The following is a 72,089-nucleotide window of genomic DNA, read 5'->3' as shown; positions in this document are numbered from 1 at the left end:
TAAAAGAAAGATTTGAGCTATAATTAAGAAATAAGACTAACAAAACTTGAACAGACAGTTTAAAAATGAATTATTAATTTATTTGAGATGGAGTCTCGCTCTGTCGCCCAGGCTGGAGTGCAGTGGTGCGATCTCCCCACACTGCAAACTCCACATCCCAGGTCAAGCAATTCTCCTGCCCTAGCCTCCCTGGTAGTTGGAATTACAAATGTGCCACAACACCCGGCTAATTTTCGTATTTTTAGTACAGACCAGGTTTTGCCATGTTAGCCAGGCTAGTCTGGAACTCCTGGCCTCAAGTGATCTGCCCGCCTTTGCCTCCCAAAGTGCTGGGATTAGAGGCATGAGCCACTGTGTGCAGCTTTCTACAGAAATTTTTTAAAATGGAAATGGCACAGTGGGGAGGGAAGGGATCACAGTTGCTATTACTGGGAGCCAGTATGCTGGCAAACATTATAAATTCCTATTTGTGCATTCTACATCTGATGTGCCTAAGTGGGTCTGAGGGAGAACATAAGAATCAAGATAACTGGATGATATTTATATAGTCAAGTCCGAAGTATGGAGAAATTCTGGACTGCAGATAGAATTTTGGAGCTGCCATTAGGGAAATTTAAACTATGAGGGATGAATTTATTCAAGGTAAGTATATAGAATGGCATACTCTCAGAAATAGACAAATTTCCTGAGCATGCAAGCTTAAGGCAGATAAAAAGTAGGCTGCACAGGTGATAAGAAGAAACACTCATAGACACTGGAGTTCTGGAAGTCCATCAAATAGAGTGTTTTAGAAAGAAAAGATTGGTCATTCTTGTTAAACGTTTACAATAGGGAAATGGAACCGTGAGTGAGTTAACACTGGAGGAGGTTGTTTCAATAGAGTAATGAAGGCAAAAGTAGGACTGCTGTAGATTATAAGCAACCAGTTTTGTTTTTAACCACACATATCTTATTAATCATTCTCTTGCTTTAAAACTGTGGCAACTTTCCATCACACATAAAATAAAATATTGCCTCTTTATTATGGCCCCCCAAACTCATCCTAAATCACTGCCTTGTACTTACTCAAAAATGGTTCTTGCTTATCTCTTTACATTTCTCTAAAACAAACAAAAAAACTATTTACTACATTAAGACCTTTGAAAATTGCTTTTTTGGTCTCTGAAAGAAAAGGTTGTCAGACTTTCACTTTAGAGAGTTTATCTCCTTATTGATTTTAAATAGCTCTTTTTATTGTATATATATTAATTACATTTCTAATATATGCTTCAACTATTTTTTCCAGTGTGTTCATTATATTTTCAATGTGCAAACATTTTCTGAAACCTTTTGATCACCAATAGAAAAATGAGAAGAAGCAAATATTCTAACCCACAAAACCCATTTGCTAAGGGCAAAGTATTGTCTTTTAAATGTCTAAATGAGATTAGTAGAAAGTCGGCTTAAGACTTCCCAGTGGCTATCCATCATAATTGGGGGAAAAAAAAGCTTGTTTGCTACAGGCCTTAGGAATATAATCCCTCTTTATCTCTCTGAATTCTCCTGGTACCAGACTTCCCTGGCTTGTTCCATCCTAGGCACACTGACTTTCTCGCCGCTCTGAAAAATCACAAGTTTGTTTCTGCTTCCAAGTCTGACTTTGATGATCCTTACTGGCTTCTTGTCACTTGGATCTCGGCTCAAATGATACTACCTCAAATAATATCCTGTTTATTTTTCCCAAGGCTTTTAATTTCTTTGTCTAGTTATCTCCTTGGTTGTTGGGTCTCCCACCAGAATAAAGTTTCATGAGCTCTGGGGTTTTGTTTTGTTGAATGATGTAGTCCAAATACATTACTGACACTTGGGGTTTACAATTGTTTCTTGAATAAATGAATTAATTGCTGAGAACATGGATTACTGATTAAATTGAAGGAATTTCATCGGTTTGTTTTTTGTAAGATATGAGAGATTTGAGCATTTTCAGTACTGTTGGGAAGCAGCCAATAGTTGAGGACAGGTTCAATATATAGAAGCGAGAAAGTAAAATCGACAGAATAAAAACACAACACTATTCTCTACAGTAACCTATACTTTCTATTTTATATAAGCTACTCATACTTGCTTTAAGATGATAATTTTTCAAGCCCTGTGGTAACAATTTCAAGACAACAATTGCATTTTTGAAATATACTATTCTTGGGAGGAAAAGAACTCAAGAAAAACTGGTGCTTGAAAATGAAGTCAATAAGGAAGACAATTTCAGAATCCTTCACTCGCACTAATGTACGTCATTCAGCAAGAGGCAAATGGGACCAAAGCAATAGCACGGGAACCCAGAGAAAATTATTTCTTCAATTTACAAGAGCTAAAAGATGTAGGCATATTTCTTTTGTTGACTTTCTGTACCTCTCATACTGGAACATTGCAAAAGTCTCTTGACTATGCTATAACTAAACTACATTTCTTAAAGACCACAAAATGACCCCAAGATTTCCTCAAGAAACATTTATTGATCTCTGACTCCATTTCATCAGCTGTGCCAAGCATTCAAGAGGGATACTTAGCAATTTAGCATTATATCAAAAACTGATGCAATGAAATAGAAGGACCTATTTTTTTTTTAGAAGTTAAAGAAAAGGAACAATGATTTTCATAGCTGGACAATTGCACTTCTCAGATGGTCACCTAATTTCAGTCTTACCTACTCACTTCATAACCCAGAGTTATCCTTCTCCAAAATAAATTGAATCTAAGTAACAAACTGACTTCCACTTTCAATTGCCAAAAACATTTCATTGATTCAACAGGATTGATTTACCATGACCCCAAAAAGTCTTCTTGGTCCGCCTCTTTTCTTTCTCAATTTTTTGCAACCTTCCGCCTAACCATGTAGCTTATATTCTAGTCATGGTGAACTGCTCATATCATTTGAAATAAACCATGCAATCATGTGTCTGAGGCTTATCACATGTGGTTCCCATATTCTGGTATCCTAGAATATGTTTTTAAAAATACTTTTGACTATCCCTAATATCTGTATTTTTACCCTAACTCGACGACTTAGTTGGCCTTCCTTTCAGTGATTTCTATCATACTCTGAAACAATCACACTGAAATTATCACATTTTGCTGTAATTGTTAATATAATTTTTTAAAGCAGTAATGTATGATGGTGGATTTGATGATTTTAGAAGAAAACAGACTTAGTTGCCAAATGAAGTTTCACTAAGTATTAGATGTGAACCTTTGAGTAAATTATATAGACTTTCTCAGTTTCCATTTCTTTATCTGAATAGTAGAATTAACAATCCCCAAATAATTAATTTGATGCATTAATTTGTCACAGAATATGGCACGTAATAAGGCATTCAGTAAAAACTCAGTCGGTTTTGATCCCTGCCCCTTTATTCACCACTGATTTGCAAGCTCCTAGAGAAGATTGCCTCTGTCATATATTCCTCTGTAGTCCAAAACCTGATATTGTAATAAGACAGTTCTCAATGTTATTGAATAGTGGAATCAATTGTGATAACTACAACCATGTAGTGAGGCATGAACATTTTTAGTCTTGCTATAACAGGCTTCAAACAATATTTACTTCTTTATGAAAAATCATGTTTGGTGTTTCAAAATAGAAATTTTATGTTTTTGCCAACTATCAAATAACTTTTCTTATAATTTATTCTAAAATCTTTGATGAATGTTTCCTTCTAAATGACTTTTAAGCTTAAAGAACAAATTATCAGAAAAGATAAACATCATAATTTGAAGGCCAGTAGTTTTCATTTATTGAGTATGCTATACATGATATAGAAAGTTAGTGAAGGTATTATGTATGTAATTTTAGAATTAAGTGGTTTCTTCATAATATCTCTGGAAGATATTTGGTTATGCCTATTTCAGAATCTACTTGAAGCAATATTGTCAAAGCAGTACTGTGTAGAAGAAAGCTTACTGGTGTCAAGGCAAAAACAGTGTAGTCTATTTCTTAGTGAAGGGTCAAAAAATCTGAGTTCTGGATATAGATTGGCTGTATTCTTGTTCTGTGACTCAAGGCAAGTTTCTAAACCTTTTAATAAAAATATTCTCAACAAAATCTTATTATGGTACTGTCTTATCATTGGACCCAAATGAAAGTAGATGTAGTTTGAATGTTTTATAAATTATACAAATTTAAATACATCTAAATACTAATCAAAGCATAAAAATTGAGGAATATCAATGCATTTGTTTATTGAACTATTCTTACAATGGAAAAAAAGTAGAAAAAATTATTGTTAATAGCTGTTTTAACTACCCTTGATTTTTTAAGGTATATTTTTAACAGGCTTGAGAATTTCATTGTCTTGACAGAATAAGCGGTTCTGTGTTAAACACAACATGAAGAAAATATAAATGTACTTAAAAATAGGTTGTAGAAGGACTAGGCATGGTGGCTTGCATCTGTAATTCCAGCACTTTGGGAGGCTGAGACTGGTGGATTGTTGACCCGTGAATGTGAGACCAGCCTGGAAAACATGGTGAGACCCTATCACTATAAAACAAACAAAACAAAACAATAGCCATGTGTGGTGGCATGCACCTGTAGTCTCAGCTACCAGGGAGGTTGAAGTGGAAGGATTACTTGAGACCAGGACACAAAGCCAAAGGAAATGTACAGGGTGACATAATAAAATAAGAGGGCTATTCGTACTCTATAGGCAGAAATGGAACAAAGTTGTGAAGGAAGACCGCAGAAACACTTCTTTGTTTTCTTCATGCTGATTACTATCCATATGAAAACTAATTGGACCCACATGTATCCACCCAATTAATGTACCATTTTACAGTACAGTTCTACACATCTTTAATTTTCCATATAAAAATTATTATTGTTGTTTTATATCCCTAGTTTTGTTTTACCAATATTTTTGCCAATCTTTAGGCTTAATATTTTTCTCTGAATTTCAGCTCTTACTTCATTTCCATATGAACTCTGATTTTTTAAAAATTTTGCATCATTGCTTTTGACAAAGACATTAGATAGATGGTTCCTCACATATAATTTATTTTAAATGTTTTGACATAATTATAGATTCCCAAGAGATTACAAAAAACTATGGGCAGGGATGTTTCATGTACCTTCTTACCATTTCCCCGATACTGTATTCTGTATGATTGAAAAGTTTTCTGATGATTTAAAAGTCTTACATCCTAGCTTTTTCAGTTGTCCTTTAATTTATTTTACATTTGCACTTTTCAAATCTATTTTTCTAACAAATTTAAAACTTATTCACCCTTCTCTTGTCTTGAACAAAACAAAACCTTTGAATGCAATGCCATCTTCTTAATCCCTTTCTTATTTTCTTCATTACAATCTAACCTGTTAGTTTCTATTTATTTATTTATTTATTTATTTATTTATTTAGGGACAGAGTCTTGTTCTGTCTCCCAGTCTGGAGTGCAGTGGTGCGATCTCGACTGCAACCTCTGCCTCCCAGTTTCAAGCAATTCTCCTGCCTCATTCTCACAAGTACCTTGGACTACAGGAGCGTGCCACCATGCCTGGCAAAATTTTCTATATATATAAATATTTTATATACTTTAAGTTCTATGGTACATGTGCACAACGTGCAGGTTTGTTACATAGGTATGCATGTGCCACGTTGGTTTGCTGCACCCATCAACTCATCATTTACATTAGGTATTTCTCCTAACGCTATCCCTCCTCCAGCCCCCCACCCCACAACAGGCACCCTCTCACACAGGTGTATGATGTTCCCCACCCTGTGTCCAAGTGTTCTCATTGTTCAGTTCCCATCTATGAGTGAGAACATGCAGTGTTTGGTTTTCTGTCCTTGTGATAGTTTGCTGAGAATGATGGTTTCCAGCTTCATCCATGTCCCTGCACAGGACATGAACTCATCGTTTTTTATGACTGCATAGTATTCCATGGTGTACATGTGCCACATTTTCTTAATCCAGTCTGTCATTGATGGACTATCATATGAAAAGTGCAAGTGTAAAGTAAATTAAAGGACAACTAAAAAAGTTAGGATGTAGGACTTTTAAATCATCAGAAAACTTTTCAATCATACAGAATACATATCAGGGAAATGGTAAGGAGGTACATGAAACATCTCTACCAATAGTTTTTTGCAATCTCTTGGGAATCTATAATTATGTCAAAACATTTAAAATAAATTGTACATGAGGAACCATCTATCTAACGTCTTTGTCAAAAGCAATTATGCAAATTTTTTAAAAAAATCAGAGTTAATATGGAAATGAAGTAAGTAAGAGCTGAAATGCGGGTTGGTTCCAAGTCTTTGCTATTGTGAGTAGTGCCACAATAAACATACGTGTGCATGTGTCTTTATAGTAGCATGATTTTTAATAATCCTTTAAGTATATACCCAGTAATGGGATTGCAGGGTCAAATGGTATTTCTAGTTCTAGATCCTTGAGGAATTGCCACACTGTCTTCCAAAATGGTTGAATTAATTTACACTCCCACCAACAGTGTAAAAGCATTCCTATTTCTCCACATCCTCTCCAGCATCTGTTGTTTCCTGACTTTTCAGTGATCGCCATTCTAACTGGTATGAGATGGTATTTCATTGTGGTTTTGATTTCCATTTCTCTGATGACCAGTGATGATGAGCATTTTTTCATGTGTCTGTTGGCTGCATACATGTCTTTTGAGAAGTGTCCATTCATATCCTTTGCCCATTTTTTGATGGGGTTGTTTGTTTTATTTCTTGTAAGTTTGTTTTAAGTTATTTGTAGATTTTGCATATTATCCCTTTGTCAGATGGGTAGATTGCAAACATTTTCTCCCATTCTGTAGGATGCCTGTTCACTCTGGTGGTAGTTTCTTTTGCCATGCAGAATCTCTTTAGTTTAATTAGATCCCATTTGTCTATTTTGGCTTTTATTGTCATTGCTTTTGGTGTTTTTGTCATGAAGTCCTTGCCCATGCCAATGTCCTGAATAGTATTGCCTAGGTTTTCTTCTTGGGTTTTTACGGTTTTAGGTCTAACGTCTAAGTCTTTAATCCGTCTTGAATTAATTTTTGTATAAGGTGTAAGGAAGGGATCCAGTTTCAGCTTTCTACATATGGCTAGCCAGTTTTCCCAGCACCATTTAATAAATAGGGGATCCTTTCCCTATTTCTTGTTTTTGTCAGGTTTGTCAAAGATCAGATGGTTGTAGGTGTGTGTTGTTATTTCTGAGGCCTCTATTCTGTTTCATTGGTCTATATATCTGTTTTGGTACCAGTACCATGCTGTTTTGGTAACTGTAGCCTTGTAGTATAGTTTGAAATCAGGTAGTGTGAAGCCTCAAGCTTTGTTCTTTTTGCTTACGATTGTCTTGGCAATGCTGGCTCTTTTTTGGTTCCATATGAACTTTAAAGTAGTTTTTTTTTTTTTTTTTCCAATTCTGTGAAGAAAGTCATTGATAACTTGATGGGGATGGTATTGAATCTATAAATTACCTTGGGCAGTATGGCTATTTTCACAATATTGATTCTTCCTATCCATGAGCATGGAATGTTCTTCCATTTGTTTGTGTTCTCTTTTATTTCATTGAGCAGTGGTTTGTATTTCTCCTTGAAGAGATCCTTCACATCCCTTGTAAATTGGATTCCTAGGTATTTTATTCTCTTTGTAGCAATTGTGAATAGGAGTTCGCTCATGATTTGACTCCCTGTTTGTCTGTTATTGGTATATAGGAATGCTTGTGATTTTCGCACATTGATTTTGTATCCTGAGACTTTGCTGAAGTTGTTTATCAGCTTAAGGAAGCTTTGGGCTAACATGATGGGGTTTTCTAAATATACAATCATGTCATCTGCAAACAGGGACAATTTGACTTCCTCTTTTCCTAATTGAATACGCTTTATTTCTTTTCTTGACTAATTTCCCAAGTTTCCTGAATTTGAATTTTGAGTTTCCCAAATTTCCTGAATTTGAATGTTGGTCTGCCTTGCTATGTTGGGGAAGTTCCCCTGGATAATATCCTGAAGAGTGTTTTCCAACTTGGTGCCTGCCATTCTCCCCGTCACTTTCAGGTACACCGATCAAATGTAGATTCAGCCTTTTCACATAGTCTCATATTTCTTGGAGGCTTTGTTCCTTTCTTTTTACTCTTTTTTCTCTAAACTTGTCTTCTTGCTTTATTTCATTAGTTCAATCTTCAATCACTGATATCCTTTCTTCCACTTGATTGAATTGGTTATTGAAGCTTGTGGATGTGTCACGCAGTTCTCATGCCATGGTTTTCAGCTCCATCAGGTCATTTAAGGTCTTCTCTACACTGTTTATTCTAGTCGGCCATTCATCTAACCTTTTTTCAAGGTTTTCAGCTTCTGTGTGATGGGTTAGAACATACTTCTTTAGCTCGGACAAGTTTGTTATTACCAACTTTCTGAAGCCTACTTCTGTCAACTCGTCAAAGGCATTCTTCGTCCAGCTTTGTTCTGTTGCTGGCGAGGAGCTGCGATCCTTTGGAGGAGAAGAGATGCTCTGGTTTTTAGAATTTTGAGCTTTTCTGCTCTGGTTTCTCCCCATTTTTGTGGTTTTATCTACCTTTGGTGTTTGATGTCGGTGATCTACAGATGCAGTTTTGGTGTGGATGTCCTTTTTGTTGATGTTTATGCTATTCCTTTCTGTTTGTTAGTTTTCCTTCTAACAGTCAGGTCCCTCAGCTGAAGGTCTGTTGGAGTTTGCTGGAGGTCCACTCCAGAGTGTTTGCCTGGGTATCACCAGCAGAGGCTGCGGAACAACAAATATTGCAGAACAGCAAGTATTGCTGCCTGATCCTTCCTCTGGAAGCTACATCCCAGAGAGGCACCCTCCTATATGGGGTATCTGTCCACCCCTACTGGGAGGTCTCTCCTACTTTGGCTACACGGAGGGCAGGGATCCACTTGAGGAGGTAGTCTGTCTGTTCTCAGAGCTCAAACGCCATGCTGGGAGAACCACTGCTCTCTTCAAAGCTGTCAGACAGGAATGTTTAAGTCTGCAGAAGTTTCTGCTGCCTTTGTTCAGCTATGCCCTGCCTACAGAGATGGAGTCTGTAGAGGTGGTAGGCCTTGCTGGGCTGCAGTGGGCTTTTCCCAGTTTGTACTACCTGGCAGCTTTGTTTAACTACTCAAGCCTCAGGAATGGTGGATGCTCCTCCCCCTGCCCAGCTGCAGCCTCACAGGTCAATCTCAAGACTGCTACGCTAGCAGCCAGCAATGCCTGTGGGTATGGGACCCATTAAGACAGGCACAGGAGAGAATCTTCTGGTCTGTCAGTTGCTAAGACTATGGGAAAAGTGCAGTATTTTGACCTGAGTGTCCCATTTTTCCAGGTACAGCCTGTCATGGCTTCCCTTGACTAGGAAAGCAAAATCCCCTGACCCCTTGGGCTTCCCAGGTGAGGCGATGCCCCATGCTGCTTTGGCTTGCCCTCCATGGGCCGCACTCACTGTCCAACCAGTCCCAATGAGTTGAACCAGGTACCTCAGTTGGAAAAGCTGAAATCACCCATCTTCTGCATTGAACACGCTGGGAGCTGCAGACTGGAGCTGTTTCTATTCCACCATCTTGGATGAAGAATGTTAGTTTCAATTTGTAAAACACATGCATACAAAATTAAGTTTATTATTTTTATAGTCAAATGGTAATGGCTCTAAAAATTTATTTGAATTATCTTCCTATGTGCCCCCTTTCATTACATATTGTTTTCTACCTCTTACTTGTGAGTTTATTTTTCCTACTAGTGAACTACATGCTTTAAAAATGTTTGCCTTGAGAACATAATTCTCTTAGTCTTTGTATACTCAAAATATTTTAATTTTATTCTCACTCTTAAATAATATGGAGAATTCTAGGTTAAAAGTTATTTTTCAGTAACAGTCAGAAGATATAATTTAATTGTCTTGTGGCATCTAGTACTGCTTATGAGAAAATTTTTAGTCAAATTTTGTTCCTTTTTAAAAAAGTAATGGTTTTTGTTTGAAACTCATTATTGTCAATATTTCAGTGTATAAAAATGTAGATTTCTTTCTTCCATCTTTCCTTCCTTTTTTTTTCCTTTTCAATTTCCTCTTTCCTCTTCCATTTTCTTTTTTTCTCTTTCTTTCCTTCTTTTCTTATATCATAATTATTGTTCACAGTGTGCATTCACTTTAAGCATTGTGTCTTTCTTCAGTAATGGGACATTCTCAACCATTATTTTATGTAGTATTTCTTCTGTGCCTTTTCCTACATTTTCTAATTTGTAATCATCTGAGATTACAGTTGTAATTTTAGTTTGTTCCTCACATAACTTATTTTTAAACAACTTTTATTTATTTATGTGTGATTCAAGGAGTTCTACAATATAATCTTCCATTTCACTAATTCTCTCCTCTATTGTCTTCACTTCAGCATCTATTCAAGCTATTAGGTTTATTAATTTTAGTGACTATAATTTGCCTTTGTATACCTTATAATTATTTTTTTTGTTTTATATATGCCTATTTTATGTTAATGCTATATTAATTTCACATAATACTTTTATTTTTGTTGACATAATTTTCATACAGTGAAATGCACAGATCTTAAATGCCTCAATTTGTGATGATTTGACACATACTGAAATTTATACACATTCCTACCGTGATAGAGAATATTTCTATCATTCCAGAAAATTCTCTCATGCTTGATCACACATAGCCAGTAAATGTTCTGATTTTTTTCCATGATTTTTGCCTGTTCTAGAACATTATATAAAAGGAGCCACTTATGTGTATCATCTTTTGCTTTGAATAATGCATTTCACTTAGAATAACTTTTCATTCATGTTTTACATGAATCATAAATTTATTAATTTTTATTTGCTGAGTGACATTTTGTTATGTTTTATTATATTAATATCACATATTATGAACATATTTTTAATTATTTCTCTTGTTCATGGAAATTTGATTTGTTTGAGGTTTGAAATATTGGGATATAATTATCCATGAATCACTCATATTTCCATATATCTAGTAATTAATGGTCAACTTGTTTTGGACTGTCCTTTAAAAAGTGTTTGTATAAGCACATCCTCATGGAAAATTAGACACTGATTCCACCTGGAACTGATTAATTTACTTTCCAGGGTAACACATATAGAGACATCTCTCTCTTCTGGGAACAGAGTTACTTACATTGCAGAAAAATAAAGGTAATATCTCTCTCCAGTGGGGAAGATGGACAGATTTGCTTTCAGCCTCTGTATAAGATCAGGCTCCACTAATCTGAAGGGTTTTCTCCTATAATACATCTTCACTGCATGTGCAGGCAACATCGTCCCCTTCAAATTATCCTGTGGGAATTGGCACTCAAAGAACTGATGCCAAGATATTATTCTTGCTGATGCTATCACTGTAACAAGCCATCTTTTCTTCTAACCAAGAGGTCTCATGTCTTTTTTCCAGTATCTATGAACCTATGTAAAACTAATTGCCCTTCATTATTCTTTGAACATTTCCTTACTTTGAAAAAAAGATGTTCTAGGCTCATCTTTAATTTCCCTGTTTCATTCCTGGACTAACATATTTCTCCAAGATATCCTTGTTAGTTTTGGAGGAAACAGCTCTTCCAAATGAAAATTTGGTGCTAGATCCAGTTATTGATAGAGAGACATGATTGCTTCTAGAACCTCTCAGCATAGTAAGGTAAGAAATACATGTATTAGTATCTCTCTCACTATCTTTCTCACACACATATGCATATACACAAAGAAACTCACACAGGTCTGTTTCTGTAACCATCTTTATAAATAAATTAACCACCTGAGTTCACACTAAAATTTCCAATCCTAATTAACCACCATAAGGTTTATTCCAGGCTTCATCTTTTTCTGACCTACAATCTCTGGCAATCAGAAATCTGGCTCTCATTGTCTTAATTTGCTTAATCCCTTGTATATAGTTAAACTCCTAGTCATATAGGCCATTTCTCCAGTCCAACCTAACTATCTCTGGCATTCCTGGCATATTACTTGCCTGCAACTAAAAGTATTTTAAAGTAAAATGAAAAGGATAAAGGAACCTATAATTTATCTTTTGAAGTTATCTATTATTTCCATTTCTTTTTAGTAAACAATTTGAATAATATGTGTGTCCATACATCTATGATGGCAAGAACTAAACAAAGTAGTTTTCTTTATTTGCTATGAAATTTTAATGGCATATTCATTACAGTGTAAATTTTATTTTCAGCTTTTATTTTTACTTTTATCTTTTTTCCTTCTCCTACTCATCTTTTCATATGTAATGGTTTTGTGCTTGATTCCTCAAAATTTTTAGAAAAGACTTAAATATTTTCGAAGAAAATAAAATACATAATCTTAGCCACTCTTCAAAAAAGAAGATTTATAAAATATAAATGTATTTCATAAGATAATATGAAGCGAAAATACTGAATGTACTATATAGGTATAGGTACTGCTTGCACAGTAATCTAAGCATTTGTTGTAAAATATTTTAATATTTAGTCTGTTATTTTGTTAAAGACATGTATTAATTTCTGTAATAATATCTTGTTCCATAAGATATATATTTATATTCATTCTTTAAATTAAACATACATAGAGATATATTCATTCCCGGAATTCTTTTTTTTTTTTTTTTTTTTTTTGAGGTGGAGTCTTGCTCTGTCACCCAGGCTGGAGTGCAGTGTCACAATCTAGGCTCACTGCAAGCCCCGCCTCCCGGGTTCAGGCCATTCTCCTGCCTCAGTCTCCCGAGTAGCTGGGACTACAGGCGCCACCACCACGCCCTGCTAATTTTTTGTATTTTTAGTGGAGACGGGGTTTCACCGTGTTAGCCAGGATGGTCCTGGCTCCTGATCTCGCAGTCCACCCGCCGCGGCCTCCTGAAGTGCTGGGATTACAAGCGTGAGCCACTGCGAATTCTATTTTTTAATTTAAATTTTCTTGGTAATATTTTTTATCATCTAAGTATAGTAGTTCCAATACCTGAAACCTTGTGTGTATTTGGTTTTATACAAACCACAGCTCTCCTTTATTTATAAACAATTCTGTTTCCTAAATGTTCCAGCTTTTTTCCCCTTACATTCAGAACTATTCCCAAGGTGTCTTCATAATGCTAAGGTAACTTGCTCAAGAGGAGATTGCTCAGCACATTCTGAACCTGAAATGGTCAACCTCTCCCTCTTGGGCACTAGGCTCTGGAACTGAGCCCTGTTTACTTATAGAGACCTCTTTTTTCTTTTTTCAACTAAGAGTTCTTTCCTGGGAAACTTGGCGACCTTTTCTATTGGTTGATCTCAGCAGTATCATTTCATTCCATTACAGAGGGTCTAAAAATACTGAAACCCCAAAATTCCTATGTAAATTTATTTATATTCTCCTTTATCCATTAAAAACATATCTTGTTATTTTCTTCTCCAAAGGCAATTGGTGTTCACTTGCTTATAATTTATAACATTAAGTAGACTCATTGAGTGATTCTTTGCAAAAATATATTGCAAAATGATTAGATGTCCCCCACTCTTAATAAAGAAATATATAGCAAAGACTCAGTGTTACCTATTCTCAGAAGGAAAGATGAAAAGGAGATATGAATAAGTATTAACTTATGCCTTACTTAAGCCTCACTACTTTAGAAGGAATTATACAGAAAAAAATCAGTGATGTGCACTAAAAATAAAGTGCCTCTAAACAGAAGAAAGAGAACATTAAATTATTTTCCTTTTTTCCAAAAATAATGCCCCATGACCTCACATTTTGTCCCAAATGTGCACAGGACCACCCACACGCAAATACCTTTCTCTCTTTTAGGGATGTTGCATGGGTATAGGTAAGACTGTAGCTGCTGTTCTGGTTAGGTTTTCAGTCAACCAAATGAAAACAAAACAGCAATGAAAAAGTGAAGGTTCATCTAATCTGGCAGAAGAAAAGCTATTTTTAGTGCAAGTATCTTCAAAGGAAAAATTAGACATTTGACTACATAAGATTGAAAATTCCTGTCTCAATAACATACAAAAAGGCAAAAAAAGGGCAATGATTCCAGATTAACAACATGTTTACAACCTTGATATATAATGACTTCATTAAAATTGATATTAAAACATAAGATTGTAAAAAGGCAAATGACATAGCGCATATGATAAGTTTATATAGAAATGTCCAACCTCATTACTAATAAATGCAATTAAAATTTGCTGACACTTTATATAGGCTAAAATGTTACATATTTCAATAAAATAATAAATCTATTAAAGCAATTATAATTTATGGAGTACTTACCATCTATGAGTACAAATTAGATGATTTATATTAAAAAGCCAATTAATTCCATGCACCAACCTTATGAGGTAAGTGTATTTCCCCACTTTAAAGAAGAAACTATGTCTAGAAATGTCCAAGTCTTCCCAACTGTAAATCTGGTTAATTGTACAGCCTAGCCATACTGCCACACTAAACCTTTTATAAGCAATTATTATTTTTGCCTATCTAATTAGAAAATGAACACTTTTTAAATGATATTGTCATATGTTAGCTAGTGCTATAAAATAAGCACTGTCATTAACTGCTGGCCGATTTATACATTGATATACTTCTAGAAACAATTATCCAAACCATATTAAAAGCTATAGACTAATGAAAACACTTTGCTCCAGTGTTTCTTCTTCCAGAAATCTATCCTAAGACAAAAACTGATATGCAAAGATTTATGCAAAATTACATGCATCACAGTACTTTTTGTGTTAATAAAATGTTGTCAAGACTAAATTAACAATATTGAGTAGGTGAATAAATGATTACATGTCCCGAAAATGAGACACCATAAAAATGCAAAAAAAAATCTTAACAAGTATTTAATCATATGTAAATTGACTCCCAAAGTAATATGAAATGAATTTTTTTGAAAACAGATAGTAAAAATTAAGGCAGCCTGCACTGTGCCCAGCTATGCAGCATAGTGTTAACAAGAATGGAAATACTATAATAAGGATGGAAGAGAGAGAGAGAGACTATATAGGCAATACATTCCAATGTGAATCCGGTTTTTCTATACATTAAGGGAATGTTTCAGAAGAAAATGGGATACTACTACAACAATCTGCTATCTTAGTATGTGGTAACATTTGGTTGTATTTTGATAGGTGTTTTATGTTATGTTTACGGTTCATAACCATCGTACTTACATTATATTTTGACTTTTATATGTTTTCAAATACACAGACATGTAAATATAAGGAAAGACTTATCAGTGGTTATTACTGGGTGTTAACATTATGGATTATTTTTATATTCTTCATTATACTCATCTGCATTTTTCTGAGATTTTACAATGACTATGAATTACTTTTATGTTAAAATTAAAGTGAGGATAATTTTAAGTAGCAACACCACACAACACAAATGGTTATTTTGAGGGTTAAATAAAACAGTATATAAGAATAATCTAGCAAAGAGCTCATAACAGATATTCAATAATAAGTTAATTTTAGTATATTAATTCTAAAATTAGTAAATGCATCCCTTTAAGATTAATCTATGCACAGCTTTTATCCCTGAAAGTTACTACTGAATACTAAAAATTAGAGCTTAAAGAATCCTTTATAATTTTTACTTCTTTGCTATCATATATCTTATATTCCAAGGATGAAGAAAGGATGAAGAGAATAAGATGAAAACAAGAGCAAGATATTTTCCTACTGCCTTATAATTGTACAATGTTTCAGATGCAGGGATTCTCAAGAGAGGTGAAACTCAAGGAAATGTCATTTACTGCTCTAGTTTTCTCAAACTACTCAATTCACAAGTATATTGGAACAAAAATGGTGGGGAATGTAAGAGAGAGACTGGAAAAAATGTTCTTCAGGTACGTATAATACCCCCTCTCCCCTCCCTTAAAGTCAGCTGTTTTGATCTCTTTATTATTCTCCTTCTACAGTGAATTCATATGGAAGCTCCACAAAACCTTTCTACATGATTTTGAATGAATGGGATGAATTATATTTTATTAAGATGATCAGAACTGTGAATCCAGTAATATCAGAGCAAGGCTTTTTTAATGTAGATCACTCAGTGATAGTTATTCTTTTGAAAAAATATATTTTGTATCTTTTTGACATCTTGGGGTTATATTTATTTGAGAGAGGCAAGTACTGAATTAGGAATGGGTCTTAGAATACTGTATTTGTGATCTCTCACTCTTGCTCAACTCTTGGAAGGCTTTGTAGGCACAGGTCATTAACTGATAATGTTTACCTTCTCTCAGCCTGACACAAATGTACAGAGAGCTGGTGCACAATATTTTAGATTTCTTATCATGGTCACCTTGCAGTTGACTGGCATATTCTTCTGGCTCTCCCTTTCCTAGACCTCTGATCTGGTCCTATAGTCAAAGTTTCTCAAAGTCCTATTTACTTAAAAGGACAATAGCCAGTCCTGACTGTCCATTTTTGAGAAAGGTATCTTTCAGATTTTTCAGAACATTTTCTACAAAAGTAATAAAGCCTACCACATGCTCCATCCCCCCAACTCCCACTTTTAATTATTACCTATACTAAATACATGATGGTCTCTTATGGAATACAGTCTTTACTTTTTTTGATTCTTCCCCATCATCCCTTTAAAACAGGAGTAAGGAGCAGAAGAAAGAAATGGATGAAGTGGATATAAGACCTGTCCTGCTACACAAATAATATGAAGGAAAATCAAACATCCATCTCGCAACTCAGAATGACAGTTCTATATTCAACTATTGCACCTCTATAAGTTACTAGAAAACCAGCAGGATGAAACTGTTCCATGTAAGAGCATGTTGATTTTTTTTTTTTTTGGGGGGGGGCGGAGTCTTGCTCTGTAGCCTGGACTGGAGTGCAGTGGCCGGATCTCAGCTCACTGCAAGCTCCGCCTCCCGTGTTTATGCCATTCTCCTGCCTCAGCCTCCCGAGTGGCTGAGACTACAGGCGCCCGCCACCTCGCCCAGCTAGTTTTTGTATTTTTAGTAGAGACGGGGTTTCACCGTGTTAGCCAGGATGATCTCGATCTCCTGACCTCGTGATCCGCCCGTCTCGGCCTCCCAAAGTGCTGGGATTACAGGCTTGAGCCACCGCGCCCGGCCTGATTTTTTTAGAAAAGGATTCATTATATGAACCACTTACCAGTTCGTTATAGGACAACTACGTCTGATATATGACAAGTAAACTGTCCAAAACAAAGACCTCTCTAACAGGCAGTGAGACCCTATGACTTCTTCTGGATGGCTTTCAAATTTTGGTCTCAACATTAATTCAATGTTGCTTCAATTCCTGTTTCTCGAAACGTTGGCATTTGACTGGTAATTAAGCTTATCTGGGCTTGCAGGCTTGGCAAACTCAGGGAAACTTTTGGCACCTTCCTGGTTCTAATTGTCACTGTTGTGAAGAAAGACAGCATTAGCTTAATAAGGAGAACTATGAGTTGCAAAACCACAGTTAGATATTTTCCTTTGGTTGGTGAACCATCACATGTGTGCCAGAAAAGAACACAAAAAAAGGTTTGAGGTTGCCAGTGGAGAGGTGGTAGACATAAATCCAAAGGGCCTAGTGAATTGCATGTTTAGCCTTGAAATAACATTTCTTTAGAGCACTGCAGAGAGAATGGGAGAATATCAGTCAGCTAGATTGTATAGTATGAGAAGATCATCACATAACTGACTTTTAAAAATAACCCTGCAACCCAAAGAAGGCACACATACACTCACAAACATTGCCATGTAGTCAGAAGTTGGAGAACAGCTATTGTTACAATACAAGAGTATGCAAATGGAAGAATGGCATTTTTAATTGTTAAGAACCCTAAGGGCAAGCTATACTCAACAATATGAATTAGGTGCTATGGGACAAAGAGAGTAACTTCTGCATGGATAGGCCATCTGCAGTACAATGATCTTGCCAAGAAACATGCAAATTCGAAATTGACATTGCAAAAAAGATACTAAGACCTTGGCATCTCCACAGTTTTCTGAACCATCTTGGGTAAGACAGCTTCCAGGCCAGTCTGGCAGCCAAAACAAGCAAAGTAAGTGGATTTCAATCATTCAGTGCTAAGTTCCTAAGTGTGCTCTTCAACTGCACCACTTTCAACTGACTTTACGGAAGGGAAGGAGATAGACACATTCTGGATGGGAGCAGTGCTACTTCGAACTCTCTGCCTTCTAAGGTGCTTATATGCCTAGGAATATGTTAGTTATTCTACTGCTGACACAGTAATGTGTCATAAACTGAAAGGCTTAAAATAACACACATTTATTATCTTACAGTTTTAGAGGTCAGAAATCCAAAATGGAGTTTAAGGGCTAAATTTAAGTTGTCAACACAATTGTGTTCCCTTCAGAGGCATTATGGGAATGCATTTTCTTGCCTTTTCTAGCTGCTAAAAGTCACCTATGTTTCTTGCCTCAAGGACTCTTCCTCCATCTTCAAAATGCATTACTCCATCTGTCCTTCCATTATGACTCTCCTGCCTTTCTTTTTTAACATTTCCCGTTATTACTTTAGGCCCACCTAGATCATCCAGAATAAACTCCCATCTCAAGATCCTTAAGTTAATCACATATGCAAAGTTACTTTTGCCATGTAAAGCAATATATTCACAGGTTCCAGAGATTAGGAGGTAAATATCTCTGAGGGCTGTAAAAAAGGTAAGACAATTATTCTATATGCTACAAGCTATTTGTTTACAGTCAAATGTATGTCCATCTCTACAGAGAAGGGACAAATTCAGTTTCAAGAACATCAGAAAATATGGAAAGGAAAGAAGAGACAATAAGAAAGATTGGAAAGGACTCAACACACTTGTAACAATCATGTGCATAAACTATATATATATATATGTATTTATATTTATAAATATTTATATATTTTTATATATATACCATTTAGATATGAAAGGAATGCTACCAATCTATTGTAAATGGCATACATACTTTAAATTCTCCTTTATTTGTAGGATCAGGTAGAGTGACAACTGCAACTTTTCAGTGAGTCTTCTGAATTAGCAGGACCAATCTACATTTATACACCGAACCTGACTCACCAGCTGAAATGAGGCTTTGGTGCATACCCTCGAACTTTGTGTGAGCCCCCTTGTAGTCATTTATAATATTAGGTTATATCTGCATAAAAAGTGAATATTAGGTTAAAGATTTAAGAATATATTCAACTCCACGCAGTAAGTATTCAGAAAAGGAGCAATGTAGTGTCATGCTCCAGGACAAAGCTGCAAGGAACTGACAGAGAATGTCCTCTCCTTCCTTACTAAGTTCAACTCCCACCATGCACCTTTCTTAGTTCCCAGAACAAATTATATTTCGTTCACATTTCTCTGCCTTTGCCTTGAGCCATTCTCTCACCCATAATGCATCTCCCCTCTTTTCTCTGTCTATTAAATTCTACATCGTATTTCAATTCTCAGCTCAAAGGCACTCTTTGGGAAATTTAGTTCCGTCTTTTCCAAGTGACATTAATCACTCATATAGTGGAACTACCGTGGAACTCATATAGTGCTTTAAGTGGTACCACATTTTAGTCATCTCCGTGCCCTCTACAGAAGTTCAAGTACTTTTCACATCTCTAATCAATAAATGTGAGTTGTATTGAATTGGATTGTTTCATAAAAATACCTACCTTGAAACAATTTATGCCATTTAATTAAAAGAGGTTCCCACACAAGATGAAAAGGAAAATAACACATTTATCTAGCCTCAGAACAGTGATTCTTAAATATTCATGCGTTTAAAAAGCAGCTGGGTAGTTTGTAAAAGCAGATTCCAGATTTCCATTATCAGAGAATGGAAATCAGTGGGACAGAGGTGGATCCCAAGGACTTTCATTTTAATAAGAATCCAGAAATATACTGATCTGAGGAGTCCTGGATTACACTTTGCCATACATTACCTCAAAAAAAAGTAATTCCAATGGACAGATGTACTTGCATATAGTTATCTCCTCTTTAAGTGTTAAGTAGGATCTTCTTTTAGTGAATAATTTGTTTGATAAATAGTGTCCTCCACAGGGATGGGGTAGGGATAATAGGTATGTTGACAAAAAAATGCATCCTTGAAATCCCTAATGCCATCTGGAAAGTAGCATCTGCTGATGAACTTGGGATTTCCTGTCTTGTACCATATGCCATAAAGGCCAGCACAGGGTCTTAACCGTATTTCTTTACACAGAACTCTTTGAGAAAAGCAGAATTAACTCCTAAACTGTATACATTTTGAAGAAGACATAGAAAAAAATAGAAGAGAAAAGGAACATCTAGTATGTCCTGTATTCTACCTAATTTGTATCTGATTACAAATATGATACTAACACACTGCATGTATCTCCTGTTTTCCGACAAGCAATGTTATACTGTATTTGACTATTTCTCAGTACCTGAAACTTTAATGAGAATATACTCATGAGATGGAGGGAAAATGTAATTTTATGAAATAAATTTGCAGATGATGTTCTAATTTCAGAGAATTTTGTATGTAATAAAGATCCTACTCATATGTTTTGTAGCATTTAGGCTTACTAATATGTTAAATTACACACACACACACACACCCCATATCATTAATCTTATCTTCAAATTAGACTTTGGCTTATTAGTTAGAGCATGCCTTTCACATCTCTCTCATTTCTTCCACTCCAAAAGGTGTCTCCTTCCGTAATTGGCTCAGAATTTAATACAGCTATAATTAATATCTAGGTTTGATTTTGTTATAGGTATGCTACTTACCACTTCTCCCTACCCACATGAGCATTTTATTGGTGAAATAGTATATCCTAATTTAAACCAAAAACTTACTTATTTACTGCCAAGGAAATATTTAAAATGTATTACCAAAAGCAACCATAGTGTTCTTGTCATGTCTTGGCAAACAGCAGTTTTTTTCAGTAGTGTTACTCCCTGTGAGTACTATAGCTTTTGTTATATTTCCTCTATGTCTCTTAGCAGAAATATGAAAGTAATTATTTCCTCATTCAAACCTACTCTTTCAAAACAATCATATAGGAAACTAAATAAAACATAAATATTCAAAACTCTCTAGACATGTATCAACTTATTCTGTAGTTTAGAATATGGTTGATCTGAAGTAGTTCCCACACTCATGTCTTAATATTACTGTGCATATACAGGGGTAAAACACTTCATTGGAATTTTTAGGAGTATATATGTATATGGGAAAGAGGGAACAGGATAGGGATACAAAAAATAAAAATGATTTGTTTGCTGACCTTAAAAGCTTTTTACTGTAAGAGGATAAAACTACCATGTACATCACAAGGGCAACACAAAGAAGTGCATGTCATGTGTCATTATAATATTCTGTGCTCTTTGGAAGAACAGAAGTGAATGGGAAAAGAATTATAAATTAAGAACATAGTCTGTAAAGTATTTCACTAGTGAGGGGTGGCGTTGTGAGGGAGAATATTTAATACATCATTAATAACATGAAGAAACTAGAATGCAGGAGGATACAGAGTGACTTTGAGGAAAACCATAGAATCCATGCTGATGTGCGAAAGGAAATCAGTTTTTAGATTGATTCAGAAATGAGGTAAATGAAAAATAGTTATGAGCCTCAAATTTTAAGTGATGGAACTAAGAATATATACTAAAGTCATTGTGGACCAATGTAAAGTTTCTGAATAGGAAGTGGTGATATAGTTTTGACAGAATTGTGAACTGGTAAAGAAAAATAAATTAAGAGATAATTAAGGGACTTCCTCTTCTGGTCAAGATGGAGTAATAGGGTTTCACATCCCACCTGAAGCAATTAAAACATTCAGACAAAATCTATGAAAAAATAACACCAAAGACATTGAAAATTAAACAACAAATATCAATGGTCCATGAGAGGTTGTAAACAAGAGACATAGACACTATGATTGCTGCAGCTTGTTACCTAGAAAAAGTCTCTGGGTAACCCTCAGTTGAGGGCATGAATCTGAGTCCAGGGAAACTAAGGTGAAAAGAGTTTACTGAGCAGAGTATGGGATGGGCAAGGACAAAGATGCATAGTGAAAGAACTCCTGAGATCTGCACAGAATTCCTCCAAGTATCTATTAGAATACTGATTATCTTATGCATATGAGGATATCATTTGAGCCCAGAGGGAAAAAATTGACTTAAAAGGAATATGAGGGACAGTGACTGAAGATCACTTAGCCAGGTAAAGCTCCTGTTCCCAACATTAAGAGTAGAAAACCTCATAATGAAAGAGTTAGAGTGCTAACAGAGATATATTCTCAGTAGCTGAGTAACATTAACCCTAGACTAAGTAGTGCTCTACACCTACTGACACGTAGCGGGCAATATCCTAAAACGGTGTCCAAGATTCTTGCCCCATGATATATACACTCTGTATAATCTTGTCCCATTGAGTATGGGTATAATCTGTGGATACAATGGAATTTTATATTCAAATATAGGATATGTTCTATAGCAAAAGTGGAAGGATTTTGGAGGTATAATTAAAGTTTCTAATTAGTTGGTTTTTAAATTAATGAAAAGAAAGATTATTTGGGTTGGGCTTAATTTAATCAAGTGAAAGCCCTCAAAAGAGGGCCCGGGCCTTTTTGGAAGAGAGTGACTTTACACTGTTTGTTTGAAAAGGTAAGCTGCTGTGCTGTGAGATGGACACATGTTAAGGAATTGAAGAGGCCTCTAAGAGTTAAAAGTGAAACCTGGTTGACAACCAGTCAAATTGAGACTGCAGTCTCACATCTTCAAGGAACTTAATTCTGTCAACAAGCACATGAGCATGTGAGAAGACCTCGAGCTCCAGAAAATAATGCAGCTCATCCAAGAATGCAGTTTATCCAAGACTGAGACCCTGAAAAGAAGAACCAGCTAAGTGCTGTGTCACCTAATCCACAGAAACTACGAAATAATGAATGTTTGTTATTTTAAGTCACTAACATTGTGGTAATTTGCTCTGCAACAATAGAAAACTCCTACACTAACTAAACCTAATATTAAGACACAGAAGAATTAAACAGTTCCCAAGTAACTTTGCTATGACTGAGAATAAAGTTCAAAGATACTTATAAGCATACAAATCCCCAAATCCGACAAGATGAAGTTCACAATGTCTGACAACCAATAAAAATCACCAGTGATGCACAAAAGAAGAAAATGGAAAACCATGTTTAAAACAAAAGAGACACTGACAAAGAAATAACACAAATCATAGAATTAATAGACAAATACATCAAAGCAGTTACTAAGGCTGTATTTCTTGTGTTAAGAAAACTAGAAGAAGTAATATGGAAAATATAAAAGAGATTTAAACCTAAATTCTAGAAGTAAGAAAAATAACGTGTGACTTGAAAAATACCGTACAAAAAATTGAAGCTTCACTAAACATTGCCGGTGACCTATAGGACAATTTCAAAGAGCCAAATATATAAGTCATTAAAATTCCAAAAGAGAGATACCCCAAACAATAAAAATTGAAGAAATAATTGCCAACAGTATTTTTAAAATTTGATGAAAACTATAAACCTATAGGTCTAAGACATTTAATGAATTTCAACTTTAAGAATCTTTTTTTAAAAAAACACCAAAACACATTATTGTAAAACTGCTTAATATCAGCAGTTAAATTGGGGAAAAAACCCAAAACAATCTACAAAGATAGAGAAGAAAAAGTTATATTATATATGGAAAAACAAAGATTAGAATGACAGAAGCAGATTTCTTGTCAGAAACAACACAAATTAGAAGAAAGTAGAGCAACATTTTTAAAGTGCTGAAAGGAAAAGGTAAACTAATATCCCTATGCATTTAAGCTCTCTTTCTAAAAACAAAAATGTAATAAAAGCTTTTTTACACAAATAAAAGCTTGAAAGAATTATTAGCAAACTTACACTACAATAAATGTTGAAGGAAGTCCTTCTGTGTAAAGGAAAATAACAAACAGAAACTTATTTCTACACAAAGGTACAAAGAGCATCAGAAATGGTAATGACATAATTAAAATGGCATAAATCTAGAGCACTTTTCTTATTATTTAAATATCTGATAAAGATAATCTTTGAAAGTAAAAACAGCAATGTGTTATAGGGATTATAATATGCAGACGTAAAATGTGTGATAACAGTAACACAAATTTTAGGAGAGGAAAAATAAAGGATTTTTCATATGGCCTTTATACTACATAATAGTAGTATTCAAATATTCAAATATTATCATTTGAAAGTACATTATGATGAGTTACCCATGAATTTTATAACCCTTAAAATAATAAACATGATAAGACAAGAAGTTATAACTAATACAACAAAATATGAAAAAAATACAAATTACTCAAATAATCCAAAAGTAGGAAGAAAAATAGATTTATAAAGGAATACAGATAAATGGGACAAACAGGACACAAATAGCAATATGATTATAGACACTACTAAGGACCTACACTAATAATCATTAAGTGTTATGTGAAAAATATCTAAACATCCCCATTAAATGCAGAAAATTTCTTTAATTGACTAAAGAAACACACCGAACTATATGCTGCTTATGAGTTTTAAATACATATATGTATATATGTATAATAAAGTATTATAAGAATTATAATATATAATGTTTAATAATGTATTATAGGAATTATAATATGTAGAAGTAAAATGTATATATGCACATATGTATAGGTATGTGTACATATATGTATATATGTATGTATAGGTATGTGTATAACTCATATATGTTATATATAGATCAATATCACATAGAATAAAAGTAAAAAAGATGGAAGGTGGTATACTATCCAGTAATCAAAAGAAATATATATAGTACAAATATAGTATACAGTAATCAAAAGTAATTATAGCACTAATCAAAAGAAAATTGAAGTAGTTATATTAACATCAATGGAAACAGATTTCAAAACAAAATGTATTTCCAAATATGATTTAAGTTATTTTATCATGACAAATGGATCAGTTCATCAAGAGAAAACAAACAGTTCTAACTCCTAAATTCTAATTTATCAACCTAACAGGGTTTCAAATACAAGAAGCAAATAGTGATAGAATTGCAACAAACTGATACAAACTATAGACAGAGAAATAGGCAAATCCAAAATTATAGTCAGAGATTATAATAACTCCTGTCAAGACTTCATAAAACACAACTAATCAGTGGCGATAGAGTAGCAACATTGTTAGCCAACTTGATGTAGTTCACACTTATAGAATATTCCAACCAACAACAGCAGAATACAAATACATTTTCTACTGTACAGTACATTATAACCAAGATACACCATATTTTCAGCCACATAATATCTCAAAAAAACTAAAATGACACAGATCATACAAATTATGTTCCCTGATCATAATGGAATTATACTGCTGATACATAATATAAAGGTTCTCGGAAAATTCCCAAATATTTGAGAACATAGTAACATACTTCTCAATAACCCATCCATCAAATAAAAAAAAAAAGAGAATAATGACAGCATTTTGAGCATAATGAAAATTAAGGCGCAACATATCAATATTTGCAGGATATGGCTAAAGCAGTATTTAAAGGGAAATTAATAACACTATGGTAACTATATTAAAAAATAAGAAAAGATTCAAATCTATTACCTCAGTTCCACCTTGATATACTAGAAAAAGTAGAGCAAATCAAATACAAAACAAGCAGAAAAAGAAAATTATAAAGATCAAAATGAGAAATCAATGAAATAGAACACAGGAAAACAACATGAGTTATTCAATAAAACCAAAAACATGTTGCTTGAGTTTAATAAAAAAACAATAACCATCTAAATTGGCTAAACAAGAAAAAGAGAAAACACAACTCATAAATATCAGGAGTGAAAGAGGTATCATCATCAAAGATTCCACAGATATTTAAATAATAAAGGAATGTTATGAACAATTTTATTCCAATAAATTCAACAATTTAAATATAATGAACAAACTCCTTAGGAAACTTCTGAAGTTCACTCAAGAAAATAGAAATTAACTAGACAGCCTGAAAACTATTGAAGAAATTGAACATGTAGTTTAACATACCTCCACAAGGAAAACACTACTGAGAGAAATTAAAAATCTAAATAAAATGAGAAATATCTCATGCTCATGGATCAAAGCAGTCAATATTCTTAAGATATCAGTTCTCCCCAGATTGGTCTATAATTCTTTGAAATCTCTATAAAACACTCGGGAGGCCTTTATTTTAAATATTCACAAACTGTTTCTCATGGAATACACCTAGAAAGGCAAAGGACCGAGAAGAGCCAAATAACTTTGCAAAAGAAAAAAAAAAAAAAAAAGTTGTAGCATTTACACTTTCTGTCTTAAAGAATAGTTATAAAGATGCAGGAATCACCTGTGGTATCAATGTCAACTTACATCAGGTTGATGTGAAACAAGTAAAGATTCAGTAAGTGTAACCATACACATATATATGCTCAAACGATTTTCAAAAAAAGCTGCAAAGCCTGTTCTAGGAGTCAGCAAACCTTTTGTAACAATCCAAGTAGTAAATATATTAGACTTTTCTATCTATATAGTCTTTGCCAAAACTACTCAAATCTGCTGTTGCAGCACATGGGTGGCCATAAAAAATACCTATACGAATGAGAGGGACTGTATTACAGTAAAACTTTATTTACAAAAACAGGTGCCAGAATGGATTAGACTGGCAGGAGACAGTTTATCAACCCCTCAGACATTCGATAAAGAAAAGACAAGTTTTTCATTTAATAGTGCTAGAAAAAAATTGGATATCCATTTGCAAAAAAGTAAAATACAATTCATACATCACATTATATGCAAAAAGTATCTCAAAATGGATTATAAACTTAGATGTAAAACTAAATAGCATAAATTTCTAAAAGAAAACATAAAGAAAAACATCTGTGACCTTGTGTTAAGCAAATATTTCTGACAAGTAAGACACTAAAATTGAATCCATAACACAAAAATACAATTGTATTTCACAAAATTTACTAACTTTTGTCCTTCAAAACAGCCTCTTAAAAGAATGGAAATCAAACACAGATTAGGAAATAATATTTGTGAATCAACTTTAAGGCAGAATATTTTATGCAGAATGTGTGGAACGCTCAAATCTCAACAATAGTATAACCCAATTTAAAAAATAATCGAAGATTTGAGTGTGGATTTCACCAGAGAAATCATGCAATTGGCAGATAAGTACTGAATGATGCTCAACATGATTTGCTATTAGAGAAATGAAAATGAAAACCATAAATAGATAACACTAAACACATATTAACATGTCTAAAAACAAATAAGCAATAACCATATATACCAAGTGTTAGAGAGGATATAAAATAATGTAAACTCTCATACACCGCTGATAGAAATGCAATGATAATCACTTTGGGACCAGGTGCATTGACTTACACCTGTAATCTCAGCCCTTTGGGAGGCCAAGGAGGGTGGATTGCCTGAGCCCAGAAGTTGAAGACCAGCCTGGGCAACCTCGTGAAACTCCATCTCTACAGAAAGTACAAAAATTAGCCAGGCATGGTGGTACGTGCCTGTAGTCTGAGCTACTCGGGAGGCTGAGGCAGGAAAATCACCTGAGTCCAGAAAGTCAAGGCTGCAGTAAGATGATATGGCGCCACTGCAGTCCAGCAGCCTGGGCAGCAGCGTGGGAACCATGTCTCAAAACAACAACAACAACAACAACAACAACAACAACAACAACAACAAACACTCTGTAAAAGTATTTGGAAGAATCTACAGTGACAGAAACCAGACAGATCATCGACTTCCTGTGAATGCAGAAGGAGATGAGAAGGAGGAGAGGGGGCAATTATGAGGAATCACGTAGCAAATTTGAAAATGATGATGTTCTTTATTTTGATTATTGTGATGCATTTACTCATGCATAATATACCAAAAGTTAACTGACTGTGCAGTTTAAACAAGTTCAGTCTATTTTATGTCAGTTACACTAATAAAGCTATTAATTAAGAAAACGTTAAAATTTTTCAAAACCTGTTTTATATTATACTTTAATTTGGGGTAATACCAAGAGGAACGCCTAAGCAGCTCAATTTTTGTTGTTATTTATGTTACGTTCATTTGTAAAATGGGAAACATCTTGCTTTAATTAATTTTGTCCTAGTCTGCTTGAACTCACAGTGAAAATTTTAGGCTTAGGCTGGGGAATGTTGCTTTAAACAAATTTTCAAGCCATTCTACTGTCTCTATGATAAGAAAATGTTACACATGTAATAATAATTATATTATTTTTAAGCAGTACTTTGTTAACATTTTCAGACCTAGTGCAACTTTTAGATAGAGCAAGGACTATTGAAACATATATGAGTATGTAATTATATGTACCTGGACTACTGTTAACAGTTATTTCTCTTTTTCTTAATCAATGTATTCTATGTAATGTAGACATTGAGAGAGGAGCAAAAAGAACATCATCTAGAACTGACCTTGCAAAGAATGTTTCAAACCTGAAAACATAATTGTTAAAAGGAAATACATCAAGAATGCATAATATTAAACTGCCAAAATAAAAACAACCACCATTGCAGCAGTTTCTCACAAAACTAAGCATGTACTTATCGTATGACCCACGAGTTACACTCTTGGACATTTACCCTAGAAGATTAAAAACTTCTGTTTAAACAAACATCTGTACATTAATGTTCATAGCAGCTTAATTGTAGTAGCAGAATACTGTAAACAACCAACATATCCTTCAATGGATGAATGATTGAACAAAGCCCGAGATACTCATACAATGGAATGCTGGACTGCTACACAGCAATATAAAGGAATGCATTGCTGATGCATGCAGTAGCTTAAGTGAACTCAAGAACATTATATTTAGTGAAAAAAAAGTCAATCTTGCAAGTTTATGCACTGATGATTCCATTTATGTAATGTTCTTGAAATGAAAAAACAATTGAGATGAAGAAAAAAATTAATGATTGCTAGAAGATGGGGACAGGGGCTGGGGGCTGGGTGCAAATACAAAGATATAGCTCCAGGAATTGTTCTGTGGAGATGAACAGTTCTACATCTTGATTGCAATGATGGCTCTACACATTATACATGGAATAAAACTGCATAGAACTGCATACACACATATAAGCGGATTAATGTAAATGCTTTTTTAAAGCTGAAAACTAAATTAGGTCCACTGTTGAGTTAACAGTGATGCACCAAAGCCAATTTCCTGGTTTTGTTGTATTATACCACATAAGGTATCACCATTGAAAGAAGTTGGGTATACATGAGACTATGTCTTATTTTTAAAACTTCCTGTGAATCTCTAACCAGTCAAATTTTAAAATTTTAAAAATATTAAATGGGATATTTAATTGTAGATCTTCTTGATTTCCATTTTTTTATTTTACATTTTTAAAACATAGTGGTTGAAACCAAACTGTTATAACATGCTTTGCTGATGTTGGTTTTTGATTTATGGAAGGTAGTGCATAGTTTTGGTATGGAATAACTGACCACTGCTATATCTGTAGAAACTAAATTGTTCCCAGAAATAATGTTCCAAATCCAGTAAATATTACTCAGATTATGTCTACTAACTGCCAAATTATAGTTTAAAATCTAATCACACTAGTTTATTATCTTTCAATACTTAGCTTAAAGACAACATTCTGTATAAAAACTCCTCACCAGAATCCCTCCCCAAATGCCACAGGCAATCTATTAGATTGCCCATGTAAAAATGAGTATTCCTTCTTTTAAGGCTCTATGATGCCTTATATATTCCTCAATCACCGTATGTTATCTAAAGTTATTTGATAAACATCCCTTGCTATCTAGATATCACATTATTTTTTTGACTCATTTGCCTATTCCTCAGACTCTTCTGGATTTCTTGCAAAGGGAATCTTCCATAACTTTGATTCATCTCGTTCCAGTCCTCTTCCCATTAATAAACTGATATCATGTGCACAATTTAAAATATTTGGAGTTATTTTAGCTCTCTCTCTCTCTAGATCATACATATTTAGACAATCAATAAATCTTTTGTTTCTCTCTCTTAAATATTTTTTCCTCTAATATTTACTCAGATGGTTCAGTTTGTCCTCATCCATTGTTATCAGAATTTGATAGTCTGTCTCCATTCTTGACCTCTCTCACCCACCATTTACACCATCTTTCTGATTTGTAAAAATAGTCATGTCTCTTGTTTTCTCTGTTTGTTCGTTTTTTTTTTTTTTTTTCCATTCCCAAGGCTATGTCTTTGGTTCTGAATTTTCACTCAAGTTGTATATCTGTATCACCAACTTAAGGAAAAGCCCCTTATCAGGATGAGAATACAACTGAGGCTTCCTAAATGTCATAAGAGAAATTCAGCTTTTCTACCTGAATGTTTAGAACCTAAAATATATGGATAACTTTAATCAATAGCTCAGAATACCATCACTCTGAGCTATAGTCAAACCATTTGCAACTCAGTTGAATGATCCAGCACTAGCTAAAAGCTCAGCTGAGAATCTAATAGCTGAGAGAGAGAAGCATGTTCTGTAAACTCTATCCTGGTGTTAAGTTAAATCCCAAATGCAATGTACTTAGTGTATATTGGCTTAACTTCTCTGCAGAAATACCATCACTGAATTACGATGTTATGTTATTGCTGCAGCTTTTCTTTTAATAGGGAGGCAATTTATATTATATTCATAGAGGGTAAGATATTAATTTATAAAATGTTTGCTTATTCAAAATATTATAGCTGAAAAAGGCATGCAATGCTTAACTTGGATAATGGTCATAAGGTCAATTCATCTCTAAGTAGAGCCCTGGAGAAACAATGTTATAAGGCAAAATTGTTTTAACTGAAAGCATATTTTAGATTAACATAAATATCGACTTTAAGGCCAAATTTATTTATTTATTTATTTAAGGCCAAATGTTTTATATATTATAAAACATATCCCAGCTGTAATTGTCTATCCTCCTAAACAGTTAATTGATTCAGGTGTTTGTGATCCTTTAAAAAAAATTTTAACTGATACTCTTCTACCTAAAGTATCTTGCAAGAATCAGTTCCTTTATTTTATTTTATTATTTTTCTTTTGAAGAATAGGTGTTATGAGTTTTAAGAATAATACCATATGTAAATTCAATATTTGGCTCTGCTACTGTCAAAAACTTAAAACTTCCAAAACTAAAATCATTATCTTCATTGAAAAATAACTCATTTACCCAGCTTACCTTTTTCATTAATAGTTTCATTTTTTTTTAAAGAATCTAGGATCATACCTGTTGCTTTCAGTATACAACCAAACATTACCCTTTCCTATTGACACCATGAAATGTTTGCTACATATTACCTCTCAAGTTAACATCCACCACTCTGTCCAGGATTAATTATTTTTGGATTTCTGCTAAAATTTTCTATCAAATCTCTATGCCTTTAGGGATGTACTTCATTTCAAGTTCATTGTACGGCTGTTGCCATAGTCCCTACCCTAAAATTTTGCTTTAATCATATACTGTTTCCAGATTTTCTTGGATAAGTCCATTCTAGCTATTGAACTTAATTTTTCAATGATTTTCTAACAATAACTTTATGTTAGCCAGATCAGTTATTGCCAAAATAGGACATTTTCCTTTCAATTTCAGAAATATATGTCTTGGCTAGTTTCTTATGCTATTTTAATTCAATGAGAATTTTTTAGAAAAAAAGATGTTCATGAAAAAGCAAGGTTCAAGGGTGGGGAGTGGTAATGGAAGAAATGATATGTGTGATATAAGAATGTCAATTGCACACTTTATTTAGTAAACAGTTTTACAGTCCCATTTCTTTTGGGGACAGAAAATAAATTTGATTATTAATATATCTCTTGTAGTAAATGATTACATTACAATGTGAAATTCCATATCCTATTTCCTAATTTTTACTGTATTTCCCTTACTTTTCCCAACAACAAGTCTTATTTTATTCTCACATGTGTTTTCCCCAGTCAAATCCATCTATAAGTCTCAGAGGAACCGCTATACCCAATATTTCAGAGTTGAAATTAGCTTTTTCCTGTCAATTTCTACAGAATTCTATTAAAACCTTGATAAAATAATATTTTCTTTATAAAATAAAAACCTGATATTTTATTTTAATTCCTTCTTTATGTTTACATTTAAAAGTGACATATCTTGAAGATAAAATATATGATGGATAAATATTTGTAACTCACAGTTTGACATAGTGCTGTGCACATTAAGATTCACTACATGTAAGGTGGATGATGAATTAATAAATTATTGTACTAATAAAAGTAGCCTCTAAGTTTTGATATTTTGTTAGTTTCATACCTGAGTCTTTATATAATCAAAATACTGTCTATTAGAATGATTTATTGCTCTAATTTATTTCAAATGTACTGCATATGATTTGTTTTAATGGCACACCAGCTACTTGGTAAATATCATACATTTTCCTGGTAAAGACAAGGGAAGGAAACCACAACAAGATTAAAAATGCATCCAAAATCATAGAGTTATTAGGTTTTGTAGCTGAGATTCCCCAGCAGTGGAACTTGTTCCACTGCATTACCTTGCTCTTGTGCAAAATATGTACCCATTACTACCACAGATATCATTTTAAAACATAGAATATAAACAATACTGGGGTGTACATAAAGTTTTTGGATTAAGCAAAGAAATTGACATTTGAATAACTATACAAACATGATTTAGTATAAATTTGACATATGTATTCATAAAATATATATTCAAAATATAACTGCTGATTTAATTAGTTTCTATACTTTTTTTTTCAGTAAATTTTTATTCAGCAATCACACCATCCAAATGATACTGTGTGACATGTACTTCTATTTTTTCACAATTCAAAAATCTGTGCCCAATGCAAAATTGTCTTGCAGCACAAAAGTATGGAAATCCAAATATTTTATATGCATGATTCATGAACATCCATAGTAATTAAAACAATTGGCAAAGATAACACCAGAGTCACATAATAGAGGGAAAATGAATCATGACTGACTTCGTGATTATTTTGTAAAACACATTATTAAATAATTGAGATGGTTATAGCCATCCATATTATTTTAAGTTATTTTTATTAATTCATACAATTTTCAATAAACATGATTTGAGTAATTACTAACTGAAATTTTCATAGTTCATATGTAACCTTTTCTTTTCTGACAGAACACAGCAATGTAATTTAGTAAATTGACCAACGCAGTAATATTAAGGTTAAATAATAATGCATTTTCCTATTAGTAAATTCAAAATGACTATTATTTTGAAATACTCCTCCTCATATTGTTTCCAAAAATAGCCCTAGATTTAGACAACAAAAAAACAGACTTATACTCTTTTTATTTCAGGATTTTTATATCTCGAAAATAAATGTCAAATTTAGTCTTAGTTTATTTCTAAATATACTTTTAATTTTCTGTCATAGTTCTGAGCAATCCAGATATTTTTACTCATAATACATTGTAAGGTCTTTGATTCTCCATAATCATGCTCAGAGTGAATACTCTCTCAATTGTTAGTTGACAGTGAGGGAAAACAGAACCTGGGCATTAACATTGGCCAAACTGAACTCCAACTCCAGTTCTTCAATTCAATGGCTGTATAACCTTGGGCAAGTTAATTGTTCTCAACTGGGCTTCAATGTCCTTATCTGTAAAGTATAAATATTTATGTATAGAGCTGTTACTATATATCTGAATAATTTAAAGGTATATAAATGAATGAAAATCATAGGTAATAAAAGTATTTCATACTGTTGTTGCAAGGAGTACATGAAATAAGCATATAAGGAAGTTAACAGAGTTCCAGGAACAGTAGAATGTAAACAATTGCAGCTCTTACTGTCCCTTATTTTCACATCCTCCTTGTTTGACAACTTATATTTTGCTTTCTGTTTCATGTAATTTCTTCATCATTAACAGTACACATTATGCTGTACTTGGTAAGAAGTTGATATTGTTTTTTATTCTTTTCATGTTTATGTATTAATTATGAACTTTGACTCTTTTAAAATATTTAAAAATAAACTTGTTAATTTCACAAATATAGTCTCTCAGAAATATATCCAGTATTAGATCATGGCATGTTATATTGCATTTTTAAAATATAAGGTACTAATTATGTACTAGAAGTAGATGAATAAATTTGCCATTTTAAGAAATTAAGATGTTGACATTTTCAATCATTACTGTAAATACAGAATTGTGGGTTAGATCAATTAGGAAAACAATTTATCACATAAAATAAATTACTTCTCAATGTGACTTACAGAATTTGAGGAAAATATGCCTGAAAGAGTAATAAGAGTCATTGCTATTTTTTCAGACTCATACAATTCTAAAAGTAAACACACAAAAAAATTCACAAGTCTTTTTAATAACAAAACAATAATCGTTAAAGATTAAAGGCTTAGTAAAAAAGAGGACTATTTTACTGAACTTACAAGTGTTTGCTTATATACATTCAATAAGAGAAAGGAAATTAGTTGTTTTTATTTTCAGACTTTAAATAACATTTTCTCACTTTGATCTAAATGTGTTCCGAGGAATATCTTTTTAAATTCATATTTCAAAGGGATGTTTTCTAGCCATTTGGTGCCAGCATTATAAAAAATCATTACAGTCAGCGCCTGAAGAGGAATGAGTGGCTGCCTTTTCATTCATTAAGTTGACAAAAAAAATCTTACAAAAAATTATATGCATTAAAGCTGCATAAATGATAATACGGTAATCCGAGCTCTAATTCTGACATGAGCTGTTAAGAAGAAACCATATGTTATGTTCATAAATGTATTAAATACACACAAATGAGTCTCACTTATGTAAGAAGATTTCTAAATTATAATTTTTAGATTATGAATAGAGTGCTGATCAGAATCTAAAAAATGAAATTCCAGCAATATGCATATTCTGCGATATCTTTAGTATTCCAGTGTGAGTAAGCAACAAACAACCAGTTTGCCATGTGCCCTTTATATCTGAAAGGCCACCTGCCAGCTCATTCCCATTTTCCCCTCAATGGGTTATCAGATGAATATAAATTAGTACAGTTAGGAGATTTTCAATGGGAGCTGCATTTTCTACTCCATTGTAAAATGGGTCAGATGGCAGCACTTACTTCGATACTGTCATTCAGATCCAAACCCATGAAGTGCAACTTGCAAACCATTGTCCCTCAAATGATTATTGCAGGCAGGCTAGGCAGCATGACAATGATTGAGTGTCAATTAGTTCAGTCCAAAAGCAACCAATCCAAATTGTTAGGGATTTTTAAAATAAAGCATGTGTTCCCAATTCCCTTTAATACCCAATTGGCAACAAGTCACTGGCAAAATCTGCTGCACAGGGCAAGTTGTTAATGTGCCTTTCTCAAAGGTAACAAACAGATGTGAAAAGAGCTGGTCTAAAAGGAAAGCATGCTGTATGCTGTTGCATTAGCTAAACTCTTAACAGGACTGGAAAAATATGCAGATAAATAAACAGTTGTGATGGTTATGACAACTGCCGACATTAAAATAACATGGAAGAATTAAGATTTATCTCTTGAAATTGCATCATCTATTAAGAACATTTGTAATTTAAATACCTATAATTATATAAATATTGCTTTAAATGTCATAAATCCTTGTGTATTTTCTTGTGTCTATTGTTTTCTTACTCAGGTAAGAACATGGACTTAATTTAAATCTACAAAATTATTTTAACATTTATTTTAAAAGATTTATTTTAAAAGAATATACAAACTATTCTAAATTAAAAGTTCAGAAAATACCAAGCATTTGGCCAGGATATGAAGAAATAGAAACTCTACTACTATGTTCATGGGACTACAAAGTAGGACAATGTCTTACTGCTATTGTGTAAAATTAAACACACTGCAAACAGTGCAACCTGGCAATTCCACTCTCAATAGATCATAAAACAATGTATGCATGTAAGCATTAGGACACATGTACAAACTTTTTCATATCAAGATTGTTAATACAAGTTTAAAATTGAAAGAAAATATCCCAAAGCATCACAATAATATAATAAATATATTGTTCTGTATTCATTTGATAGATACATTAATATAATAAAGCAATGAAAATATGTCACTATAGTTAATTATACCAACATGGGTGTATCTTAAAAAGTGACACAAATATATTTAATAATTATATATATTATATAAACTTAAAATATCCAAAAATATTTCCACCTCCAGCTATCATAAGTTAATTGGGATCTAGAGTGGCATAGATTAGCCTTCATAGTAAACAATAACCAGGTGAACAAATATATGATCACAGTTTTCAGGTATTGAACAACAGTCAGCTTAGACTGTTATTCCAGAGACTAGAGGAACCCAAGAGGTGAGTCCCACAGTCACCCAGCTGTGTGCCTGGATGTCAGAAATTCTATACCTGACTATGGTGTAGAATTCAATTAGAAGAGAGGGATTCTGTTGAGACTAGGAGGCAGAGACCAGAGTAAAGGAAAGTTCGAGTTACTAGAAGAGACAGGGGAGGGCACTCCCTGTCTCACTGTGAAGAAAATCCTCACAGAAAAGGTGTAAAACATATACATGGGAGTTGAAAAACTCTCCTTGACCAAAAGCTAATCAGGCTCTTCTAGGTGCTGTAGGCTGCAACATTGGTGTCTGTCTCATCCAGCGTGCATCAACCAGTTTTAGTAAGAATTTTACTAAGTCAGTTTAGTGAGAATCTTTCACCCTTGGTATCTGATCATTCTTTGTATTCCATCAAATTCCACATGCTCACCATTCCCCAGACAATATCTAATCACCCAGCACTGCCTTCAGTAAGAATCCTGTCAAGTTGGTTTAGCCAGATTATTTAGTACCCTTGATGTTTCCTCTTAGTAACTGTCCATCCCCTGAAACCCACATCATGCTCCTTGGCTATAAATCCTCACATTTCCATGATGGATTTGGAATTGAACTTTGTCCTATACTAATGTCTCTTTTGTAATAGTTTGAACACAATATTTTTACTATACCAATTATTTTCCAATTCTGGTTTTCTTTAACAGAAGTTTCCTTTAAGTTCCTGGCTATTATCTGGGTTATGCTTACCAAAAGTCTTACTAGAAGTGTCTGATAAAGCAGCTTCTGTCTGGTTGAGAAAGGAAGAGTGACACTTGAGGTAGCCACAGCACTGGCAATGTTAAGAGGCACAACATAACCACAGTGGAGAGACTTCATTAATACCTTGTTTGCAACATTCCTTCCATCCGGCTGATATACTAGCAATTCCTCAACCTAAGGGTAAGGACCACAACCAGGACGAAAGTCTACCCTAGGCCCACCCTAAGCAAGTCTAAAACCAAACCCCGACAACATCCTAAGAAAAAAAGAAAGCATTTCATGGTTGGACCTCGTTGATTTATGAGAACCATGGAAATACCTTAGACGTTCCAAAGATCTTCCCTAACAAAATATAAAACCAAAACAAAACATAGAACTTTGAGAAAGAAGTGATCAAATGATGATTGATCTGCCTACAAGAATAAAAATCAATAATCTTTAAAATAAGATAATAGAATTGAATCCTTTACAACATATCAACAATAGCTATATGCCAAAAAAAGACAAACAAAATTACTAGACATAGAAAAATAATAAAACAGAACAGGAAAATATTGCCCAAAGAATCAGAAAAATGTAGTTAATAGCAAATAATCTCTCAATTTCTCAGAGGCTGGATTTAATAGCCAAGTACTTTAAAGATGCTATTTATAAATATTTTCAAATAACAAAAAATGAACTAAAGGAAACATTACATTAATGAGCTAATAGGTCAGGCAACCTCAACAGATACACTGAAATTTTAAAAATTAAAATGAATATTCTAAAACTGAAATGTAACATATATTTTTAAATGTAGTAAATGTATGAACCAGCAGATTGTGGATAACAAAGAAAAAAATCAGTGACCATGAATTCAGATTACTAGTAATAATTCTATCTGAAGAAAAGAGAAAAAGTATTATAGAAAATGAACAGAAAGATTCAGGGACTTGTGGAGGAATATCCAACAATCAAACATATCTGTAGGGGTCAAAGATGGAGAAAAAGAGATTGAGGATGAACGTATATGAAATGAAAAGTTTTGAAATTTGTTGAAAACTATTGATTAACAAATTGAGAAAGATTAGAGAACCCCAAATAGAAAAGTCTTTTCCCTGATACATAGGCTGGAACTCTAAGCTCAGCTGGTCTGTGACTCCAGAAAAACTCTCAAGAAGGTAATAAGACCAGGGACAGCTATGCATTCTCCTGCTGACCTTTGGCCTCTGTAAATTCCTAAAATAGTCTCTTTCCAAGTATTTGTATGTGATTCAGTGGCACCCATCTGGCATAAAAGCACAAGACCCAGAAGGAATCTACTTTGTATAATATCCCCAAATATCACACAGAGAGTTTTGATTTGTGTAGAACAAAGGGTCAAGTAAGTGTAAAGAAAAATGTATAGAGCCTACATGAAGGATAATTACTGACATTGAGCAGTAAAGAGAAACACCAGGTTCCTGCCTGGAATTTCTCACAATTGAGTTGAAAATGGAAGGCATATATACCTTGAATGTCTGTTGTAGAGGCCTCAAAACACAGTTTGAAGGGAAAAAAAAGTATGTAGAAAACAAGAGCAAAAGAGTTAAAGTATCTGAACAATGAATAACTTTATAGCTTGTAAACTTCCTCTTGGGGGATAAACTGGGAAAGCGATAGCAATTTGAGCAAAGTGAAGCAATCAAAAAAGGCTATGGCCTGTAGGCTAAATCCAGCCCACTGTTTATTTTTGTAAATAAAGTTTTATTGAAGAAAGCAACACCCATTAACTTACATTTGTCTGTGGCTGCTTTCCTGTTCAGGCTCACTTCTAAACCCCCATGTTAGAAGGTGACTCTGTCTCTTCCTCAGGGCCTATAAACAGAAAGATATGAATTATAAGGCCAAACTAGCAGGAGGATTTCCTCAGGTCCTATAAAGAAAAACATATGATTTATAAGGCCAAGCTAACAGGAGAATCCCATCAAGGAGATGTAATTTAGTTTAGCTTCCACTGAGCTGGTCCTGGTTCTGGTCTGCAGCTTCCATCCAGAGCCCAGACAAAAGATCTTTACCCTGTTTACCTAGTTAACAATATTATGAAATTTGCCTTCTCAAAACACCCTGCAAAGTTGGGCTACGTGCCTTTGTTATAGTAACTGGCTTATTGCTACCTGCTGTAACAAATAAACCCAAAAATTGAATTAAAAAATGAAAATAAAAAACAATCTGACTCATCTGTGGCAGAACTGAGTAGCTGGAACAGAGACTCTATGGACCACAATGCTTACAATATTTACTATCTGTCTCCTTACAGAAGTTTTCTCACACCCGTTACAAGTTCTCAAATACTAAAAAGATATAGAATAAGAAAAAAAAAAAAAAAAAAGAGGAGAATGATCTGTATAAATTCGTTTCTATGAAGAAAATGAAAATAAAAATTTTTTAGTTAATGGAAAAAAATAACTGGCAATAGAAAACAATAAGAAATGACTTAAAAACATAGGAGAAAGAGAGAAGAAAAGGCTATGGAGAACTTTGAAATTCAGAAAACATGATCCCCAATTTTACAAGACTGCAGAATATATTGTCACTTATTCTTTATAAACCTGGTGAAATTTTTTAGTGAAAATGTTTTTCAAGTGTTAGAAAAAATTATTTTACCTATAGTAACATTCATATTGTCAGTTATTCTCCTCATTTATGATTAAAAACAGAGGAACTTTATATTATTTTTTCATAATCTTTCTTTTTCAATTATAACATAAAATAAATTACTAGTCTATGTGCTAAAGGCCTAAATGTAATTAAAGTGTGTCACATTAAATTCATGCTCTAAATATATTTTGCAGAATTTTACATATTCTAAAACTTTGTCATAGTTGCTTATGGATTTATCTTCATGGCAAAATAGTCATATCATATATAAAATCACATCTATTATGAAATAGAACATATGTTCTATAAGTTGGTAAAACTGTATTAATTGAGAAAAACATTAAGGGAGGAGAAATAAAACAAATTAAGAAAAACTGAAATTTCCTTGAACAACCACAGTATTGCATAGTCTGACAAATCATTTTTCAGTTATTCCATCTTATGCCACATTTATTGTGAAAATGATAAAAAGTAGACTAATTACTTTTACAGGTTATTTGGGATACCAAATTCTTGAAGCTTTGAATTTAACTCTAAAACAAGTTATTTATATACTTTGTTAGTGGAATTTTAAGGCTTAAACACATGAATATTAGTTTCCAGACAGCATTCTTAGTGACAGAAAGAGCTCTAATAGACAGTCTCTTGGTTTGTTTCCTGCCAATGAACTTTGACTAAAATACTATTTTTTTTTTTTTTTTTAATACTAGAGTTGAATCTTTTCCTCTAATGCAAAACTGAGAACTTGAAACTAACTATCACTTTCCAGCAGCATTTTTCAGTAAGCTAATCCTTCTACTACATTCACAGTCTTGCTCAAGACTGGCATGGGGTCTATAAGTCTTTCTTTGGTAAATCCTGAAACAGAAATCATATCTTGGAGATTCTGCTGAATGTACAATCAGTAAGTGACTTCTACATAGGTGGCATCTGCCCAAAATTTTACATGTGTTTTCTTAGCACTCGCAGACAATGACTGACCAGGGCAAGTGACATGACTGAAAATAAGTAGAACATTTTAGTTAAAAGTGTTTGAAATCTATATCTTTACTAATGCAGTTTTCTCAGTCATTGTAACAAGTTTTGGCATCAACAACTCAAGTTCATATATATTTCTTGAGATCCGAAGAGGAAAAAAAAAAAATCTTAAATCCTTAAATGCTGGTTGGCAACGTGTTGTGCTGCAGGCAAGAGCAAATATGTTTCTAGATTGTATATTTTAAGCAGCATGTTATGAAGTATTGAAGATAAGTTCAACACGATCAATGAACACAAGGGCATTAAAAAACCCAAAGTTGTCTTTCTCTTTTTCTACATACTTTAATGAGCAAAATTTGGTTATGTTAACCTTTCCTTCTGGAGTGATCATTCGCCTTTTAATGATGTGTGTGTTTCTCTAAATTTCCTCTGGTGAACGTATGTTTTTCCTCCATGTTGACATAACCTTTAATATGGTTTTACTACTGTGTGTATTCTACAATAACTATGCTGTCCTTTCAATAAAATGTTCTCCCTAACTCTGGAGTGTATTTTTGGAGCTTATAATGTTCAGCGTGGGCCCATGTGCACTGTTATTAGGTAGTCAACCTACTCTTCCATCTCATTCTGGAATGTAAGTAAAAAAATTAAAGCTAATGAGACTCTGTTACTTTTTGCAGACATCAGTCAATGAGTTCCTGATATTAACAGTGATAGTTATGTGGAAATCTAAGCTAAGCTCCTCTCTCCTCTGTCACTGCCCTTTAACACCACCAGCACCATCACCACCATCCCTTCACCACTAGCACCCTCATCACTTCCACCTTCACCTCAAAACCATGACCACCACCACAGTCATAACCACCATCAGCATCACTACCACCATCACCACACTGTCAGGATGTAAACAGCATATAATGTCTCTCAGAATTTGGAAAAAGAATAGTCCTCATGTCCACACTCAAATAAAGTAGCTTCATAGCTAATTAGCAAACAGCCAACGGAACTAAGAAGGGGAAACTTCTTTGCAATTCTTGTGGGAAAGTATGTTTATCATAAGAAAAATCATATATATATCTGAGTGTATATATATATATATATATATATATATTTACAGAGAAAAAATATATATACAGAGAAAATATATATATATATATATATACATATATCAGGGAAAAATACTAAAATATATCAAAAGTAGATGAAGCTGGCTAACAAATTATCTTGAAAAGATAATTTGATTTCATTATATCACAGTCTTTTCCAAAACATGCAAGTACAAGCAGATATTTGATTAAAACTGTTCATACCATTTTGGATTTAAATTTTGGTTAAATAATTTAGATTAAATAATTTAGATTAAAATCATTAAAACCATTAAAACTATTTGGAACTTAAACATGTTTTAAAATTCAATTCAGCTTGGGGTTCATGAAGAAATATTTTATAACATTAATTTAGGGATAGAGTTCAATTACCTGACTAAAAGGAAAAAAGATGACTTCAAAGTGAAAATCAATGTTCTGCATTTAAAAACAAAAGGGTTTTTTTTAATCACCACAGTTGACAAATAATCATAAAAAGGAAGAAATGATGTCGTCCTATTAGCTCTCTGACATAGTATTCTAACTAAAAATTCTGAAGTCCTGAGAGAATGGAATATTGATACATATTTCCTGCATAGTAAAGAACAATTTTGTTTGTTCATAAAATTCCAGGAGATTTTAATCAGTTGACTCAGAGCTATACATAAGCAAATGTAATCATAGATCTTTATGAAAATAAAAACTTATCTTCCAGTTTAGTAAAATATGGAAAATAAGGATCCTTGGGCAAATAGGGGGTATTTTCTGGCATTTTAAGTATAGTTTCCAAATTCCTGAAGATAATTTAAAAATCTCCAGGGAGCATTGTCATACAGCTTGAATCTAATAAAAACTCTTATGTAGAAATTATGTGTGTGTGTATATTAACATGTTACCTAGCAATTTCATACCTAGTATTTACCCAAGAGGAAAAAAAATAACTATCCACAGAAACATGTATACAACATGTTTATAAGCTGTTTTATTTACTACTGCCCCACACTGGAATCAATCCACATGTTCATTAGCTGGTAAATGTATAAACAAACTGTAATACATCCATATAATGTGATATTACTCAGCAATCAAAGGGATAAACTTGTTGATATCATAAACAACATGAATAAGTCTCAAAAGCATTATGCTAAGTGAATAAAACATGAATAAAAGGCTGCATGTTATATAATTCCATTTATATTATGTGTTAAGGCATATATAGAGTTGCTTTAAGATCTAAGTTTTAAAAATTATTTATATTGTGTACATTTAAGGTATGTGACATGATGCTATGGGATACATATAGACAGTAAAATTGTTACCATGGTAAATTAACATACCCATCATCTCAAATAGTTACTGTTTTTTTGTGACAAGAAAAGGTAAAATCTATTTGCTTAGCAAAAATATCAAATGCAATATAATTTTTGTTAAGTATACCACTCATACTATACACTAGATCTCTATCCTTGTTTATTCTACGTATCTGTCACTTTGTATTATTTGACCTGCATTTACCTACCCATTTCCTCCCCACTCCCATAAACACTGTTTCATTCTCTGTATATTTGATTTTTTTCTTTTCTTTTTTTTAATATTTCACATACAAATGAGATCATTTAACATTTTTCTTTCCGTGTCTGGTTTATTTCACTCAGCATAATGCCCTCCAGGCTTATCCATGTCTGGCAAACGGCAGGATCTTCTTTTTTTAAGGCTGAATAATATTTCATTGTGTGTATATATATGTATATAGATATTCTGTATCCATTCATCCATTGACACATACATGGGTTGTTTGCATTGACTATTGTGGATACAACTGCAATGAACTTGGAAGTGTAGATATTTTCACAGAGTTGTGATATCATTTCCTTTAGAAATATACCCAGGAGAGGAATAGCTTGGTTATATGATCATTCTATTTTAATTTTCTGAGAAAACTTCGTACTGTTTTTCATAATGGCTACACCAAAGTACATTCCCATAGTGTACAAAAATTCCCTTTTTCCACACAGCCAGTAATACTTACTATTGCTTGTCTTTTTGATAATAGTCTTCCTGATTTTGAGATTGTTTTCCATTTTATATGAAACAAATTTCAACATTTTTAAGTAAACATTGGTAAAAGTCAGCGAATGCTAGAATATATGTATAGAATATATAAAATAAGCTATAACACAGAGAACTACATATAAATGATATGAAGTGCTGGGAAGGGAAGAGTGTAGTTCCTTTAAATGATATAGAAAGGGAGAAGGGAAGTGCTGGGTAGACGAAGGGTATGGTCCCTGTCTAGGGCTCCATCCTCATGGACCTAGGTGAGGACAGGTACTCCTGACTTCATGCCCAATTGTTGCGTTTCCCAAGACCACCCCGACCTACCATGACCCCATCCTGTGCCTATAGAAACACCCGAGAACCTAGCAGAGAGACACATAGGCATCTGGACGTTTAGAGGAGCACATCAGTGGAGGAACACACAGGTGACTGGACTTTGAGAGGAAGACACAGACAGGCACAGGCACTCCGGCAGGCCACTGACCAGCAGAACGACACAGAGTTTTGCTGTGGTGGTTGGAAGAGTGCTGGGGCCGCCATCTGCCTTCCAACTCCCCTATCTGCTAAGAGCTACTTCCACTCAATAAAATCTTGCATTCATTCTCCAGGCCCAGGGCAAGAACCACTGGATACAGAAAGCCCTCTGTCCTTGCAATAAGGCAGGAGTCTAATTGAGCTGGTTAACACAAGCTTATAGATGGCAAAACTAAAAGAGAACCCTGTAACACATGGCCACTGGGGCTTCAGCAGGTGTAAACATTCATCCCTAGACACTGTGTGGGATCAGAACCCCACAATTGGCCCATCTGTATGCTCCCCTAGAGATGTGAGCAGCCAGGCACTGAAGAAGTAAGCCACTCCCCCTGTTGCACGCCTTGCAAGTGGACAAGGGAACATTTCCCATTTCAAAAACACATAGAACTAATGACTATCCCATAACGAAATCAATTTGAATGACAAGATGTTATATGTAATAAATAAGAGATTTTTTTGCCTATGTATGTGTAGTTCTCTATATATAAAATAAATGTGCCAAATGCCAAAGGATTATTGCTATGGATTGAATTGTTTCCCCTTCAGAATTCCTGTTGAAGACATAATCCCTAGTGTGGCTGTATTTGAAGGTAGGACATTTAGAGGGTAATTAAAATTAAATGAGGTCATAAAGGTGGGGTACTAATCTGATGAAATTGGCGGCCTTATAAGAAGAGGGGCTGATTCTTTCTCTCTCTTTCTCTTTCCCTCCCTCCCTCCCCACAGGCACACACCAGGGACTAAAGAAAGATAATGGTAACAAACTGGAAGAAAGTGGTGGCTATCTGCAAGCCAGGAAGAGAGGCCGCACCAGAAACCAATTCGGAATTGGCTGGCATCCTGACATAAGATTTACAGCCTCCAGAATGTTAAAAATAAATTTCTGTTGCTTAAACTACTCAGTCTATGGTATTTTGTGATAGCAGTCTCAGCTGACTCAGACAATTACCAAATAAGTTTCTAATTATGAAACACTTTTTCAAAAAACAAGCATAAAACATCAAACATATCTCATTATCAGTGAGTATAAATTGAAATGAGAGAATATATCAGTGTGCCATGCTGAGAAGATAAAGATCATGTTATCTCTGAATTTTTTATATTATGCAAAGGTCAAAACTATAGCATCATAAAAATTGTAATGTCACAAAGCTCATAAGTTCTGTATTTTTTATTTAAATTTTGCACATATATTATTAGAAATCTTAAATTACTGAGACATAAAATGCTGAAATCAGTTCATGTTATTTATGATATTGACACTAGCCTAGACTTTTTTAAAAAACCTAATCAATTGTTAGTAGTTACAATGATTATAAAATTACTTGTGAAGCTAGTTTGTGTATATACCCATAATTGAAAGAGAATTACATTCACCACTCTTTATTCACTAAAAAAAGAGAGTATATGAATCTCTTCTAAATATTCATATTTTGTTTAGGTTTTAGTTCTTCTTTGAAATGTAGTCAAGGGGACCTTCCCAAAATGTAGATGTGTATAATATCATAAGACTTTAGTTATAACCTTTGTTTCTAGAAAAATCACTGAAAAATTCTTACTTACTGGTCTTATAGCTAAAAAGTCTAAGGAAATACTTGCTTCAGCATTAATAGTAAGCAGCTACTATTTCCTGAGGACATGTTATGTGCCAGAGTGACTGCATATAATATCCTTTCATTCTCATAACATTTCTACAAAACATACCCTACTACTTCCATTTTACCAATAAAATTAGTAACTAACATTTATTAATTATTTACCAGGTGCTAAGCTCTGTATTTCACATGAATTAACTCCATTAGTGCCTACAGCAACAAGGAGTCCTTCAGAGAACAGTTGGGAACTGTTGCCAGTTATGAGGAAGTAGACACTATTTCCACCTTATGGATAAGGAAGCTGAAACACAGAAACATTAGGTGACTTGTCCAATATCACACAGGCAGTGTGGACTAAACTGTCCTGTCTCCTTCCATGGTTGCAGAATTAATCACTGTTTAGAACGTTCTGCCTGATGTCCTAAGCAAGAAGAAAATTCCTTTATGACACCCAAAGTAACAAATTATCCAATTTTGACTCCAAAATTGAAGTATTTCCACTCTATACCACACCATCACATGAAATACAGGCATTCACTACAACACATTGTTATTAAAATATTTAGGGATCAAGACTAATATAGCAATATATTTAATAATTTTGTTTTTAATCCTAGAAATTTCAAATAATATTATGAAATATATATATACACTTATCCATTGCATTTAATTCTTATACTGCAATCTGTATATACAATTTTAAGTATTGTTGGTTAACATTCACTTAAGATTTTGATAGATTTGTTGACAAATGAATGATATACAATACTATACATAACAATCATAATTCTATAAATACAGGGATCCTAAATAGCTAGATTCCTTAGGTATCTCCTATAGATGTGATAGCATTGATTTGATATATGAGTTGTTTAAATTCTCAATTGTACTACATTCAATTGACCTCTTGTCAAAGAACTATGTTACTACATGCTATTTTTCTAGGATAATCAGACACTCTGCATGGTGTAGTAATAGAGTAATCGAGTTTTGGATACCTTGTGTTTAATATATGGACTTTTTATATTGCTTACTCTTCTCCCTCAGTAGTCTTTTGAAACACTATAGGAGAACATTCTCCTGTCTTTTTCATAGTTAATATTTCTGTCTTTTCACATAATTGCGTATTGACTTATGTTCATAATTGCCATTACTAAACAACCTCTTTTAAAATGGTAGAAAATATTAACTTTCAAATAAGAGGTGGTTTAGACATACATTTAGAACTCATGAAACATACTTTTTCAGAAAACTCAAAAAATTATAAGAACAGAAGAAACTAAAAGCACATGGGTTCTAACCATCCAATTTATACTTGCATCCTTTGATCAGTAACCCTGCTAAATGACTATCTAGCCTTTATTTTAATGTCTCGATAATGAAGAACTCTAAAGAAAAATCTTTCTATCTTTATACCTCTCTGGCTATTTAAAATTTGTCATTACACTGAAGCCACTTGCCTTAATTCTACCCGTTAAAATTTGTCATTACACTGAAGCCACTTGCCTTAATTCTACCCTTTAAAACCATATATAACTGAAATACACATTTAATATAAAATTATGATAACTATAAATATATCACTTTTTCTCTAACAATTGCTGGGATCATCTCTCAATAGCTCAGAAGAGTGCATCTTTTACCCAATGAAAAATAATTTTATTTATTAATACCCAGAAAGTTTACAAACTTTCCCATTGTTCTGCAATAAGATTCAACTGATCAAGAGACTTGAAAGTCATTTACAACAAAACATTTTAACTTTATTCTTAACTTCTTGTTTGAAAATAGAAAAAAAAAATAAAATAAAGGTGGTTTAAACACAAAGGTAAGGCACTGACTTGTATAACAGCATAGGTCAGCTACTGTTTGATTTGGAAGCTCAAACATCATCATCCAGACCTATTTCTCATCTGGGGTTTCACAATCCTTTACGTGTGCATTATTCTCAAGATCTATGTGATGCCCCCATCAACCAGTAAGAGGTATTTTCTTTTCTTCTGCTTCTTTTTTTTTTTTTTGGCCATGTTCATGTATATCAGAAGAGAAAATATCTCTTTTGAGATTGTTCTGTTAGGACTGATTTGAGACAACTCAGTCAGTTCGGTGAGCAGTGGCTAGTGGTACCTGATGCTGGGAATAATGTAATGCTCAGAATACAGCCTGGAACATTCTACTAACTCAGTAGATGTGCATTATTCTTATTATTAACCAACTACAGTTTCTATGCTACCTCTGGAGCTAGAATACATTTGAATTAAGCCAGTGGAGTACCATAGTAGTTACGGGTACTGTTGCCTGAGAAAAGGATCATAGATATTGCCCGATTTCAAATTCAAACATCCATAACCACTACACCAACCCCTGTCTGCACCGAGTGTTCATTTTCTCTCACCAGCATTGTTCTATTGTGTCCAATATTAAGATATTTTTTATGAGTAGAAAAGCAGACTCCATTTTTTTCTCATTTTTCACAAAATTAATTATATGTCTATTTTATCTATTGAGATTGTTTTAATGGAGACTATTACTAAGAGGTTCATTTATGTTTTCAATCTTTGTCTTCCTCTCTGCTTCAATTTTCATGATTGCTATTGATCTGTCTTCAGATTTAATGAATCTTAAAGTCTAACCTATGTTAGGTAAGACTAATGCACTAAGTGAAGTTCACATAGTGAGAACTTTTGACTTTCAAGATACTGTAGTTTTTACTTCTAGAAATTCCATTTGGCCTGTTATTAGAGTATCAATTTATCTCTAAAATTCCCAGCCTCTTAAGCTATTAGATCCTTATGTTCCTAAATTTGCTTTAAGATCTGTATAATTGTTTTGAAGTACTTTTGTGATTATTCCTAACTGGCAACTTGTGATTTTTCTTCTATTGACTATGCTCTCTGTTAATCACGGGTGATATTTTCTTGCTTCCCTGAATTTCTAATGCTTTATAATATAATCTAGATATTATGTAAAAAGGACTATGGAGACTGAGGTAATATTTTTTATTCTTATAAAAGTTAAGTTCAATGATCTCCCTGGCTTATGGATTTGATAAATTGGTTGTGTACCTAGTACCCCTGATAACCTTTTGTATTGGTTCTAAAAATGTCTGCAGTTATTTTGGAGGAAGTTATCAACATAGAAAGTTATATAATCAACAATGATTGATCTACTGCTTATGTATTTTATTCCTTTTTATTTTCCTAATTACTACTATATTGTCATTAACTACCAAAATATTTTTATTTTTAAAATGAAGAACAATGACCAGAAAACATTTTATATTTTTTAAATAATTTTAATTTTTTCAACTCTTATTTTAGGTTCAGGGACATACATGCAGGTTTTTTATAGGTAAATTGAGTGTCATGGAGTTGCGTGTATAGATTATTTTGTCACCCAGTTAATTTTTCATCATCCTCCTCCTTCCAACCTCCACCATTAGTAGGCCTCAGTGTCTGTTGTTCTCTTCTTTGTTTACATATGTAATCAATATTTAGCTCCAAGTTATAAGTGTAAACTTGCCACATTTGGTTTTCTGTTCCTACATTACCTTGCTTAGATAATGGCCTACTGCTCCATCCATGTTGCTGCAAAGCATATGATATTGTTATTTTTTATGACTGTGTAGTATAACATGGTATATATGTATCATTTTTTTTTTTTGTCCAGTCTACTGTTGACAGGTGGATTTAGGTTGAATCCATAACTTTTTTATTGTAAACACTGCTGTGATCAACATATGTGTTCAAGTGTCTTTATGGCAGAAAGATTTATATTCCTTTGGGTATACACCCAATACCAGGATTGCTAGGTTGAATGGTTATTTGATTTTAAGTTCTTTGAGGAATCACCACACTGCTTTTCACAATAGCTGAGAAAATTTACATTCCCATCACCAGTGTATAAGCATTCCCTTTTCTCCGCAACCTCACCATCATCTGTTCTTTTTTGATTTCTTTCAGCAATAGTCATTCTGACAGTATGAAATTGTATTTTATTGTGGTTTTATTTACATTTCTCTAATGATTAGGGATGTTGGACATTTTTCACATGCTTATTGGCCGTGTGTGTCTTCTTTAAAAAAGTGTCTGTTCATGTACTTTGCCCAATTTTTAGTGGGGTTGTTTGTTTTATACTTATGCATTTGTTTAACTTCCTTGTAGATTCTAGATATAAGACTTTTGTTGAATGCCTAGTTTCCAAATATTTTCTTCCATTCAGTAGGTTGTATTTACCATGTTGATATTTTCTTTTGCTATGCAGAAGCTCTGTATTACAGTTAGGTCCCATTTGTTAATTTTTTTTTTCTTTTTTCTTTTTTTACTTTTTTTACAATTGCTTTTGGTATCTACATCAAAAAATCTTTCCCAGGGTATCAGTCTAAAATGGTATTTCCTAGATTATTTTCTGGGGTTTTCATAGTTTTGGGTTTTACATTTATGTATTTAAAATGTAAAAATCTTGAGTTGATTTTTGTGTATGCTATGAGGGGAAGAGTTTCAATTTTCTGTTATGAAAAAATTTTCAGTTATTTCAGCACAATATACTTAATTGTCCTTTCCCCATTGCTTGTTTTTGTCGACTTTGTCAAAGATTGATGTTTTTTTCTAATTCTGTGATGAATATATTTGGCAGTTTGATAGGAATAGCATTATATCTATAAATTGCTATGGGAAGTATGGCCATTTTAACAATATTAGTTCTGTCTATTCATGAGTTTGAAATGTTTTTCCATTTGTTTGTACCATCTCTGACTCCTTCAGCAGGTATTTTGAAATTCTCATTGTACAAATCTTTCATCTCCCTGGTTAGTGATATTCCAAGGTATTTTTTGTGGCTATTGTGAATGGCATTGTGTTCTTGATTTGACTTTCAGCTTGGATGTTGTTGGTGTGTAGAAATGCCACTGATTTTTGTACACTGATGTGGTATCCTGAAACATTACTGCAGTGGTTTGTCAGTGCCAGGAACATTTTTGTGTACTCTTCAGGGTTTCCTAGGTATAGAACCATACCATCGGTAAAGAGAGATAGTTTGAATTCCTGTCTTGCTATTTGGATGTCTTTTATTTTTTGCTCTTGCCTGGTTGCTCTGGCTAGCACTTCCAATAGGATGTTGAATAGGAGTGGTGCGAGACGGCATCCTTATCTTGTTCTGGTTTTCAAAGATAATGTTTCCAGTTTTTGCCTGCTTAGTATGATGTTGGCTATGGGTTTGTCATAGATGGCTCTTACTATTTTGAGGTATGTGTCTTTGACGCCTAGTGTGTTGAGGGTTTTTGACATGAAGGAATGTTGAATTTTATTGAAAACCTTTTCTGCATCTACTGAGATAATCATGTGATTTTTGTTTTTAGTTCTATCTGGTAAATCATATTACTGATTTGCGTATGTTGAATAAACTTTGCATCCCAGAGATAAAGCCTACGTGATTATGATGGATTAGCTTTTTGATGCATTGCTAAAATCACTTTGTTAGTATTTTGTTGAGGATATTTGCATCTACATTCATCAAGAATATTGGCCTGATTTTTTTTTCTTTTTTGTGGTGTTTCTGCCAAGTTTTCATATTAGGATGATACTGCCCTCATAGAATCAGTTGAAGAAGGGTTCCTTCTCCACAATTTTTTGGAATAGTCTCAGTAGGAAAATGGTATCAGATATTATTTATACATCTGGTAGAATTTGGCTGTGAATCCTTTTGGTCCTGGGCTTTTTCTGTTGGGTAAACTTTTTATGAATAATTCCATTTTGAAACTTGTTATTGGTCTGTTCAGGATTAAATTTCTTTCTGCTTCAATTTTGGGAGGTTGCATATTTCCAAAAATTCTTTTTCTTCTAGGTTTTTTAGATTGTGTGCAAAGTAGTCTTTATAGAGTCTCTGAGGATGTTTTGTATTTCTATGGAGATGGTGGTAACACTCCCTCTATCTTTCCTGATTGTTTATTTGGATCTTCTCCTTTTTTTCTTTATTCATCTAGCTAGTGGTCTAACTTATTTATTTCTTCAAAGACCCAGATTCTGGACTTTATCTTTTGTATGCTTTTTTTTTTTTTTTTTTTTTTTTTTTTTTTTTTTTTTTTTTTTTTTTATTTTTTTTTTTTTTTTTTTTTTTTTTTTTTTTTTTTTTTTTTTTTTTTACATTGCAATTTCCTTCAGTTTAGCTCATTTTGGTTATTTCTTGTGTTCTCCTAGCTTTAGTCTTGGTTTCCTCTTGTTTCTCTAGTACCCCTAGATGTGATGTTACATTGTTCCTTTGTGATCTTTCTAACTTTTTGATGTGGGCTTTTAGTGCTAGATACTGTCTCTTAATACTGCTTTAGCTGTGTGGCAGAAATTTTGGCATGTTGTACTTTTGTTCTCATTAGTTTCAAAGAATTTCTTCATTTCACCCTTAATTTTATTGTTTACTCAAAAATAATTCAGGAATAGGTTATTTAATTTTCATGTAATTGTATGATTTTGAGTGATTGTTTTAGTATCAATTTCTATTTTTATTGTGCTGTGGTCTGCGGGTATGGCTGGTATAATTTCAGTGTTTTTGAATTTGCTGAGGATTGTTTTATGGCTTATTTTGTGGTCAACTTTAGAGTATGTGTTACTTGCAGATCAGAAGAAAGCATATTATATTAATTTGGGGTGGAGGGTTCCGTAGATGTCTACTAGGTCTCACTGTTCAAGCATCTAGTTCAGGCCCTAAATGTACTCGTTAGTTTCCTGTCTTGATGATCTGTCTAATATAGTCAGTCAAGTGTTGAAGTCTCCCACTAATATGCACAAGAGTCTAGATCTCTTTAAAGGTCTCTAAGAATTTGCTTTATTACTCTGAGTGCTCCTGTGTTGGTTGCATATATATTTACGATAGTTTAGTCTTCTTGTTGAATTGAACCTTTACCATTATTTAATGCTCTTTTAACCTTTTTATCATTGCTGGTTTAAAGTTGGCTTTGTCTGAAATTAGAATAGCAACCACTGCCTTTTTCTGTTTTCTATTTGCTTGGTAGATTTTTCTCTATCCCTATACTTTTTCACTATGGGTATCACTGCAAGTGAGGTGGGTCTCTTGAAGACAGCATACTGTTGGATCTTGCTTCTTTATCCAACTTGCCACTCTGCCTTTTAATTGGAACATTTTGCCATTTACATTCAAGGTTAATATTGGTATGTGCAGATTTGACCCTGCCATGATGTTGTTAACTTATTATTATACAGACTTGTTAGTGTGGTTGCTTTACAGTGTCAATGGTCTATGTACTTAAATGTGTTTTTATGGTGGCCAGTTATGTTCTTTCCTTTCCATATTTAGCATTCCCTTAAAGTTCTGTTGTAATGCAAGATCAGTGATAATAAATTCCCTTAGCATTTGCTTGTATAAAAGGGATTGTGTTTCTCCTCCACTTTTAAAAATTAGCTTTGGTGGATATGAAATTCTTGGCTGGAATTTTTTTCTTTTAAGAATGCTGAATAGACAGGACATGGTGGCTCATGCCTGTAATCCCAGCATTTTGGAGCCAAGGCAGGTGGATTACCTGAGGTCAGGAGTTCAGGACCAGCCTGGCCAACATGGTGAAACCCTGTCTCTACTAAAAAATACAAAAATTAGCCGAGCGTGGTGGTGGGCACCTGTAATCCTGGCTACTTGGGAGGATGAGACAGGAGAATTGCTTGAAACTGGAAGGCGGAGGTTTTAGTGAGCCGAGATCATGCCGTTGCACTCCAGCCTGAGTGACGACAGCAAAACTCTGTCTCAAAAAAAAAGAAAAAAAAATGCTGAATATAGCGCGCCCTCCCCGTCCCCTCAACTTTTCCAGCTTGTATGGTTTCTACTGAAAGGTCCACCATTACTTTGATGGGGTTCTTTTTGCAGATGATCTGCCCCTCCACTCTCTAGCTGCCTTTAACATATTTTCTTTCATTTTGACCCTCAAGAATCTGATGACTATAACAAGAAGTGTCATCTTGTGGGTATCTGAATTCCCTGGATTTGAATGTTGGCCTCTCTAAGCGAGGTTGGGAAAATTTTCATGAACAATATCCTGAAGTATTTTTTTCAGGTTGCTTATTTTTTCCCCCTCTCTTTCAGGAATGCCAGTGAGACATAGATTTGGTCTATTTACATAATTCCATATGTCTCAGATATTTTGTTCATGCTTCTTCAATCTTTTTTCTTTATTTTTGTCTTACTGGGTTATTTTGGAGAACTAGGCTTTGAGCTCTGAGATTCTTTCCTCAGAGATTCTTACCTCAGAGAAAGAATCTGGTTGATTGTGCTGTTAATACTTGTGATTGTATTCTGAAATTCTTGAAGTGAGTTTTTCAGCTTTTTAAGATCAGTTTGGTTCTTTTTGAAAATGGCCATTTTGTCTTTCATTTTCTGTATCATTTTACTGTATTCCTTAGAATCCTTGGATTGGGTTTTGACTTTCTTCTGAATCTTATCTTCATTTGTACCTATATTCTGCATTGTGTTTCTGTCATTTCAGCTATTTCAACCTGAGTAAGGACCATTGCTTGGGAATTAGTACAGTGGTTTGGAGATAAAAGGCACTCTGGCTTTTTGAGTTGCCAGAGTTCTTGTGCTTGTTCTTTCTCATCTGTGTGGCCTGATGTTCCTTCAATTTTGAAGTTGCTTTTTTTGATGTTTGTTATTGTTATTTTGCTTTTATGTCATCTGATGTCCTTGGGATTTGATTTTTGTATAAGGTAGGATTGGTTGATCTTTATGGGACCAAGCCTCAGTTCAGCACTCCTGGGCTGCATCCTCTAATTCTAGGTGGGTGTTATTAGGCCTCCAGCTTTGTTCTCTGGACTCTCAAGATTAGGAACCTATTGCATTGGAGTGGCCCAGGTATTTCTGGACTGCTGGCCATAGTACTCTAATGGATGGAGCCAACCAAAGTTCTTCGTTGGGGCAGTGGCAGTGGAATCTGTGCTTCCTTGCATATGCTACTTGTGGCAGTAGCTCAGCAGGGTGCATGCACATCAGCTGGGGCAGGGCACTGATAGGACCCAGACTGCAGTCTTACTGCAGTGCTGTCAAGCTGGCAGCAGTGTCGGGGGGCAGCACTGATGGGAGTGGGGCTGCTGGCCCCTATGTGTGCATTTGTGGGGGCAGTGGTGTTGGCATTGGGTACAGGACTATTGGCATTTGTGTTAGCATTCACAGTGTTAGCAATATCAGCACAGATTGGGGATGGTGTTCTATATTCTTGATGATAAAAGGCATTGCATCAATAGCTCACCATTAATAGTACATCTGCTCTGGGTTTTATTTTGATGTTGTTTTTCCTATTGTAGTGAATCTTAATTATTTTCTATGAGTATTTTTTAATGTGAAGAAGATGTGCATCTTAACACACGCTCTTACTGCATTTGTAGAAGTAATCAAATGATTTTCCTTAAATTTATTATTTTAGTCAATAAAATTCATCCATTTTTAATAATAAGCCAATTGTGCATTCCTCAAATAAATCACAGAAAATCATATACATTGCTATATTTGGTTTGTTAATATTTCATGGTTGAGTGTTGCATCTGCTTGTGAATAAAATTGACCTGTAACTTCCCTCTCTAGTGTAACTGTGCTTGGTTTGTCAATCAATATGTTTCATTGTCATAAAATGAAAGAAGAATGTCTCTTTATTTTATGATTCTGAGATTATCTGTGAAGAATTAGAAACATCATATCCTGGAATGTCTTGTAGAAGTTGACTTTATATTAACTGAACATACTGTATTCTTTGTGGAGAGTTTAATTATTGATATAATTTCTAACAGCACCACAGAAATTACATGATTTTGTGGCTAACTTTAATATATTGTAATTTGTTAGAAATATGTTCATTTTTCAAAAATTTTCAGATGTATTGGCATTCTAATTTTTAAAATATTTTCTTATTTTCTGTTTAATCCATAAAATACATCTAGTTCTGTTTCCTATTTAATTCCTAAAATTGTTTAATGCCTTTTAATTATGAATGTATTTGTCATTTTCCCCTATTTTGTAAGCCCTTAGAAGTGCCAATATTTGGCTTTGCTGTCCCTCTTTATTTTACATATATCCTGTTTCATTAATTTCTAACTCTATTATTCTCTTATATTTGTATTTTTGCATTATTATATATTTATTTCCACTACTTATGGTTTAGCTTATTAATCTTGAGCCCTTATTATTTTTTGATCTCAGTTAGTGTATCATCAAATACTCCTCTATATACTGATTTAGTTGCAGCCCGTGAATTTGATTTTGTTATTTTTTTCACTGTGATACAATAATAAATATATATTTGGTCTTTGTCTCCAGTTCTCAGCACACAGCTTCTAAAACCCTTCTGATTTCCTGAGTGATAATCATGCTAGGAGCATCTTTTGTTCTAATATTTGGTTTTGATCCAGGCTGCTGACACAAGAGCTCCTAAATCCCTCGGAATTTCTTGAGTGATCAGAGTAGGTTTTGTTCTAATGAGGTTATTCTCAGTGGGTTCCTGAATAATTTCAGGAAGTGGAGTGGTGACTAGAAAGACCAAGCCATAATTAGAGGCCTAGAATTTTCAGCTCCACTCCCCAACTCCAAAGAGGGGAGAGGGCTGGATAATGAAATAATAATTGATCTGTTGATATTGCCTACCTGTGAAGCCTCCATAAAAACCCCCAAACTGCAGAATTCTGAGTCCTTCCTGGCTGCTGAACACAGCCATGTGCTGGAAGGTTGGTTCACTACAACTGCAGAAGGACAGGAGCTCCGATGCCCAGGACCTTGCCATATTCACTTATTCATCTGACTATTCATTTATATCCTTTATAGTATCCTTTACAATAAACACACCAACATAAGTAAATCTATCTCTGAGTTGTGTGAACCATTATAGCAAATTATCAAACCCAAGGAGGTTATGGGAGCCTTCAGTACACAGCTAGTTGCTCAGAAGTGCACAAGATAACTGGAGATTTGTCATTGGTGTTTGAAGTAGAGGTGGTCTTAGAGGTCTGCGTTAACTTTAGGTAGTTCAAGTCAGAATTAAGTTGCAGGATACCCAGTTGGTGTCTACAGAGAACTGGAGAATTGTTTGGTGTGGAAAACCCACACATTTGCTGTCAGATGTGCTATTTGACAGAAAAACAAGATTTTCCTTTCATTCATATTTTTCAAATCTTAATTTTTTCTAATTTTTATTATATTGTGTTCATTGTCCCATGATTTGATTAGACTTTAAAAATTTAAACACATAGGGTTTAGGCTGGGCACCGTGGCTCAGGCCTATAATCCCAATACTTTGATAGGCTGAGGCAGGCAGATAACTTGAGACCAGGAGTTTGAGACCAGCCTGGCCAGCACGGAAAACCCTGTCTCTACGAAAAATGTAAAAATTATTAGCCAGGTGTGGGGGCATGCACCTGTAATCCCAGCTACTTGGGAGGCTGAGGGACAAGAATCACTTGAACGTGGGAGGTGGACGTTGCAGTGAGCTGAGATGATGTCACTGCAGTTCAGCCTCATTGACAGAGCAAGAGTGCCTCAAAATTAAAGAAATAAACACAAAAAGCTTGTTCTAATTACTTTTGTTAATTCTGACTTAATTTTTCTAAAATACAAAGTAATCTGTTCTGTTTGAAATAACTCAACATTTTAGAAATAGGTTTATAGTTTAATATGCACTCTATTTTTATAAATATTTTATATGTATTTGAAAAGCATAATATCAAACATATGTATTCTCTAATTGTTAAATACAATTTTAGACACATTTGTAAAATTGTACATCAAACAATTTGTGTTATTTCTGCAGGTGAAAATTTCTATGCTTTCATTGCTTTTTAAAAATCAGCCTGCTTTCTATATTTATTGGGTGATATGTGTTTTTAAAATGGTGAATTTGCTAATTTTTCTTTATATAGTTCTCAAATAATTGCCTTTAGTATTTTTTTTTTTCTGACTGAGATCTACTTTTCTAATTTTCTTTAGTGAGAACAATATCTGTATTTTTTTTAAATTTGAAAATTCTTTCATTCTTGAAAGGTGAGTTAGGTAAATGTGTAATTCTAGTTTGAGTGTTTTTATTTCCCCATAAATATTCTATTATTTAAACATATATTTGATTGTTCTTATTATGCTTGATAATTTGGTTTTAAATAAGTTGCTGTTCCTTTGCAATGCGGTTTGTCTTTTTTTTTCTTAGCTATCTTTAAAATATATTTGCTGTTGGTATTTCACACTATCAATACAAGATGTCCACATGTGTATTTCAAGAAGGAAAGTATTCCTATGTCTGTTTCTCTGTTGTTTCCTTTGGGTCTCACTTGTGTCTCATTTTGTTTTTTTTTTTTTTTTTCATGTGGGTCTTGTGATATTTTAATTGAGAACTACTCGGTTTTCTCAAACTTAATATTATCATCTTTCGCATCTAGGTTGAATCTGAATTACTCAAGAAAGGATTTGTGAAATTTTGGGGGTCTACTTTTCTGGGAAGCAAGCAAGGTAAGTTGAGAAATTTTCTAATCAATTCCCCTACTTGATCTTTGTTTGTTTGTTTGTTTGTTTTCCCTTTTCATTGGCAGAGTTAAAGCAACCAAGTTTTCTGTCATATTCGAAATGGTGGAGCTCATTTGTCACTTTATTTTGTAATATAGGTGTACCACTTTTAGTTTATAGCCTTATGTGGAGATTCTGCTTTGAGTTTCTCCACCTTAGGCTTTACCTTCTGCCTTGGGCTATATTCTCAGTTCTTCACATTCTGGGAGGAGTTTAGTGTACCTTTTGGTAGCCTGGGTTCATCACAAAATTTCAGGCTGAATACAAGTTTTCAAACCCACTTACTTACCAGAATCATTGTTTTCACATGACTTTGAGGGTTTAAATATTCTTTTGTCTTGTGCCAGGTCAATGATTCTCTTCCAAAGGTAATTTTAATATTTTTCCCCTTCCTGCAGCAACATTCAATCCAGGTCTAAGTCCTTTCCTATCAGCAAATTACATGCTCAGGTTTTTTGTTTTGTTTTGTTTTGTTTGTTTGTTTTGTTGTTGTTGTTGTTGAGACGAAGTCTCGCTCTGTAGCCCAGGTTGGAGTGCAGTGGCAGGATCTCGGCTCACTGCAAGCTCCTCCTCCCAGGTTCAAGCCTTTCCCCGGCCTCAGCCTCCTGAGTAGCTGGGAATACAGGTGCCCACCACCATGCCTGGATAATTTTTTTTTTTCTTTTTTTTTTTTTTGTATTCTTAGTAGAGACAGGGTTTCACCGTGTTAGCCAAGATGATCTCAATCTCCTGACCTCGTCATCCGCCCACCTCGGCCTCCCGAAGTGCTGGAATTGCAGGCGTGAGCCACCGCGCCCGACCACTAAGAGGCAAATAGGACTTTTAGAAACCCCATTTTCCCTCTTTTCTTATACCTACATAAAGCAATGTTGTTGCATCTGATAATGCTAGAAAATGACCTTCATAAGCTAAGAATATTATGGAATCCTAAATCATTAATGATTCATATAAGATAAAAAGGTTAAAGAAATAACCTTCCGTGTTACCACATCTTCCCAAATCCACATGATCATGTCTTCTGAATAAATATAAAGCAGACTCTTTTCTCCCAGATACATCCAGCGAGCACATATCTAGGTATTTAAACAAATTCATAGTACACACATTGCAGTCAATATTGTCATTCTCAAATGGGAAATGTTAAAAACACATCCCTAAAAATTTCTCTTTAAAAGGTGATTAATGAATTTTGGTAAATTTTGATAAGTAAATCAATGTATTGATAAATTTTCCTATAATCAACAAGATTTCTGAAGGAACATGAAACTTCATCTACAGTTATTAAAATAACAGTGAACTCTTTTAATCAGTTTGATATTTACATAGTTAATGATATTTATGAGAAAGTCTGTATTTCCCAGTCCTTTAGGGTAGAAATAAAGTCTTTTTTTTTTTTTTTTTTTTTTTTTTTTTTGAGACAGAGTCTTGCTCTGTCGCCCAGGCTGGAGTGCAATGGCCCGATCTCAGCTCACTGCAAGCTCCGCCTCCCAGGTTCACGCCATTCTCCTGCGTCAGCCTCCCGAGTAGCTGGGACTACAGGCGCCCGCCACCTCGCCCGGCTAGTTTTTGTATTTTTTAGTAGAGACGGGGTTTCACCGGGTTAGCCAGGATGGTCTCGATCTTCTGACCTCGTGATCCGCCCGTCTCGGCCTCCCAAAGTGCTGGGATTACAGGCTTGAGCCACCGCGCCAGGCCGAAATAAAGTCTTAACAAATATTTCTCTGTCATTCTTATTCATTTTTCAACAATATTCTCAAAAGATTCTTTAAACTATTTTAGAAACGTTGCACATCTATGTCGAGTTCTCTAGCTTTAACTTTCTCTCTGTACATATATATATATTTAAATCAAGGTTCAGTGACTGCCAAACTAGCACTGACCTCTCAATAGGGGTGACATTAAGGCTATTTTTGTGGTTTATGATTTTTAGCAAAGTAACACATAACTTCTGGAAGCTCCCATCCAACGCATACTTTTACAGTTCTTTGTTCATCTTTTTCTTTTGTGTCAGTGACTTTTAGAGGGGAAAAAGATAGCCCTAAATTTAAGCTTTGCTCCTTTAGCACTTGCAAATTGTAATTTTTTTCCATGGCATCCACTAACACACAAAGATGATGTTATTATGATACATAAGAAAGAGAAAGAGAAAGAGTGTGAGAGATAAGACATTGGATATTTTGTGAGTAAAATACCCAGATTGTAGAATTTGTACAATAAAAGATTCTCTTGAGAGGAGTGAACATTAGTGTTAAATAGTCATAGTGTCCTATTTTATTTGTTTTTAAGGCTTGATGATTTTCTACATTCTATGTAATATAATCATACAAGGCAAAGGTAGCATCTTGTGAAACTCATTCCTCTTTGAATAATAATAGTACTTAGTTTCTTGTATTTTAAATGTTGGTAAGCACTGATTTATTAAAATGCATGCAGGTGAATGTGTTTATTCTTTCAGCATAAATTGCATAGTCGCTAAATTTTATTTACTACTGTAAAATACCTATAATATCACTGCAGATATGGTAAGCAAGTATTCAAATGCACACAATTGATGGATCTCTCAAACAAACAAAAGGTGTGTATCCATGACAACCAAACCACTGAGATCCATTGGTATGTGAATAAGATACTCTTTAGCATTATGCAGATTTTTTTTAAAAACTGACATGCTACTGGGATAGAATTTATGAATGTGTAAATTAAGTGCATTATGTGTTCCTGAATTCATTTCTGATTTACTTGACCAAGAGCACTAGAAATGTTCAACCCCAAGAATGACACTGGCTAAAATCAAATTTTCTATTTTTTGTTTTGATTTTCATTAGAGAGAAAGGGGCTTTGAAAATTTTATTTCACCCTTTTTATGTTTCAGATTTTTGGTGGAGGAGGAGGGAGTCAGAAGAACCAAATTCCTTGAATGGATTATAAAACAAGAAACAAATTGTAAGCATTAAGCTTTTGTACTCCTGGCTCTGAGAAGTAGAAACATAGGTGAATAAATTTCGATTTTACCCTTTAGGGAAAAGCCAAAACTTTCCATTCCTTAGCTGTTTCTACTATTCTTTTGTGGTCACTTGTAATATATGCTTCATAATTAGTTGGTCTGGTTTAATTCTACCTAATTTTATGGTAAGATTGAATATTTAGTAATGCCTACTTGTTTTCTTCTTCCATATTATTTTTAAGAACTTTTTTTTTGTCTGTACATAATTTAGAATAGCCTAACTTCCCTCATTATCAAGTACATGCTTTTCACGTTATCCTTATTTCATCTGGGGACTTGGGGCAGACTATGTCTACAAAGATCAGAAATATCTTTAAAAGAATAAAGAATACCAGAAGAGCCCAAACTACTTTTAAAGTATTTTACTCTTAGGTTTATATAAAATTATCTAATTTAACTTATATGAGCCCCAAAACTTAAAGCATCATGAAAGGTTCTGCCTTGCCTGTTGCGTTTAACTAGACAAATCTTGACTCTAGAATTTAAGGCCATGCATTTAATTGCCCCAAACTTATTTTCCGCTTACATTTTCTCTACTCTTATACCCATGATCTATGTTCCAGTCAATCTGAATTAATATCTTAGAAATTCACCTCCAAGATTCCAATACAGTGACTGGCACATGGTTAGTTATAAATATTAAACATGTGAAGGATTTACATATTTGTTGGAGCAAATCTTAGTGTAGCAGATCCAGGTTTTTTTAAATAAAAAGTTTCCTTGTTATTTATTTAAAATTTACATAGAAACTTTCACTTGTACCTAGGATAATGGTGACTTCCTAAATATAAATCTCTTTTCATGTCCTCCCCCAAAATCTACACATATCAATGAGGTGTGTAATAAAATCATACACAATCTTGTGATTTTTCCTGTTTCAAGGAAAATGAACACATGAACCACAAAATATCTCTAATTAGAGAAATAAACACAAAATATCCACATGTCTCAACAAAGTGTGTGCTGTCACTACACAAATATATTGCATGACATGAGAGGAAAGGGTGCATGAATGACTGTGCAATGAAGAAGAGGATCGTGGAACTGAAAGCAGAGCTAATGTGAAAATAAAGTCACCTCCAGAAAGAAAGTTTATGACTAAGTGCTGAAGCACATAATGAAAATTTAGGCCTTGCTAATACCCAACACTAAAACTAAGGAACATAATTGAAATATGAAAGACCAAGCAGCAGTCTCAGGGAGGCATCCTATTTTGGGTAGAAAAAAAGAAAAGAAAAAGCACGCTTTTCAATAGATAAAAATCCATTCAGTGAAACCAACTACAAGGGGAAGAAAGCTGCAACATAACCCTTCAGATATGATCAATAATTTTAAAAATTGTGTAAGAATCAAGAGGAAAAATCTTGAATCAAATATTTTAAAATTAACAGAAATGAATAAAAATAGAAATAAATAAATGTAATTTCTCAAACTCAGGGAGGACATTAAAAAGAAAATTGAAAATCATTTGAGTATTAAAGAATAAAATATAAGATAACCAAATAAGAATATTTTTGCATAAAAATTTAATAAAGGTAATTAAAAATGGTAAATATCCGAGATTTTAAAAAGTAAGATAAATAAATAAATTAAAAATATTAGAAAGAAAATAATTAAAGTAGAAGGCAGGCAATGAGTATCATGCAGACATGTAATTAGAGCCGCTAAAGCAGAATAAGAAAACAGCCCAAAAACTCTGAAATAATTTTAAGCTACAATTTTTAAAGTTTTGTCAAAATTGAGAGAAAAATCAAATCCACATATTGAAAGAATCTATCATGTATCTGAGATAATTGACTCAGAACAATCAACTACAATACACATCCTGGAAAAAGTTTAGACTAAAATCAGATTAAAAATTTTTCACAGCCTCTGAAAGGAAAAAATAAAACTTCTACTAATAGTACAAAAATAAGGCAGGAATAAGAATTCTTAAAATTAACAACTCAAAAAATTATATGGAAATCAGTATTTTCAAGAAACTCAAGAAAATAAGCATAAGATAACTGTTTGATAGACCTTATATATTTAAGACTATAGAAAAACAGTTTACCCATGCAAAAATTTAAATACATACAATACTCCTGAATCTTTCCTGAGGAATCCATTGGAGAATAAGTATCATTTAACTCAGATATAAATGAGGAAGATTTCAGCAAAAGAATTATAAGTGAGCATTTAATATATTTAACTATAAAATAAATACATTAAATTTTTAATTGTATATTAAAACAATGGAACAGGGTTAGAAGTATCTATGTGAAATATTGAATACAAAAAAATATAAAAAATGGAGAGAAGAAAAAAAGAAAAAGGAAAGCAGAATAAATTCACTGATGAACGCATAGGAAATAGGTGAGAATTAAAGGATAACATTTAACAAGAAAAAATCACTTTAAAAAAGCTAAGAAAGAAAGGAGGTTAAAGACACTAAAAGTGTGTAAATGAAAGTATAATCAAAGTAACAAAAATACAAACCTTTCTTAACACCAAAATATATTAATTAATTCTATGCACTGATAAGGAATGATTCTCTGACAAGATTTTGGATGGGAAAATAAAAGCAAAGTTCTGTATATATAAAACTTCATATGTATATAAAAAAACATATAGAACACATACAATTTACATATAATTTTCTCACTATTCTGAATAAGATAAGACAGAAAATATATCTGTCCAGGTGTCTGCTTAATTTTGCAAAGATGTAAATTTTGTTTGTGCTTCTCAAAAACACAGGAAGGATAAAAGTTGCCTACAATTAAATGAGTGGGTTTAACTGAATAGGATGGAAGGGATAGAATGGAAGCTACACTTGTCTGAGTACATCTTTCTGTAGAGATTTAACATTGGAATTATGTTAATATTCCTCATATTCAAAATATAAAACTAAATTTTAAAAGATGGAGCTATGTCCTAAAATGGAATATAAATATGAATACAACTGCATTTCAAATGAATAATATGATCACACTGAAAAAAAGTACTAATTCATGTAACTTTTGATGAGAGTACTTTGACTTCTTGCCCTGAGTCTAAAAAGAAATTGTAAATATATTCAACTTTATGCCTAGGTATATGTTTTTATAGTGATACTGGCATGGCAATTCTGAAACTATATTACCTACATTGTAAGATTATCAAAATAAATATATTCCTTGTTAGAAGTCATAGCCTCATTACGGAAGAAAACAAATATCGAGATTGAATGGCAACAGTCAAAAACTGAATTCGTTGGGGTATATAAAAATAGGAATTATTAGTACAAAGTCATGAATTCCAAATACCTGACTCTGTCCCTTAAAATCCCTAGCAGGGATGAACAGCATGGGGGATCGGAGAAAGATCTTTCCTGCAGTAGAATGCAATCAATAAATGTAGAACAAATGATAGATTCAGAACATCACCACTTTCCAAACCTCAAAATTAGAATCAACTGAGGCAAGAATCACTAAGAAATTCTAAAACTAAACAGTGAAAATTGTATGAGGAACATATATTTATAGAATCACAGAGTTTATTCTACAAATTGAAATCACAAAGTTTATTCCCCACAAAGGGAAAAGAGTAACTTTAAAACGACGCCCTTTGATGGATACAACCTTAGCTCTCCATTTTATTACTAAGTTTCCTCTCTTTTGTCTCTGCATATGAGTTGACACTGCAGATTATTAGTTACCATATCTAGTACACTGTGATGAGATTATTTAATTAATAATAAGCTATGTCACTTTTCAGTGATTGAAGAAAAAATGAGATGTAAAGAATTAGAAAAAGCCATTGGTGATTAGTGCGAAGTAATTTGACTTTGACAGAAAGAAGAGAAATTTGTAGCTGAAAATAAATATGGGGTCTAAGAAAGTATTATTTCTTTAAAAAACAGATATTTGAGCATATATATATATATATATATATATATATAATATAATCAAGCGAGGTGCAGTGGAAAAGTGACTTTAGCTTTTGCTGATTTCAATAATGTAAATATTCCTACTATGGACATTTTCAAGTTGCCAACAGTTTAACAATCTCTTAAATTCCTAAATATTTAACAGGAGCAACAGGGCATGGAGACATCATTATGGGAATCCAAAACATCGTTGGATAAATTAGCAACTCTGATGCTAAAGAGAATAGGAAAAATATTCCAATTATCTAGAGTGATGCTTAATGCTTTTGGCCCTAAATCCGTTTCCTCTAATGTTGATAGCAAAAAAAACAGCACATTTTTGTCAGTATTGGCCTGATAGGAATTTCCCTTCACTTTTCTTTCAATCCCTTTAATTACTTTTTTATTTTTGAAAATTTGTCTTTTAAACTTGAGCAATCTGTTTCCGATTTGTTGGTAATTAATGATGTATATTATATGTGCCATTGTTTGTGTTTTCTACTTGTGTGAGGTAATTTTCTCATTTTTTTCATCTTTGCTTGGCATATTTTGATTGCTTGATCATTTTGTAATTCCTTTATTGTACAACTGATTTGAATTTCCACATGACAAATCAATTATTAATGATGACTCCAGCAATTAAAACATGCACACTGCATTTAGGAAGTCAAAATTTAGGCAGTATCTTTTTCTTCTTTTTAAATAGTCTAAGTAATTTAGGACATTTAGCTCAACTTAGCGTTACCTTAAAGGTTAATATTTTCATCTGCGTTCTATCATCATTTTCTTTTCTCTTTAAAAAGAAAACACTGCTATTACTGCTATTTTACAGAGTCAAGGTTGTATTTCAATGTTTATCCACTTTATTAGTCTGTTTTCACATTGTTGATAAAGATATACCTGAGACGGCAATTTACACAAGAAAGTGGTTTAAGGGACTTACAGTTAGTTCCATGTGGATAGGGAGGCCTCAAAATCATGGCAGAAGGTAAAAGGCACATCTTACATGGTGGTGACAAGAGAGAGAGAATGAGAACCAAGTGAAAGGAGTTTCCCTGTATAAAACATCAGATCTCCTGAGATTTATTCACTACCATGAGAACAGTGTGGGAGAAACTGCCCCCATGATTCAATTATCTCACACTGGGTCTCTCCCACAACACATAGGAATTATGAGAGTACAATTATGATGAGATTTGGGAGTGGACACAGAGCCAAACCATATCCTTCTGCCCCAACCCCTCCTAAATCTCATATTCTCACATTTCAAAACACAATCATGCCTTCCCAATAGTTCCCCAAGGTCTTAACTCATTTCAGCGTTAACTCAAAAGTCCACAGTCCAAAGTTTCATTTAAGACAAGGCAAGTCCCTTCTGCCTATGAGCCTGAAAAGCAAAAGCAAATTAGTTACTTCCTAGATACAATGGGAGTACAGGCATTAGGTAAATATAGCCATTCAAAATAGAAGAAATTGGTCAAAACAAAGCAGCTACTTTTCTGTCACATTGTCAGGCCACCAATTTTCTGAACTTTTATGCTCTGTTTCCCTTTCAAAACTGAATGCCTTTAATACCACCCAAGTCACCTCTTTAATGCTTTGCTGCTTAGAAATTTCTTCCACCAGATACCATAAATAATCTCTTTTTAGTTCAATATTCCAAAAATCTCTGGGACAAAGACAAAATCCTGCCAGTCTCTTTGCTAAAACATAACAAAAGTCACTTTTGCTTCAGTTCCCAACGAGTTCCTCATCTCCATCTGAGACCGCTTCAGCTTGGATTTCATTTTCCATAACATTATCAGCATTTTGGTCTAAGTCATTCAGCAAGTCTCTAGGGAGTTCCAAACTTTCTCACATTTTCCTGTCTTCTTCTGGTCCCTCCAAACTGTTCCAACCTCTGCCTATTACCCAGCTCAGAAGTTTCTTCCACATTTTCATAGCAGCACTCCACTCCTGGTACCAATTTTCTGTTTAGTCTGTTTTCAGGCTGCTGATAAAGATACACTAAAGTCCAGGCAAAGAATCAGGTTTAATGGACTTACAGTTCCACATGGCTTGGGAGGTCTCACAATCATGGCAGAAGGTAAAAGGCACGTTTTACAAGGCAGCAGCAAGAGAGATAATGAGAATCAAATGAAAGGGGTTTCCACTAATAAAACCATCAAATCTCCTAAGACTTATTTACTACCATGAGAACAGTATGGGAGAAACTGCCCCCATTATTTAATTATCTCCCACAAGGCCCCCCGCACAGCACAGGGGAATTATGGCAGTACAATTCAAGATGAGATTTCTGAGGGGACGCAGAGCCAAACCTTATCACTCACATAGTCACAATGTTCCATATTCTTTATTCTTTATTGTAATACAAGTTTCCTATTTGAGCTCAATTTCTTCTAACTAATATTTATCTTTTACAGTGCCCTTCAGTGAGGAAGTGATAGTGACATATACTTTCTGTTTTCTGCAAAATGAATTTTCCTGACTTAAAATTATCGGTTAACATTCACTTTCACTCAATGTATTTAAGATATCATTTTACTATCTTCTGATTTCCAATGGTGTTGAGGATAATTTAGTCAATGTGGTAATCTTTCTTTGAAGGAAATTATTTTTACCTGGCTGAGGTGTTCTCTTTATCATCTACACTTTCACAATCAGATATCTAGCTAACTGCTTTCTATTTATCCTATTTGATTTTGATGTATCCGTGTATTTGTCTCTTTTATCTCTTCAGACACATTAAATCAATATCACTCTTACCTTTCTCTGGAGTCAGATTTTCACATGACAACCAGAATTTTAAACATATATTTTAAATAATATATAGATGATACATTTGTGTATATACATAATTTATATATAATTTGTAATGTAGACATACATACATACATATATATAATTTATAAATCCTATTAGGAAACCATATTAGGTAACCTCCTCTACTTAAAATTTCCTTTAATCTTCTGTTCGTATTCAAAGTAAAATCATAATTCCTTAACATTTCTAAGTCCTAACCTGATCTGTCTTCCGTTTCTCTCCTCTAATCTCATACTACTATTTCTCTTCATTCACAGAGCACATTTTGCTGTTCTTATAAGACATTGAGGTGTGCTATCTTCATTGTCTTTGCACTTGTTTTTCCCTCTGCATGCAATTTTTTTTTTTCCTCTCAGAATGTGAGGTTTGGTCTCTCACTTTCTTCCCGTCTCTCCTCAATTGTCATCACCTCCTGAAAAACCTTCTGGGATCACTTTAGCTAAATATTCTATACACTTTCCCAAAATATTCCAACTCTTTCTCTTTTCTTCATAGCACTTATATTTTTATACATAATTTCAGAATTTTTTTTTATTATTGTATGTATCTTGACTATAATATAAGCTGCAATTATTCAGAAGTTTTATCTGTGTTATGCAATACTACATCCCACGCCTTTGGTCAATGCTTGGCACTTACCACATTCTTAAGAAAATAGTATTGAATCAACAAATTATTGAGTAAGATTTTCATGGTTTAGCTCAAACTCTACTTAAGCTCTGTGATTATATATTGAAATAGGAAAGTGTAAGTAGCCTCCGCTTGAGAGTACAGTAAGAAGATAATTCTTTAGAGGGAGAAATAGGATTCAAATGAAACAACACAAGTAGAAACAAGGAATAATATTTAATAAAAAGACCATACATGCTAGGATTTGAATGTATATGCAGTTACTCTAGATCTATAGGATCTCTAGCAGATTAACCTATTTAAACTTTTTTTAAAAAAATACTAATTAGTTATGAACAGTACTTGTTCAATGCAAATATGCATTGTCCTCAGCAATTTACACAAATAAATTAACTTAATTCTCACAAAAAATGTATGAATTAGGTTAATTACGAATACAGAGGAGTTAAATAAACTAATTGAGGTTCAATACTTAGTAAAAAGCAGAGCACAGACCTGAATCGAGCAAATCTGGCTCAGAGGTTCTGTTCCTTTTTACTTTTTAATTTTTAAATTATAGATTCACAGAACATTGCAATATTGGTACTGAAAGGCTAATTCACCCAGCTTCCTCCATGGTCACACCTTCTGTAATTATAGTAAATATCAAAATCGGGCAATTGATTTTTATATAATATTTATTTTTGTGATGGTTAATATTGAGTGTCGACTTGATTGGATTAAAGGATGCAAAGTATTGTTCTTGGGTATATGTGTGAAGGTGTTGCCAAAGGAGATTAACAGTTGAGTTCGTGGACTGGAAGAGGCAGACTCACCCTCAATTTGGGTAGACACCATCTAATCAACTGCCAGTGTGGCTAGAATAAAGAAGGCAGAAGAAAATGGAATGAGGCGTCACAGAGTCTTCCAGTCTTCATCTTTCTCCCATGCTGGATGCTTCCTGCCCTTAAACATTGGACTCTAAGTTCTTCAGCATTTGGTCTCTTGGATTTACAGCAATGGTTTGCCAGGGGCTCTTTGGCCTTTGGCCACAGACTGAAGGCTGCACTGTTTGCTTCCCTAATTTTGAGGTTTGGGAACTTGGACTGGCTTCCTTGTTCTTCAGCCTACTGAGAGCCTTTTGTGGGACTTCACCTTTTGATTGTGTGAGTCAATTATCCTAACAAACTCCCTTTCATATATACATATATCCTACTAGCTCTGTCCCTTTAAAGAACCCTGACTAACACAATGTTTTTAGAGTATACATGTACATAATGCATACAGTATGGGCTATGTCATTTTTATCAGGCATATTGATTATGTTGCTGTCACTCCGATAAAAAAAAATACTCCGTCACCACAAAACCTATTTTGCCACTCTTTCATACTCATATCAAAGTATCTCTAACTCCTCACAACAACTTACTTACTTTGTTTCTGTAGTTTTATCACTTTAAGAATGTTATTTAAATAAAATCATATAGTATATCAATTTTGAGGATTTTTTCAGCATAATCCCCTTGAGATTGTTATATTTGAAGTGTGTTCGTTGTAGAAAGCATATTCTAGTTGAATCAGTATTTTTCCCCACAGTGGCAGCAATTATTTTAATTGGTGCACTTAGATCACTTATATTAAGGTAACTGTTGATATATTAGAACTTGTCAGTTATTTTTGTTTCTTTTCTGTTGTTCTCTGCTTTTTCTTCAGTTTTGTTTTTTCTATTTTTCTAGATGTTATGGATACATATTTTATAAATCCATTTTGATTTGCCTATAGTGTTCTTTTTAACACCCTGATTGAAGTGTGAATGATATGCAAAGTACTGCACATATATAAATGTACACAATCTGATGTGCCTGGACACATGCAAACACTATGATACCAACACCACAAGCAAGGTCATAGATATATGCAATATCTCCCAATGTTTTCTGTGTCCCTTTGTTTCTGCTTTTAGTAATAAGAACACTTAACGTGAGTTCTACCCTCTTAAAAAAAAAACTTTGAAGTACACAATAACATATAGTTAACTCTAGGCACTATGTTGTACAGCAGATCTCTAGAAGCTATTCAACTAGCATAACTGAAACTTCACATTCATTGAATAACAACTCCCCATTTTCTTCTCCCCATGGTTCCTCCTTTGGTATAGAAATAACACAATTGTATTTTTAGCTTCTCTAGGTTTGGCTATTTTAGATACCTCTTAAAAGTGAAATCATGCAGTATGTGTTATATGAATGGACCTGTGGTGTTTTTGAGTGTATCTCCTGTTTACATTACCTAATGGCTGCTCTAGGTATCACATTAAATATAAATACTTTATCAGTGTCTACTGGTGTCAACATTTGACTAGTTCAATAATGGAAATCTTACCTTCTTCTGATATCTCTTTATCCTTTACCATTAAATATTATTGCATTTTTTTCCATAGGTTTACTATTTCCATTTTTCTTTATTTTTCCCTGTCATTCCAAGATTTCTTCTTCTCTTATTTCCTTTCTGTTTAGAGAAATGCTTTTGGCTATTCTTTCAGGGCATATGTGCTGACAAAAAAATTCTCATGCTTTTCCTTCATCTGATAATGTATTGATTCCTCTTCTATCCTCACAGATAGTTTTAGTGATACAGAATTCTGAGTTGACACTTCTTTTAGCTCTTGAAAGATGTTGTGTTCTTCGTTCTGGCCTCTGTGGTTTCTCATGAGAAACCAGAGTTGTCATCTGAATTAGTTTTTCACTGACGGTAATGCTTTATTTCTCTCAAGTTGCTTTCAATATTTTATTGTAGTTTTTAGAAGTTTGATAACGATATTCTTTAGCATACATTTCTTTAGATATTTCCTCTTTCAGGCTCAAACAGCTTCTTGAACCTGTAGATTATGTTTTTTACCAAATTTGGGAATTTTTCTTTTTTTTTATTATTATTATTATACTTTAAGTTCTAGGGTACACGTGCATAACGTGCAGGTTTGTTACATATGTATACCTGTGCCATGTTGGTGTGCTGCACCCATCAACTCGTCAGCACCCATCCATTCATCATTTATATCAGGTATAACTCCCCAATGCAATCCCTCCCCCCTCCCCCCTCCCCATGATAGGCCCCAGTGTGTGATGTTCCCCTTCCTGAGTCCAAGTGAACTCATTGTTCAGTTCCCACCTATGAGTGAGAACATGCAGTGTTTGGTTTTCTCTTCTTGTGATAGTTTGCTAAGAATGATGGTTTCCAGCTGCATCCATGTCCCTACAAAGGACGCAAACTCATCCTTTTTTATGGCTGCATA

Source organism: Piliocolobus tephrosceles, chromosome 1, assembly GCF_002776525.5.
Source record: "Piliocolobus tephrosceles isolate RC106 chromosome 1, ASM277652v3, whole genome shotgun sequence".
Lineage (NCBI taxonomy): Eukaryota > Metazoa > Chordata > Mammalia > Primates > Cercopithecidae > Piliocolobus > Piliocolobus tephrosceles.
This window is presented reverse-complemented; position numbering follows the sequence as displayed.